This window comes from Lactuca sativa, chromosome 9, assembly GCF_002870075.4.
Source record: "Lactuca sativa cultivar Salinas chromosome 9, Lsat_Salinas_v11, whole genome shotgun sequence".
Taxonomy (NCBI): domain Eukaryota; kingdom Viridiplantae; phylum Streptophyta; class Magnoliopsida; order Asterales; family Asteraceae; genus Lactuca; species Lactuca sativa.
The window spans coordinates 77872176-77944264 of record NC_056631.2 but is presented as its reverse complement, the minus strand read 5'-3'; the positions used below and the strand labels follow the sequence as shown (position 1 = coordinate 77944264).

The 72089-nt window shown below is 35.7% G+C and overlaps 1 non-coding gene across 1 annotated transcript; it reads left to right on the top strand.

Moving 5' to 3' along the window:
- Positions 1 to 22512: 22512 nt before the first annotated feature.
- Positions 22513 to 22615, top strand: LOC111918078 (U6 spliceosomal RNA). Its single transcript, XR_002859089.1, has one exon. It is a non-coding gene; the product is annotated as a U6 spliceosomal RNA (small nuclear RNA).
- The last annotated feature ends 49474 nt before the right edge of the window (positions 22616 to 72089 follow it).

Sequence of the window (72089 nt, the reverse complement as noted above, 5' to 3'; positions counted from 1 at the left end):
TTTGTTGGACTCCTTGGTGGAAGGCCCATGAAAGGGGTTTCGGCCCAATTTGAAAAATTGTGCGATGTTTGGGCATGAGTGATTATTTTGGAATTTTGGCTTTTTGGACTTTTGGATTGGGCTTTGGCTTTAGGCCAAGTTAAAGAAAGGGTAAAAAGTTCTTTTACCCTAATTTGGACTCTTAGTGTGAGTCGGGATCTAGTTATTAATTGGATGTGATTTTGTGATTGATAGCACAATATTTTAGTGGATCTGCAGCTAGAGATTTATCTGTGGGTTTTAGTAGTATGAGGTGAGTTTGCTCACTGCATTTAGCAGGTCGAAGGCACCATTGCCAACCGATGATCTGTTATGCTAGAATACTAGATGTCTGTGTGACTCTTGTATGTGCATGTGCTAATATGCTTACTGGGCGGGGCCCGATGGTTACTTTGTATGTTATTACCTGTTATGTTTATATGATTTGTATGTGGGTGGGGCACGTTATATGAGTTAGCGCAAGGCCTGTTATACTCAGTGGGCGGGGCCCGTTATATTCAGTGGACGTGGCCCATTATGCGAGCGTGGGCGGGGCCCGTTATGTGATTATTTATGTATGGTATGTGGCATTTTGGGGAACTCGCTAAGCTTTGTGCTTACGGTTTTTCAGTTTATGTTTTAGGTACTTCTGGTTTCAAAGGGAAGAGTTCGGGATGATGTTAGAGCACACAACTTTCGATTCCGCATTTTGTGATTTACTTTGATAACGATAATGTATTGATAAAAATTGATTACTTTGGTTTTCTGAGAATGATATGGTTTAGTGTTTTATTAATTCAAAAATGAAAACTTTCTGGTCTTATTTTTGGGACGTTACATTGGACTAGCACCAGAGGTTCAAACTTTTCATTTTGTTGAAAGTTTTGTCCAATTTGTTTTGATTTTTTTAAATTCCGATTTTTCCATTCGTATTTTCTTTTTTCGAATTTTTAATACAAAACTCAAAAAAGAAAAAGAAAAAGAAAATATCCAACTATTCTCTCTCTCTCTCTCTCTCTCTCTCTAACAAATTCAAAACACTTTATGAACAAAAATTGCTTCCTCCATTAGTATCCACCACCACCACCACTTGTCGGCCACCAGACTCTGCCACCACCACCCGCTGGAATATCAGAATGCCACCAACACCATCATCGACCACCAGTCTCAAGAACTACCACAAACACTTGATGAATTCAAATACAATTTTTCCAAATCAGAAGAGCAAAACGTTCCATTTTTTCTGATCTGCAAACTCAAACTCAAGAACAACCAGATTTGTAAACTTACAACAACAATCAAATTTTTAACAACAATACATTACTAGATTTGTATACCGCAGGAGCAACTCGATTTTTAAAAACACAAAAACTATATACAAAAAATCGTTCAAACTCTAACCAAACCAGAACCTCTTTATCTATCTATCTGGCAAGTTCAATTTCGGATATGGAATGACGAAGAAAGGCGGTTCGTGCTTCGACGTCAAATAGATCTGCTCCAATGATGAATACCTTTTTTGAGATCTTCGATGGTACTGAAAACTTTTCGACGGAGCCACCGGTCCTCAAATCTTAAAAGAAGATGCTAGGGTTTTTTCAAACTTCGGCACAACAAACCCTAGCGACACCATGGAGGCGGATGAGCATATTGGGATACCACTTGCTTGAAACCTCGACAAAGACAATAGTTTAGGGTTTTAGAGTTGTTCGGTTATGAAACTTGTGTGGCAATGGCTGTAACTCGGTGGTGGCGTTAAAAATCAACGTTTGTCGTCGTTCTTAGTTAGGGTGAAGACGAAGTCGCCGTCGAGGTTTGAAGACAACGACGTTTATCTGGGTTTTCAGATCTGACCTACTGAAGGAAGAAGCCACCTTCGACGACGATATGTGTTTTCATGTCTTCACTCCTTTCGTCTTCTTTAGTATGTTGCCACCTCCCTCTATAACTTTAACACCCTAAATTTTTCAAAACTTTTTCATGCTATGGTTTTAAAACATTCGGGTCTTAACCCACATTTAACAAAAACCGGTCCCACAAAAAAAAAACATTTATAAATTTAAAACAACGGGTGTTACCATTAGGCATCAATACAACCATAGCAAGCCAATAAGAATTACATCAATATAATTACCAATGAACTTAACAAGTTCCACTCCATACTCTATCACTTAACTTCTAACTTCTATCTATCGTCATCTCTGCTTAAAGGTAACCTAAGATACATGGCATTAAAAAGAGATACGTAACACAATAATGTCTCATGATCTACGTGGGTTTGTGACCCAAAACATTTTTCACATTTTTACCAAAAACATTTCATCTTTGCAAAACATAGGTTTAGACCATAAAACATTTTCAAGAATTTTCAAGGAAAACTCATTTCATACATGGCATAAATATCATATCGTATCTTATCATTTCATTTCAAAAGCCATATTTCCATATTTCATTTTCTATTATCATTAAAGGCTAATTACGGTATTAAATCGTTGCCATTTTTATACTTAGGGTCTACGTCCAATAAAGGAACCACTCCCAAGTCTAGACCAAGGTGAAAAGAACAAATTAATCCACCAAGACATCATTTCCATTAGGAAATCTATCTCGCAAAGGGGAGGCGCCACCCCGATAGATTCCTCTAGTGCCTCTTACGAGGTATCATGGCCCGGGCATTTTTCATTTCATTACATTCCAATTCATTTCATTACTTTCCAATTTATTTCACTACTTTTCATTCCTTTTCATTACTATACATTTCTTGTCATTACTTTTGATGTTTTACATATTTCAAACATTAGTATCATAATACTCGTTTCAAAACATTTCAAACACATTATCAAAATATTTGTTCTTCTAAAACGTTCTTTGCTTTCAAAAACATTCTTGCCTTCAAGGCATTCTTTTTAAACATTCTTTCCAAAAGAATTTAATACTTTCACTTCAAAACGTTTCATATATCAAAACATTAGTATTTCATTATTATAAAACTTATTTTGCCATGTACCCCAAAGTGGGGAAAATGCCAACACGTACTCACCTCAATCACAAGAAGGCTTGCTACTCCTCTTCTAGTTCCTTTTCCTTAGAGAAACACTCTCAATCACCTCCTATATAACATCGATGAACATCAGTCATTAAAATGACCAAAATACCCCTCATGGATTTTTATCATTTAGATATCCCCCATAAGCTTATTTACTTCATATTAGCGTATATATAAAGTTTGAGGGCAATCAGAGGTCATTTACTAGGTTTGTCACGAAAAGAATACATTTAACAGACTATTTGACACGCCCCTGTGTCAAAACTGTAGGTCGCCATTTTGTGTAGAATTTTGCTAAAAACTTTGTAACTTGTTCCCTATACCTCCAATGGCTACCAAACTTTACCAAATGTTTATTAAGGACTAAATAGAGGTTATAAAATTCTCAAATACTCAATTAACCCTTACCCACATGATGACTTAATCATTAAGACCTTAATGCTTACAATCACTCAAATGAAAGGGTTAAGAGCGCAAGTTGATCAAGAACACTCTTTAATCAATATGACTTATTACCAAATCATTTAATACATAATTGGGTGTTTTTAAGTACAAAGAACCACAATTTATCTCGTTGAAAGTACTTCACCCAACTATGGAATCCTCAATTCCATTCCGTGTTCCCAAATTACCCTTAGGTCAAAACAATCATTATAGCTAGAACTTCACTAGAAATCCTTCATGTTAATGCTCCAATAACATATCTAGAATGTTAATTCATGTTCATGAATGTCATTTACTTCTAATATGTCAATATCTATGTAATAATCCATATATTTCCCAAAATACCCTTATGGCCAATTATTCCAAAGATTCAACTATAGACCACTCAATCCTTCATGTTATTGCATTCAAATCATATTGTTAGTATCAACTCATGATTATGAGTATCATATACTCATCAAATGCTCACATTCCAAGAATTTCCTTGTATTCATCACAGTTTCTCACATAACCATCTAAAACTCATCTTTATGCTTGATTCTACCATCATGGATGAATTTGAGCATTCCAATTGGTTTTATTGCTATCAAATATCATCTAGGTCATATAATCCAATCTCATTTCATCATTAATTGCAATATCCCCAATTTGGTTTCTAGGGTTCATGAGGGTTTTCACCAAAATTCTCAAATCCATCAATGGGATGATTATTGGGATCATTAAAACAACTCAAGGGAGGTTAGAAAAACCGAACCGTAACCATCATAACAAGCTAAAATCTGCATTGAGGTTTTATCCACTTAATAAAATAAATTTCTATGATAAAAGGGGAAGAGATTTTACCTTGCAAGCTTTGTTTCTTCATTTCTTTGTTTGATTTCTTAATTCCACATTTGAATCGATCCTTAGATGGAAGGGAGAAGTAAAAATCGCCATTAGAAGCCTCTAAGATGAAGAAAACGATATGCAGGAGAAATGAGGAGAGTGTTTATCTTATTCCCCATATTTTCACTTTTAGTCCCTCTAACTCATGTATTTTGTCGATTTTTTCCATCACTCCATTTGTTTTCACATTTGTATAAAAGATTTACATAAAAATTCCTCCTTCATCCATTTTATAACTTTGGTAGTCCTTTCCACTAACTAAGTCAACCTTTTGGTCAACATACTTTGCCAATTTGGCACTTTTGTCCCTTTAACTTTTAAAATATTATTATTCTCATTTCTAACTTTCCAAACTCTATATCTATTAATGATGTGATTATCCCACAATTATTTATTTAAATAATTCACCTATTATTTATTTATCCATATAAATATAAGAACCCGATCTTAAATTTTAGGATGTTACAATAACTCCATTCTTTCTACGACCAAGCCATCTATTCTTTGCAAATCTGGAACACCACTACCTACCTTCTCCGATGTCGTTTACCTAAAAAACATCGCTTCCCAAAGATGAAAACACAATGGATCCATATAAACCCTAACACTGTGACAACGTCGACGCCTGCCATGTTCGTCAAATTACCATCTTCATCAAGTTACAGTGTTGCTGAGAGAGAAAGAGAGAGAGAGAAAGAGATTAAGAGGTGGTGTTGCTCCGACGACAATAAATTTGTGGTGGTTGGAACCCTCAGTCGCCGAAAGTTTGTGATGGAGGTGTCGGTAGTTTTTTTTGTGAATATTCAGAGAGGAGAGAAAAGGAGGGAGAGAGAGAGAGAGAGAGAGAGAGAGAGAGAGAGAGAGATGAGAAGGGGGAAGTGCAAGTAGGGGTAGGATAGTGATGCAGATGGGGTGATTTTGTTTTTTTAGTTGTTGTAATATAAATAAATAGAAAAATAAAATACAAAGGGCAAAATCGATATTTAAAAAAAATAATAATTTGGACTAAACAAGCAACAAAATGAAAACTTTGGACCTCTTGTGCAAGTCCAAAATTTTTTGGACCAAAATAGCAATTTTCAACATACCACAGAGACCATTTGTGCAGTTTTGCCTATATTAAAGCATAAAGCCTTAAAGCAATAGTACACTTTGTGTTGGATTTTTGTTCAAAAATAGTTTCAAAAACTCATAATATTGGAAAATGAAAGTATTAAATTTTGAACATAATAAGTTTGTAAAAACCCACTAAGGATCATCTTGCAAGTAATGGAAAGATTAAAACACAACCATAGAAGGAAGAAGATGATAACAACCTTTGTTGTCCCTAGAGTCCTCTTGGGAGGCTTGAGTTTTGAAGAATATGGCCAAACCTTTGAGACACCAAAAATGCACCAACTTTATGAGAATGCTAGTTCTTTGAAGCTCTTAATCTTGGAAACAAATACCTAAGTATTTTATCCAATACAGTGAACGCATGTAACAATTTCTTCAAGTGTTCACGACAAGAGAAGAGAATGAGAAGTAGAGAGAATGCTCTCGACTTTTTGCTTCAAAAAGTGAAGTGAATGAAATCATGTATCCTTGTATAAAGTAGTATCAGTGTCCATAAGTCCTTAACCACTTAAGCACTTATGACACTAAACCACCAATATGTCTACTAAGCATGCGAGTCATGCTTCATACTTTTAATTAAGCAATTTGCAAGACCATACCCTCCTCACCATTGACTAGTTTAGGCCATGAAGGAGAAAAAAGGAAAGAGTTTGTAACATCCAGTTTCAAAAAGTTTCTTATTTCGAGATTATGGACAATAAATAGGATCTGTATGAGTGTTAAGGAATGTCACAAGATTCTAAGGAATGGATAACTGAGTATATAGGGTGTTAGCACCATAATTTGATTTTGACCTATTACCTATATATTTTTAGCATGGTGATGACTAGAGGATCCGGTTCAGGTATGGGAGGCCCTAAGAGGCCGAGGATGAGTGATGGTGTGATCAAGGATTTGATCTATACTCAAGTTACCATATCAATTAGGTAGGTCATTCAAAATCTTTCAGTGTCTATCAAGATCACAATGATTTACATTATCAATGAGCATTATTCCGTTGTCATTAAGGTTGTCGTTGTTGTAGCTACTGCAGCCGTCGTTGCTGCATGACCTCAGGGGATGGATCGATGTGCTATCAAGACTTCAGTAACACAAAGCCCCCAGAGTTTGACGGGTTCAAGGGACCGATTGTTTCCATGAGATGGATTTTAGACATCGAGGGATGTTTATATACATGTTCTTGACCAGAGAACCTAAAGGTTAGATTTTCATTGAACCTTCTTCGTTTGGGGGAAAAGGACTGGTGGAAGTTCGCGATCCAAACGTCTTCTCCTACAAAGCGGGACACAGTGACATGGGAGTAGTTTTTGAGATGTTTTGAGTAGAGTAGGTTCCATTGGTGGAGAGGGAGTGATTGGCACAAAAGTACCTATTGATCAAGTAGACGATAGAGTCAGTGATTGAGATCACCAAGACGTTCACTAAGAGGGCCATGATTTAGCTTGAGTATACATCTTTAGAGCAGGTGTAAATGTCATGATACTTGAGCATGCTTAATACAGAGATTAGAGTGGTTGTGGCAACCACCTCGTATCGGACCCTGGATGAGCTGGAATCACATACCCGATGGAGAGAGATTGAGATAGACACGCTTAAGAAGGAATGTAACATTCAAAAAATACAATTTTTTTTTTCATTTTCAAGCCATCAAATTTATACATCAAGTGTTCCAACATCAATCATGATAAAATTGTCTCATAAACATTAAAGTGAAATGATAGTAATCAGTGCGGAAAATCATCAGGGGATGTGGTGCAGTCATGCCGACCCTTTCTATATGGAACTAGAAGTACCTGAAAAGTTTAAACTACAAAACTGTAAGCACAAAGCTTAGTGAGTTCCCCAAAATACCACATATCATACATAACATTGGGCCTTGCCCACATACCGGACCCCTCCCTTCATAACGGGCCCAACCCAACATACAAATGGCCCTAACCTAACATACAAATAGGCCCAACCCAACATACAATGCAAGAGTCACAAACACAGCTAGCATCCTATGCAGTATAGTGAGAAGACGCACCCGTCTCAAAAAGTCAGATACACCACCACTCAATGCCACACAACAGGTGCTACAACACACCTAACGAATCAAACAAGGTCCAACATTATTCTATACTCTAGAACTAGCAATTTTGACTAGAAGTCAACCCAGTTCAATAAGTCAATGATCACCATCGCCATCAGCTAACCATCACGTCGTGACCAGCCCATTGTCATGTCGCGAGAGATGCACTCGGCCTGATCCCAAACTCAGTCACGATTCAACTCGGCCAACTCAGTCTCGATCCAAACCCCCCATCACATCGTGATGATTTGGCCATCACGTCGTGACAAGGAATTTTTCATGTCGTGAGGACGGGCTTTCTCAACGTAATGGATTCAGCTCTCAATCTATTAAGCAATCCATCCAATCCTTCTAGAAGGTTTCATAACGTCCAATACAAACTAAATATCAATGCTTTTCAAGAATGCATGCCCATTGCGAGTATAAAGCTCAAACTAGGTCAAAATGGAGAAACTGTTGGATTTGGTGTCTAAGCCCATAACTATAACTGGGATGTACTTGACCTGATTGTAGCATGGTCCTTTTTGGTTGCCTTCACCAGTGCAATTTGATAGGATGGATTTTGAGAATAAGGTTATTTATGGTTTATTAATATATTACAAGTATAATATATTAATATGAAATCATATTATTTAATTAGTATTGATCAAGAATTAATTTGGAATTAATTTTGTGGTCAAAAGAGACTAATTAAATATATGGAGATTGATTACGTAAATCAATGATTCTTGTAGTGTGGGCCAATGATCCATGATTATGTAGACGGGCTAAACTAATCCATGGATAGTCCATGGATGTTAAATCCATGGAGCATGAGAATGTGGAAAGTCATGGGTCATTAGGGTTTACAAAGTGTAACCCTAGCATGTGCAACACTATAAATAAGCCCCTCTTAGAGCCAACATCGGTTGCCACTTACTTTCCAAGAGGGTGAAGTTGATTTTGTGTTAGTAACCTATTCTCGCAAGCCTCCTCTTGCATATCGGTGTTTGTAAACCAATAGAGGCATCACACTGGAGGTGCTCAAGCATTCAAAGGTCAAGAACTACTAGTCCTTCTAAAAGGTATGTCCTCTAACTAGTTGTATTATTCATTTGGCAATTTGTATGCTAGTTAGGGCAATGCTTTGGAAAATTGAAAATATGCAAGTATGATTAGAGAAAACATATATCCAAAGCATTTAAGGTTGCATGTGCTCCATAAGAGTATTATAGTGCTCAAAACCCAACAGTGGTATCATAGACTAGGATTGTTTTCTATTATATTTGATGCTTACTAGTTTTTCAAAGCTCAAAAAGATGAAATTTTGGCCTCTGACTGGTGAACTCGTCGAGTCAATGAGCAGACTCGACGAGTCCACTCAGTAATAGAGCAACTCGCCGAGTCAGTTCATGCACTTGATGAGTTGAAGGATCTGTTTGCAGAATTTTGAGTTTCTTGGCCTGGTTTGGACTGGGAACACTACCACAAACTGTTTTGGATCATTGGAAATGTTTTTTATGATATGGTAGTGCTTTTACTCATCCACCCACAAGATAATTTTCAAAGTTTTAAAATAATTGTTGTTTTATATGATAAACAAAGCTGCTTGCAAATTGTTGACTTAGAATTATCTTGTATATGAGTTTGGTTAGATCATCCATGAACTATGTGATAATTTTTGTTGTTAGAAAATGATCTAAATGAATTTTAATGACCTCCATAACTTGTCCTCAAGTTATGGAAAATGAAAGGTCTCATACATTAAAATCCAATTAAACTCATAAGTTATGAATATGAAGAGTTTTGACAAGTTTCAAAACTTGCCCTCAAGTTTTGGAATTTGTAAATTCACACTAATGAAACTTTAATTCCAAATCATAGAGTTTAAAAGTTAAAATTCAACCCTTATACTTTATAATATTATAAGTTTAATAATATATATATATATATATATATATACATATATATATATATATATATATATATATATATATGTTTGTGTGTGTGTGTGTATAAGACAAGCCAGTCTTACCGTTAGTATGCCTCATTCACGAAGCCAGTCTATAAGGGGGGTAAAAAGTTACTGCCTATAAAATGGTGGTTTAATGGGTGTCCACTCTCACCCACCGCTTCCTTGACTGGTGGAGGGTCATTAGCCGAACGGATAGGATATGACATTAATTCTCCCTCATTAAAAGTATAATGATAAATATAAAGTAACTAAACTTTTATTAAATTCCCAATCTTAGTTAATTTAGCAAAAATGTGAAAATGGTGCTAATCCATGAAATTACACTTGCACCTTGTTAAGTCGTTAGTGGAAGATGTGTCGTTAACTGGCACACTAATATGAGACTGACAATGTGTGGCAAATGGTAACTTGATGTTAATCATAGATCAATGGAGTGTGTGTGGTTAACCGGCACATTTATTAGGTGATATGTAACATTGGGTGTAATAAGCTAGATTGCATGGTTATTCACACCTTGTTTGTGATCTTCGACATCCCAGTCACAAACTTGAAGGGCGCAATCGAGATTTAACATGCCATTGAAAAGTTCAATGAATCTCAAAGGATCTAGGAATTTCAAATCCAATTAAAACTTAATAATCTATTTCATTTTTCATGGTGGAAATTGGTAAATCGTGATTTACCTACCTTCAAATATTTTACAACTTGATTACGACATCCTTTTTCGCAATTGTAGAATATTGTGTTGGGTCCTAGCCTTACTATTTCATTTGGGTGTAATATTAAGGATTATCATCTAACCTAAACTTTGTTCTTCTTCTTTTCAAATCTCTATCCCAAACAATGCTTCCAACCCAATCCCTTCAGGCTCTTTCTCCCTCATAAGCCTATGTGGGAGGGTCATTTTCGATGGTTTGAGCTTCAATGACTAGATTTAAAAAATCCGAATGGCTATTCGGTATGAGGACCAAGAATATGTCGTAGATAAAGAGATTAAGGAGATTGATGTCCCACTGCTACTCCCGAACAAATCGTTGAGCACACTACTCATGAGAGGGATGCGACAAAGGTGTTGTGTCTAATGATTGCTACCATGACTACTGAGCTGCAAAAGTCCTATGAGGACTACTATCCTTTTGAAATGTATCAAGATTTGTTGGAAAGATACCATCAAAGTGCTCGACAAGAGAGGTATGAGATCATTGCCTCCATGATCACAACCAAAATGAAGGATGGTGAACCCATCACGGTCCACATGCAAAAGATGCACCGATTCGTGGACCGCTTGCTTAAATTGGATGTCAATTTTGATGAAGAGTTGGCCATAGATATTATTCTACACTCTTTACCTTCTTGTCATGATCAATTTCGTATGACCTATCATATGAAAATGAAGGAGGTCACTCTTAGCAAGCTTCAAGGCCTTTTAAGGACTGTAGAAAGCAACCTGAAAGGCAAGTCAGTTGTGTCTAATCCTCCTACTACTTCTGCCCCTGTTCTGGAAATCAGACATGGGAAGGGAAAGAAGAGGAAGGCTCCCTATAAGAGCCGTAAGGGAAAGTCTCTTGATGGATCCTCTTCAAGTGGCACCAAAGTTGGTTATGCTAATCCCTCCTCTAATCTGAAGGATGCAGAGTGCTTCCACTACCATGAAAAAGGGCACTGGAAACGAAGCTTCCCCAAGTACTTGCAAGACATAAAGGATGGCAAGATCAAGCCCTCCTTTGCATGTATTTACACTATTCAATCTAATAACTCATCACATGCTAATTCTTGGGTCCTTGATACAGATTGTGGATTTCACATTTGTTCCGATTTGCAGGGACTAAAAAAAGTAGGGACGTGGAGCATGGGAAGATAAACTTAATCAGGGGAAATAGGAAAGTGTCGCTTGTAACCAAGATTGGAGTTTATTCTTTATTGCTTAGTAATGTTTTAGATTTAGATTTGAATAATTGTTGTTACTCGGCCGATATGGCGAGAAATATTATTTCCTTTCATAGTTTGTATAAACAAGGTTTTATCTTTTCTTTTAATAATGAAATTGGTGGTATTAATGCTTATTATAATGGTGTTTTTCATTTTGAAGCATTACCTTGAAATGGTATATATGAAATTATGATGGTTGTAGATAACTTAGGAAATAATGTGTTACACATTGATTCTTCCAATGATTTGAATAAGGCATGCTTGTGGCATTGTCGTCTTGGACATGTTAACAAGAAGCACATAGCCCAACTCCAAAAGGATGGAGTTTTGGAGTCATTCGCTTGAAGTTGGATGACACTTGCGAATCTTGTTTACTTGGAAAGATGACCAAGTCACCTTTCACTAGTTCTTATGAAAGGGGTGAAGGTCTGTTGGATCTCATACACACCGATGTGTGTGGACCATTCAGAACCGCCACAAGGGATGCTAACCGCTTCTATGTTACTTTTACTGATGATTACAACAGATATGGCTATATCTACTTAATCAAGCATATGTCAGAAACCTTTGAAAAGTTCAAAGAGTTTAAGCGAGAAGTGGAGAATAAATTGGGCAGGAAGATAAAGATGTTGCGATCCGATCGAGAAGGAGAGTATCTTAGTATCGAGTTCCTTGACTATCTTAAGTAATGTGGAATTTTTTCACAATTGACGCCACCTAGGAGACCACAACTTAATGGTGTGGCTGAGAGGCGCAATATAACCTTTCTAGACATGGTTTGTTCCATGATGATTCGAGCTTTGTTACCTATCTCATTCTGGGGGTATGCCTTAGATACTGTCGCCCATATCCTTAATCTACTCCCCACTAACTTTGGATGAAGGTGATACATTTATCAGTGATAGCACACTGGTAAATTTGGATTAACTTAACAACTACAAGGAAGCCATGGCAGGCCCCGAGTCTGCAAAATGGAAAGAGGATATGGATAGCGAGATTCAGTCCATGTATGACAATCAAGTTTGGAACTTGGTTGACAATGTACCGGTTCGTAAGACAGTCGGGTGCAAATGGATCTTCAAGAAGAAGACCGACATGGATGGGAAAGTACACACATATAAAGCACGACTGGTTGCGAAGGGCTTTACTCAAACTCATGGAGTTGACTATGATGAAACCTTTTCGCCAGTAGCAAAGATTAAATCTATAAGGGTTATGCTAGTCATAGCTACATTTCATGACTATGAAATATGGCAAATGGATGTCAAAACCGCTTTCCTTAATGGAAAGTTGGCTGAAGATGTTTACATGAGTCATCCAGAGGGTTTTCGCAATGCAAAGTACCATAATAGAGTGTGTAACCTTGAGAAATCCATTTATTGATTAAAACAAGCATCTCGTAGATGGAATCTTTGATTTGATGAGAAAGTCAAAGAGCTCGGATTTCAAGAAGCGAGGATGAGTCATGTGTATATGTCAAAGCTAGTGGGAGTATAATGGAGCTTTCTGGTATTGTATGTAGATGACATAGCGCTCATAGGAAACGACATCCTAACCTTGCAGGAGGTTAAGTCTGTAGTGTTTTGAACATTCTAACACTCCTATGGTGTACATGCAACCCTAGAAACCTTGGATCTATGTTTTATCTATGATACATGCAAATTTGTTTTTCCAAGGTTCATAGCCTATCTAGCATACATGGGGAACTTTTAAACATAAAAGATAGTAAGAAATACATACCTTTAGTTGCTTGAATTCCTTGAGAACCTTGTGAGCCTAACACCTCAAGTGTGACGCCTCAAATGTCTCACACAACACCAAATACACTTGGAATGACCTTGAGAGAAATGTAACACTTCTAAAATCGGCTATGCCCTCTTGTTCTCACACTAGTGCCGATTTTGGTCTACAACATGTTGCTTATATAGTGTGTCATAATTAGGGTTACACCATGTAAACCCTAATTGACATGACTCTTCATTTCCATGATCCATGGGTTCAAAAACACCATGGAGCATCCTATGGGTTTTAGCCCAACTTGATAATCCATGGAGCATAAGTCCAATATACAAGTATGGATGATTTACACAATCAACCCATATATTTAATTAGTCTTCTTTTGATCACTTAATTAATTCCAAATTAATTCTTGATCAATACTAATTAAATAATACTATTAATATATTAGAACTTATTATATATTAATAAACCTTAAGTGTTATTTCTCTCATTTTAGTCTATCCAAATGCATGATGCCATGCAACCCAAATGGACCATGGTAATCGGGTCAAGTACATTCCAGAAATAGTTATGAACTTACACACCTAATCCGAAAAAGTCCTGGCTTGGGAAGTGTTTCGCTATGAAGGACCTCGGAGAAGCTGCTTACATCCTAGGGATAAGGATATTGAGAGACAGGAGTAAAAGACTAATAGGACTTAGTCAAAGTACATACTTAGACAAGGTGTCGAAGTGTTTTAACATGGATAACTCCAAGAAAGGTAACCTACCTATACTAAGCAATACCAAACTGAGTAAGACTTAAAGTCCGAGTACAGAGGCTGAGATAGCAGAGATGAGTCGGATACCATATGCTTCCGCAGTTGGCTCGATCATATATGCTATGACTTGTACTCGCCCTGATGTGGCCTTTGCTTTGAGCATGGTTAGCAGATATCAAGGGAATCCTGGTTAAGCTCTTTGGACTACAATTAAGAACATTCTCAAGTACATGCAGAGGACTAAGGACTGGGTCCTTACCCTTGGTGGGAGTGATGACTTGAGAGTGACAGGGTATAGCGATGTCAGCTTTCAAACCGACTGAGATAATTTCCGCTCTCAGTTGGGGTGGGTGTTTACCCTGAATGGAGGAGCACTGACATGGAAAAGTTTCAAGTAGGTGATTGTAGCTGATTCAACATGCGAATTAGAGTACATAGCAGCAAGAGAAGCATCGAAGGAGGCGATATGGTTGAAAAACTTCATCGGAGACCTTGGAGTCATTCCATCCATAAAGGAGCCTATGGAGATTTTCTGCGATAATGAAGGGGCGGTTGCCTTAACCAAGGAATCGAGAGATCATGGTAGATCCAGACATATCAACAGAAAATACCACTTCATAAGACATCAAGTAGAAGAAGGACACCTCGTGGTATATGGGATATCGTCAGAGGACAACCCAATAGATCCTCTTACAAAGGGACTGACTGGGGTTAAGCACTTGCAGCATGCAAGGGGCATTGGGATAACAGACGATATTAGTTTTAGTGGTTAGATAAATAGAAACTTGTAATAGCTAAATTGTAATTGACATTTGATGATTAAATAAAAGGGTTTTTAATTTATAAGTAAAGTTATTGTCTTGTGCCAATTATTTACTATTGTTTCACTTTGCATGTATTAACTTCCAGAATAATAAAATTTATTCAAACTATCCACAATCGATCATACGTTGGAAGTAAGTATGAAAGAAGACTGTCATGAGTTGGCTTGTAGATTTTCTAAGGTGTTAGGCATAGCAAAATTTTGCTAGACCATTCATGAGTGCTCCTAAAATAAGATTTGAGTATTGGATTCAACCCGTGCTCACCTGAATTATTTCATGGAATTTATCATGAGTAATTGTGAGACGATAATATCATATAGTCATCAAACCAAGATATATGAGTTGTTGACTATGAATTGGTTGTGTATTGATGGCACGAAAACGCATCAGTAACTTGATGTTATAAAACGTGTCGTTGTGCATGATTTGATGAAAAGTTAGTACAAGCATATGATGTCGAAGTTTATATGTTCCCATTATCCTAATAGGATTAAAAGCGATATCTTGGGGACCTCGATTATTCTATTTTGACTATGTGTCGGGCCCGGTTAGAACAAAATTGATGTGTTCAGTTATGTTCTATGTCAGACGAATCGGAAATCGGGAAAAAAATTGCAGGACAATCAGTATGACTATGTTCCATGTGTTTGTCCGCACATATATCTTGAGAATAAAGGAATATATGATCCCTTATCTAAAGAACACATCATTGGCTAGGTCAGAGTTCGAAAACAACTTTTGAAAACTTACAATTACTAAGTCGGATGCTAAAGTCACATTGGCAGTTATAGTTATTAGACTTATCCAAGTGGGAGACAATTGGATGTGGTGTTTAAGCCCATAACTATAATTGGGATGTACTTGACCCGATTGTAGCATGGTCCTTTTTGGGTTGCCTTCACCAGTGCAATTTGACAGGATGGATTTTGAGAATAAGGTTATTTATGGTTTATTAATATATTACAAGTATAATATATTAATATGAAATCATATTATTTAATTAGTATTGATCAAGAATTAATTTGGAATTAAGTTTGTTGTCAAAATAGACTAATTAAATATATGGGGATTGATTACATAAATCAATGATTCTTGTAGTGTGGGCCAATGATCCATGATTATATAGATGGGCTAAACTAATCAATGGATAGTCTATGGAGGTTAAATCCATGGAGCATGAGAATGTGAAAAGTCATGGGTCATTAGGGTTTACAAAGTGTAACCCTAACATGTGCAACACTATAAATAAGCCCCTCCTAGATCCATAATCGGTTGCCACTTACTTTCCAAGAGGGTGAAGTTGATTTTGTGCTAGTAACTTATTCTCTCAAGCCTCTTCTTGCATATCGGTGTTTGTGAACCAATAGAGGCATCACACTTGAGGTGCTCAAGCTTTCAAAGGTCAAGAACTACTAGTCCTTCTAAAAGATATGTCCTCTAACTAGTTGTATTATTCATTTGACAATTTGTGTGCTAGTTAGGGCAATGCTTTGTAAAATTGAAAATATACATGTATGATTAGAGAAAACATACATCGAAAGCATTTAGGGTTTCATGTGCACCATAGGAGTGTTATAGTGCTCAAAACCCAACATAAACATCACCAAGGATCTCATGCATGGGTTCAATACTCTATCAAATTCTATATCTGGACCATATGAAACTCAAAGTACCTTAAGGATCCATAAAGTTTCCAACTTTATGGAATCCCATCATTGTAACTTGCTCAAACTTAAAGATAAATGGACACAAACTTAGATCTAGCAACGTATAAGCATAAAGTTTGGATCTTGAACACTTATAAAGGTCCAAAGATGCCCAAATGAGGTCCCAAAGCTTGCCAAGATGCTAACAACACTTCTAAAGCCTTATTCTTTCTTTAAAAGCAACTAAAAACACCAAGATGAGCTCAAAAATGGAGGAAAAGGATTATGGTTTCTTCAAGGGACTTAAGCTCCAAGGAAGCTCTCTAGAAGTATCCACCAACATTTAGCCAACTTGATAAGATGCTAGTCTTCTTCTTGTAATAATAACACTCTTAATCATTTAAGAACAAAACATAACTTTTGTTCTAAAGGAGAGTTCAAGTAAAATATCAACCTCTTCCTACTTTGATCTTAACACTTTAAGAGACAAAACTAGAGAGAATATGGAGATGGGAATCTGTAACATCCCGATGATAAGGTACTTATAATTTCAACCCGATAATTTAATTATGTTGCATTGTGGTCCCTAAGTTCAAGAAAGTGTGTAAAGGATCCCTAGTGGCATTTTCATAATTTGGCCTCGAGGGAGTATGCCATGTGTACATGTGTAGGCTGGGCGTACATGCTGTACGTTGGGTGTACTTACCAGATTTGGAAACTCTAATTTTTAGGGTTTAGCTCATATTTAAATATCCTTATAAGCTATAGCTTTATTTCCCCTCACATTATCATCCTCCATCCCTCTTGAGATGTTTTGCAACCCTAGTTCACCTTGAGAAGCTATTTCAAGCCTAAAGTGTGTGTATGTTTTGTGCTTAGAAGAAGGTAGGTAGCCAAGCTCATCTTGGAAGAGTAGAGCATTTTGGATCTGGAGTTTCTACATCATTTCCAACCTTTTCAAGGTAAAATGCTTGCAACTTTATTCCTCTAGCATATAGATCTAGATTTGGGATGTTTTTATGGAGCTTTTTGGTCCCAAACTGTTAGATTTTGAACATTGCATGTTCTTGACCTTTAAATTGTCCTTTCAGACCCTATAAGGGGCCTTAAGTCATAAAAATGGGTTCCAAATGGTTCGTTTTGCTTCATGCATCATTTAGAAGGTCTTAATGGAATAAAACCTTGAGTTAAGCACTTATTGGACATGCTAATTCATAAAGTTGGAGACTTTATGACTCCTAAGAGTATTTTAGCCATGGATCTAAATTATGGACGTAAGAGCTTAAGCCATTAAGCTCTTAATAGACTTTTGGGCTTCTGAGAGTATGCCCCGTGTACTCGGAGTACGTCTTACGTAAGAAGTCAACCATCCCAATGGTGGTCAACATGCGAGGACAAAGTACGCCCAACGTACCTTCGGAGTACGCCCCGTGTACTCACACTAGGTCAATTCAGTTGAGTTGGCTCAGTTGACTAGTTGGCTTTGACTTTGACCAAGTTTGACCTTAATGGTATTTTGGGAAATTTTGGGATTTTGATGGAAATTGGTCATTTGGTTGGAATAGGTGTTGGTTAGAGAGATGAGATATGGAGTCAGGACCTCATCAGCTTTGTCCAATTTGCGAGGTGAGTTTTCCTCACTGTACTTGTAGGTCGAAGGTACCAAGGCCGAACCTTTGGATTTGATATCCTGTTACGTGATAGTATGTTATTGAGCTGTAGTGATTTGTTAGATTGGTATCCTGGTATATAGGATGTTGTAATGCTTAATGATCAGTAGATCTGCCTGTTCATCTGTTGGTTGATTACATGTTTATCTGTTTTGTATATGTGCAGATATTTGGATGGTGGTTGAGGATTTATTGATTTGTGTGTAAGCCAACAGGCCGAGGGCATTCCAACCCGATGGTTAAATTGGCCTGAGGGTATTCCACCATGAGGATGACAAGATACGTTGTGTATTGGCATTCTAACCCGATGGTTGATGGGTCTGGGGTATTCCTATTGATGGGCCTGGGGTATTCCAACCCGATGGTTGACTGGTCCCATGGTGTATTTGTATTCCAACCCGATGGTTGATGGGCCTGAGGTATTCCAACCTGATGGTTGATGGGCCTGGGGTATTCCAACCCGATGGTTGATGGGCATGGGGTATTCCAACCTGATGGTTGATTGAACCTGACATGTTATTATTGTATTTAGTATCTGTTTATGTGTTGGTACTTTGGGGAATCTCACTAAGCGTTGACTTACATTTTTGGGTTATGTTTCAGGTACTTCAGATGACCGCAGGAAGGTGAAGGGATGACCGTACACATCCTCATGTTTTGACTTATAATTTTGGGAGACTCTGATGTTGAAAATGTTTTGAAAACTATGTTTGTAAACAATTTGTGAATTTGGATTGTTTTTAAAAAGTTTAAATTTCTTATGATTTTTATGGGTGTTATAGAAGCATAAATTTTCATGGTTTTTGGCTTATAAAAGAAGAGATACATGCAAGACTTTTAATCATCTTAATCCTAGTCCATACCCATTGAGTCTTGATGATTTAATACACTATTCATCTATCAACAAAAGACTACAAGTGTAAGAACATTGCTTTATGATTAAATAAATGCAATCATGTCTTCTTTTCCCTTTATGGTCTCCTTGATTATTTTATAAAAAGAATAAGCTATTTTTTCTAAAAAACCACTTCTAATTTTTGTAATTTATAAAACATATAAATCCATATAATACAAAAACCCCTTTTAGTCCAAAAAGATGTACATGTCATAATAAATCATACCTTATGATATATTATGATACCGAGCATTGAAAATTAATATTTCCATAAAATAAATAATTTCCAATTAATTACAAGAATTATATTTATTTATCACTGATCTTATTCTTATAAATAATATATTTGCATCAAGTTGTTGTTAGTGTGACCTTTTAGGATCATATATTATCTAGCAATATCATTCTATAATGACTCTTGGGCATATAGATCTTTCACTTTCTCTTAAATTACTCATCTAACCTAATCTTAGTGACTTAAACTCATCTTGACCATTTTCATGAAGCCACAACTTCATAGACTTGCTAAATTCTCATAATTGATTATTTTGCCCTTTTTGTCAATAGTTGACTAAAAGTCAACTTGTAACATCCAAAAATCACAACAAATTTAAACTTTTCAAAAACAACCAATTTACTCAAAAAAGTGTTTACATAACCATTGTTCCTAAAAACATTATTTAAAATCAGAGTATCTCAAGATCCAACATCATAAAACCAAGGATGTGCATGATCACGTCTTCGCCTTGCCACGGTCCTCAGAAGTACTTGAAACAAAACTAAAACTTTAAGCCAACGCTTAGTGAGTTCCACTTAAGTACCACCACACAAACATAACAAACAACAACATACATATAGAGCCTTCAACATGACTCGACCGCCTCACCAGGCCTTCAGCCTATTTGGACCGCTCTCTAGGCCTTCAGCCCGACTAGACCGCCTCTTAGACCTTCAGTCTATTCGGACCGCTCTGGGTATCTTGGCCTTCGGTCTATCAGCTGGTCCGCCTCAACCCAGTAAACCACAACATATTAATATAAACATTATCAATCAATAACAGCAAACACAGATGGTCCTACAAATCTACCAGTCTAATCTCATAACCAATAACCACATATCTCCGCATAACAACATATAACAAACCAAGATATCTAATCCACTGGGCCGATCTCGGTGCATTCTACCCATTAGTATAGTGAGGAAACTCACCTCCCAATCCGAATACAGTATTAATGAATCTCTTCTCTGACAACCAGTTTTACTCGACTCCTAATAATCAAAACATTTCCCATTCTAGATTAATAACAATTTCCCAAAATACCCTTGGTCAAACTTAGTCAAAGGTCAAGTTAACACCCAACCGAGTCAACTCAGCCGAGTTGACCCAGCCGAGTACGGTGGCCGTACTCCTCTGTACGCAGGGCGTACTCGCTTGTTGACCAGACGATGGGCCTCTGACCGCGTACGCACGGCATACCACTTGGTACGCCCAACGTACGCACCTGGTTAGCCTCTTTTCTCATTAAGAGATTAATGCATCAAGTCCTTACGTCAAAAGTCAGAGCCAAGCCCCAAATAACGTCCTTGACCATAAAGTTTCCAACTTTATGTTCTTGCATGGCCAAATAGTGCTTAATACTAAAAACCTTATCTACTTAACCCATTAAGACATAGTAGCACTTGCATGGAAGGGAATAAATGATCAAGTCCACATTTTTATGCCTCTAAGCACCTCAAAATGTCCGAAAGGACGACTTGAATGGATTAAAGTAGTTTATACTCAAAATAGCCAACTAATGGGACCAAAATGGCACAAATTTAGGGCTAACTTAGATCTATGCATATCTTTCATCAAGTTCAAAGTTTTTTTTTTACCTTAAGGTGATGACAAATGATGATGAGATTTTGGATCCAAAGAGTCATACTCTTCCAAGATGATCTTCTCTTCTTCCTCTCTCTCCTTCAAGGTGACCAAAACACACACTCAAAGCTCAATATGGCTCAAAATGGATTAGGGTTTGTTTAGGGACGAATGTAAGTTGGAGGCTTATGAAAGAAGGTGAGTTGGGGGGGGGGGGGGGTTAAGGATGTTTAAATAGGGTCCAAACCCTAAAAATTAGGGTTTATGGCTCACCCACGTACGCCCTGCATACTCTAAGAGTACGTCCAACATACGTGAGTTCGTCCCAATTATTACAAAAATGCCACTATGGGCCATTTTACAAAATTTCTCATGCACAAGGGACAAAAAGCAATATTTCTTCATACTAGTGTTAAAATTGAAAATACCTCATCATCTAGACGTTACACAACTCTCTCCAAATTTTGGGTTCTTACAAAGTTCCTACGATAAGGTATTTAAATCACATGTTGGGAAAACACTCTAGGTTTGAGGCCTGCTACCTGAAGGATGTTTCGAACTCGATACACCTTACTTGCTTGATTTCCCACTTTGTACTTTTGCAGTCAAAATGACAAGAAGTGTGACTTCACCAGTGAGTTGTCACCTCACCTTCGTCTTGCCATGTCAATTTGAGTACGAAAATATACACTTTTACTATAAAATCCGAACATTTAATAAGAATTGTCACTTCACGAGTGATTTGTTATGTTAAATTGGGAGTGTAACATGTTTATGGAAAATCATTGTTTTTTCATATTTTTCAACGAATAACCAACTTTGGAGCTAAAAACGTATGACTTTCTGACATCTAAATTCGGAGTGTAATATACTCATGGAAATTCTTTGTAATAAAGAACACAATGAAAAAAATAAAATGAAAAATGTTTGTATGAAAGAGTTATGATGGTTTGAAGCTGATTTTTTTTTTTTTATACTTTTCATCGATTAACCTATTTTGAAGCTAAAAGTGTAACTTTCCAACATCCAAATTTTAAGTGTAATATATCCATTGAAAACTTTTGTTACAAAGAACATAATAAAAAAATCATTAGTTCATATAAAAAAAATTATGAAGATCCGAATTTTAATAAAAAGAATTCACATATACGAAGGTCACATGTGAAATTGATGGCTCAAAATTAACATTTTTTATTTGTTTGGGTATTTTACGAAAAAAAAATGTTTTAAAAACAAACGATCAGTTTCTCTTATTTAAATAGGGATAATGACTTAGGAGAGTAATTAGGTTTCCAGTTTGTTCGTATTAGGTCACTAAACTTTTTTTGTGCATATTAGACCAATATGGTTGATATTATCGTTTAGAAATAGTCATTTTTATCGGTTTCTTCCTGTTTAACCGGTAAAAAGGACTATTTCTAAACGGTAATAACAACCATATTGGTCTAATACGCACAAAAAAACGTTAGTGACCTAATACGGACAAACTAGAAACCTAATTACCCTCCTAAGTCATTATCCCTAATTTTAAAGACATTGAGAATATATGACCATCAACAGTAAACTAGTTCGCTTAGAACTTGCGTCGTCCCATATCGACCAGAAGAATAACCTGCTACTTCTCTATATGGCGAAGCTCCTCATTTATAATCGTCCCTTCAGGGACATCCGATAAAATTGGAACGATACAAAGAAGATTAGCATGAACCCTACGCAAGGATGACACACACAAATCGAGAAATGGTCCAATTTGTTTTTAAACCCTTCGTCGTCTTCTCTGAAATCCTAATTCCCTTTTCAAATGCTAATAGAGTTCAATTGCAATTCTTACGTTTTAGTAGATGAACTACTAAAGTAAGGGTGATCTTTCTTTCTATAAAGTCTCGTTTAAGTTTTTTACTTTTCCTGTCATTAAGTTTCATGCTTTATAAACTTCCGTTTATGTGTTGTATATAGTTTGTATGTGTTTGTTTATGTGCTTATTTTTATTCATTTTGCAACTTCAGTTTCTTAGTTCATGTTGTGGTTTTGCTGTTTATAAAATAATAGATAATAGGCATCCTTTGCAAGTTCCTGTTGGTTTTACATTTTCATTCGTTATCAAATGTAGACATTGATGGGAGGTATCAAAGTGAGATTGTTTTTATACATATGGATGTATTCATGTAAACATTTAAATGACAAAAAAGAAGTTATTGATAAAATGTTGCATATTTATGTAATGAAGATCATCAATCATATGAGTTTTTGGACTTGGAAATTCTGGAAGGGTTGTTTGATAAGTTTAAATAGAAACTACTATTTTCAGTCAAACAAGTCAGTCACATTGATTATTAAGCATGTTTTCTAAATAATTATGATTAATGACTTAGGAGGGTAATTAGGTTTCCAGTTTGTCCGTATTAGGTTACTAAGGTTTTTTGTGCGTATTAGACAAATATGGTTGTTATTACTTTTTAGAAATAGTCATTTTTACCGGTTAAATAAGAAAAAACCGATAAAAATGACTGTTTCTAAACGGTAATAACAACCATATTGGTCTAATACGTACAAAAAAAAACCTTAATGACCTAATACAGACAAACTGAAAACCTAACTACCCTCCTAAGTCATTATCCCATTTAAATAATATCGGTTTACTACTGGCATAAAGTAATATCATGCATTCCTCATTTTTTTTAGAAATGTGCATTTCTAATACATATGAATATGGATATAAAAAGTCACAAACGTATGTCGGTGCTAACTGTTGGACCTAGGCTACAACTATGATAGTTGTTGGGCCTACAACTATGATGGTATGATGGATGATGGAATTTAATATTGTCCACTTCATTGATCTATTCTTATCTTTAAGGGCATTATTAGGTTATTCTATAGTTTGAAATTATTGTCATCTCATCGTTCCATTAACTTTAACCTTTAAATAAATGGTCTCTCTAATTGTTAAACTCTTCCACTAGTTTTTTTTTTTTTTTTTTTTAAATTTAACTAATTTTTCCTTACCTATTTAAAATGTTATATATAACTCCCTCCATTTAGTTAGTTATTTTTAAACACGTATTGTATTAAACACATTTTTATGATACCTTTAAAAATTCGTAAGATGTCACAAAATATTTGATAGATAAATTAAATAAAGTGACAAATTAAATTAATTACTAAATAAATAAATTGAAAACTAAAATATAATATAGGGGTAAATTAAAATATAATAGAAGATGAGGGGGCAAAATTAACAAAAGATTAAACTATATTAACCACTCAATATATTGAGTGATCAATAAAAATAAGCAAAAAAGTGATGTGCTCCAATGAAAATAAGTACTCATTTATAAAAAATCAATAATAATAAGTTATAAAAAAAAGCTTCCATTAGAGATTTATTTATTTTATAATTAATAATTTATATACTAAAAATTAGAATGCATTTAATAGTATGAAGTATTGAGAAAGACTAATAAAAATTAGAATATTGAGAAAGACTAACAAAAAATAATTTATATACTAAACAGAATATTGAGAAAGACTAATAAAAATTAGAATGCATTTAATAGTATAAAATATTTATTTTATAACTCTTTTTTGCTTTATCCATTTGATTCAATATCAAAAAGTACTACCAAATTTTATTTGTTTTCGTATGAACAAGTAGATTTTGTTACACCTAATAATATTAAAAGGTGATTATGGTTAAGTTATAGTAGTTTTATATATTGTTTAAAAGACAAAATTATAAAGATGATTATGGTGAAGTTATAGTACTTTTATATATTGTTTAAAAGATGCAGTTTGTCTCTGGATTTGTAGGAATATATCGATTCAATATAATTATCTCAGTCATTATACATTTTGTTTGTGGTTTAGTTTGTGTTTTATTTTATGTGGTTGTTTTTGTGAATTTATATGGTTTCTTGACTAATTTGACTATCTTATCATTGTTCGTTTTTTTTAACAGTTGGTTAGTCGTTAAAAGTTAGTATCATTAAGTTAATAAGAAATTGCCGACGTCTGAATTAAAACACGAGATTTTTATTAATTTATATGGTTTCATAACTGATTTGACTATCTTATCCTTGTTTGCTTTGACTCCCCCCCCTCTCTCTTTGTGTGTGTCTATATATATATATATATATATATATATATATATATATATATATATATATATATATATATATATATATATATATATATATATATATATATATATATATGTATGTATGTATGTATTGATGGGTTTGTTCCTTAACACACATATACGTACCCAAGAACACATACATACTCATAAACACACATATACACACACAAGAGCACACTCGATTTCAAATTATGTTTTTGGGTCCGAATCTCAAGGGATTTCGTTTATGAAACCCTGAAAACCTTAATCGGTTTCATTTTTATGGTCTAAATCGAAGGTGAAAGAGAGAGAAATAGGATGTGAACCGGAAGTGAAAGAGATCAAAAGAAGATATTTTTCCACTTATGAAAATCCTCAAACCCTTCATCAATTTTGTTTTTGATTTGCTGGTTCTAAAGAGAGAAAGAGGAGGTGAAGGCGGAGATAAAAATATGGGAAATAGAAAAAAAAATGAAGGCATATGATATATGTGGCGGATGTTGAGACCTAAAAAGAGGTCGACCATGTGGAGGTTAAAGGCAACACGTTGGAGGTTAAAGGTGGTGCAATAGAGGTTGAAGTCGACACTGACACTAAGGATTTTGGAGGTAGTGGTGGTTGATTATGGTTCTCAAAATGAAGAAAGAATGGGGATGAAGGTGATGAGTTTAAAGTCAAAGTTAGATGGGGGTATATTTTCAAATAATTAAATAAATATTTTAAAATTGGAAAAAAAAAATAAAAAACAAACAAGGATAAGATAGTAATTTCGAATCAATTATGAAATAAAATGAAACCATAAGGACCAACCATGTATAAAATAAAACCACAAGGACTAAGCGCCTAGTAGCTTAGATATTTATATTGAAGACAAAACTTCATAAATTGTCATTATTGATTTCCAGAATCTGGAATCCCTAACTTTAAAAAACTTCATAGGTTCATGTGGTTTTTATTTTCTATCATAGTTGTTCCCTAAAAAACTTCATAAAAGGTTCATGTGGTTTTTATTTTCTATCATAGTTGTCCCACTTAAAAAGACTTTTATGCCATTTTTACATTTTTATTATATTTTATTTAAAACCCATTAAAAAGACTTTTGTTTTTATTATATTTTATTTAAAACTCACTTAAAAAGACTTTTATACAATTTTTACCTTTTTATTATATTTTATTTAAGGGAAAATACCGCAAATAGACAAAAAATGGAGGTCAATTTCAAAATTTCGTCATAAAAATAGATTTTTCCGGCTATATGAGTTTTGTTATTTTATGTACTGGGGGTTTTTGGCAGATAAGTAATGAGATTAATACCTACGTTAGACCAAAGTTTAACAACTTAGGTTTACTGCTTCTGCAAAATTTTGATCGTCAAATATTGTTTGATTTGGTCAAAAGTAAGGCTAATGTGTTCAATAGTAATATATCATTGTAATTTTAACACCCGGTTCATGGGTATGTTATGAATATTTTAGACGAAGTAGATGTTCATCAACTCAGAAATATAATTTCTGAAACGAAGGAGATTGTACATTTGTATTTAGAGGTGTTTCATGGATTGGTCAAATAGACCGAAGCGGTTGACAAGATTGTACCATACAATGTTGAAAATGCTGTATCTGATAATGTTGAAGAGTGTCCACAAGAAGAAACTCTGGTAGTGAATACGATTCAAGAAAAAAAATTTATATAAGTTTGGAGACTGACTGACAAAACTTTGTCAGACGATGAAGAGTCAAATGAAGGATGGTCAGAAGATGAGTTCACACACGGGAAAAAAGCTTCAGACATATTTTACGGTCTGCGTCCCATACCTGATTGTCCTTGTAGCACCCAAAATCAGGAAGGCCAAGAAAGGAAAGAAAACCCTAAGTCAAAGGGTCAACTCGTCGAGTCTAGGGAGGAACTCGCCGAGTCGGAGTAGAATCCGGGGGATCGATTTAGTAACCGACTCGGCGAGTCGGCTAAGGGGACTTGGCGAGTCTGGTCTGAACAAGGAAAACCCTAATCCCGGGAGTTGTATCCTATATAAAGGGTGTTATGTCCCTTCCTCAGCCTCCATATCATCCTAGAGAGCCTGTAAACCCTAGATCTCGTGTGAGCTTCCATCATTTAAGAGAAATAACTTTGGAGGAAGGAACCTTTGAAAGGAACTTGAAGATCAAGAGGGTTTCTTCAAAGGAGAGGTGTAGATCTGAGATCTACTTCAGTTTGTGTTCATCTTGGAGGTAATAAGCTGCTATCTTCCCTCCTTTGCATCTAGATCTATATTGTTATGAGATTTGGGGGTTTTATGGTTGTTTGAGACCCAATTCGGTTTTGGGGATTAGATATGTGGTTGCCACCTCAGATCTAGTGTTGGGATGGTCCAATATGTCATAAAGCATCAGATATTGAGTAGTTGGTGAAGCCCTTTTGTCCTAAAGCCTAGCCCTAGAGTGTTTTGAGCCTAGATCTCTTTAGTTATACGTAAACTTTGCAACTTTACGTAAGGATTGGGCTTTGGGAGTATGGATCTATGATTTGGAGCCCCTGCATGGCTCGAAAAGCCACTGTATGGATTAAGAACGGGAGCGACTCGGCGAGTCACATGGGTGGACTAGGCGAGTTGGATGAAGTTGGGCAAAAACTCGGCGAGTTGGAGGAACAAGTTGGCGAGTCTGTTAAAGATTGCCTTGGACTCGGCGAGTCTGTTCTTGGACTCGGCGAGTCAAGTCGCGAAACTCCAAACCCTTCGAGTTAAGACTTGGATCAGTGAGTTGGACAGGTCAGGACTTGGAAATCAGTGGACTCGGCGAGTCATGGACTGACTCGGCGAGTCGAGTCGCGAATGGAAGGACTCTGAGCATATGAACTCGGCGAGTCGGTAGGTTGACTCGGCGAGTAGGGTTGACCTGGAAGGTTGACCTTGACCAGGACTTTGACTTTGACCAGAGTTGACTTAGTTGACTTTCGGGGGATAGTTAGACTAAGTGTTGCATTGATGTTGGTAGCTCGGGGAGCTAGTGGAGCAGGAGTTCAGAGAGTTGCCGGGCAGCAGCTAGAGGGGTTATCAGCAAGTTCAGCAAGTGCAGGTGAGTTTCCCTTTTATTTGCATGGGTCTAAGGCCACAATGCCGACGCATGTAGTTATGAGTAGAAGACCCGGGGGTTAGCCCTAGGCACAGTATGATAGAATGATATTTAGGACGAGGTCCAATGATAGCGAGCGGGTGCCCAAGGAAGGGTTTATGTGATAGTTTATACTTGTTGTCTGTGTGATACTTGTATGTGCCTGGTAGGGAGGTGAGTGTGGGCGAGGTCCCGTATCTCACCAATAGCAAAGTGTGGATGGTGTTCCACATCTCATTAGCAGCAGATCAGGGGCGAGGCCTAAGTTAGGGAAAAAGTGAGTGTGGGCTGGGCCCGAATCTCACTACCAGTAGGAGCATGGACGGGGTTCCATGACTCATCAGTAGCAGGACAAGGGCGAGGCCCAGGATAGGCGAGACATTAGGACAGGGTCCATTAGTATATGTTTAGCTTATGTGTTGTGATATGTTTATGTGCTATTATATGTTAGAGGGCGAGGCCCAGTGACAGGCGAGGCCTAAGTGAAACAGATCTGTATCCGAGCGGGGCTCGAAGCCAGGCGATGCCTGGAGCGGCGGGGCCGTTATAGCGGGCGAGGCCCGAGGTGAGGGGGGGGGGGGAGGCCCATAATAGTGGGTGTGGCCTAGTATGTGTAGTATGTGGTTATGCATGGTATGTGGTAGATTGGGGAACTCACTAAGCTTCGTGCTTACGGTTTTCAGTTTTGGTTTCAGGTACTTCCGGTAGCGGATGGAAGAGCTCCGAGTGATTGCATGGCACACACCACAAATTAGACAGCCTGGGAATGTTTTACTCTGATAATGAACATATGTTTTGGAAATTAATACTCTGATTATGTTTTGGATTGATGATTATGCTTTAAGTAATGTTTTATTAAGAGAAATTTTTAGTCTTAAGTTTTGGGACGTTACAGTCCTGATCCTATTGTTGAACCCGAACCATTTCATAGTTTAGGTCCAAATGATGATATGTTTGTTCGTCAAACATATGATAACAGACAACAACTAATATTTGCTATGAGTCTTAAAGCAACCAAGAAAAGTTTCAGTTTAAGACCAAACATTCTAACAAAAGTCGTTACGAGGTATATTGTGAAATTAAGAACTATAGTTGGCGTTTATATGCAAAACGCCTTGATCCCACTGATGAATTTGAAATCAGGACTTTCAACAATGTGCACAAATGTTCGTCATTACAGATACACCCTAATCATAAGCATGCTAATAAAAAGGTCATGGGTACTATATTGCATGAGATTATGGGAAAAACTCGTTCCAAAGTTTGGAGGCCTAATGAAATATCAAAGGATTTGAATGCTTTGCTAGAAATCAATGTAGATTACAAACAAGCTTGGCATGAAAAACAATATGCAATGGAACTGTTGTTGGGATCCTCTGAAGAATGTTTTTCCAAACTTCCTATTTATTTTCACAATTTGAAGAGGCATAATCTCGGTATAGTGGCCTATATTCAAACAGACTTTGAAGATTGTTTTGAGTGTTGTTTTTATGCCATTGGGAGCACAGTAAATACAAAAAACTTGTTTTTATTTAATATATAATTTTTTTTAAAATTATAGAGTGTTTATGTGTTCCATTTTAATATATTGCAGATACGAGCGTTCAAACATTTTTGTCGTAAAGTTATAATTATGGATGGTCCCCATTTGAAGGGTGATTTTAAGGGAACCATATTGCATGCAATAGCTATGGATGGGAAAAACCAGATACTGCCCCTTGCGCACGGAATATGCAAAAAAGAAGTCTTACTTGGACATGGTTTCTTGAAAAGTTGTATGAATGGGTTGGTGATTGTCAAGAATTGACTTTTGTAACTGATAGGACCGATGCTATTCGGGTTAGTATTGAAAATGTTTTCCCACATGATCATCATGGCTTGTGTGCTTTTCATCTACTAGGAAACATAGTACACAGGTTTGGGATAAATTATAAAACAAAAGTGTTATTTTGGAGGTTTGTGAAAGCTTACAAAAGAAATGTTTTTGAAGAATTGTAGTATAAATTTAGTTCTACTAGGCCGCAAGTAGCAACGTATCTAAGTGAAATTCCCCTTGCTAAATGGACTAGAGCATATTCCCTGTCGAAACGGTACAATTACATGACCTCGAACAGTGCAGAGTCCATGAATGCTTTATTTGTAGATGCAAGGAAGATGCGTATAATACCCCTTCTTGAGTTCTTCCATCGTTTTTCACAGGAATGGTGTAACAGGTGTCGCATCGAAGGAGGTATGAATTTAATTTAGACTTTAATTAGGTCGAATAATAAGTTAATTATATATATCTTCTTTACAAGGAAAGTTCAATAGTGCTAACGAGTGGGCTGAAAAAGTAGTTAGTAAAAATGAAGAGCATACGACAGGATGGTCCGTTTCTGGTGTTAAGATGCAATATATCAAGTGCATGATTTCAAACATGGTGGCATAGTTGATCTGAGGCAAGAGACTTGTACATGAAAATATTGGGAAGGAACTGGGTTGCCTTGTGGTCATGTCATAATGGTATTGAAGCACTTGAAAAAAACTAACTTCGGACATCAGGCTATAGATGCTTACAAAATGGAAACGTACCGAAGTACGTATGAGGAGCCGGTTTACCCCCTTCCAGAACCGTGTGATCGGGAGATTCCTGCTGAGATGATGGTTGCTAAACCCCCGATAATGGATACACATGAAGCTGGTACACCGAGAAACATAAATCGTATCCCGTCACAAGGTGAGGAACCTATAGTAAGAAGGAGTAGTAGATGTAATAGTACAACACATAATGCATCGACTTGTCCAACATTCGTCCCAAAGAAACAAAAAAAGGCTACAAAAAGTAGTACGACATCAGGTAGTAACACAAAAGGGATAGGGAAAAGGACACAAGGTACTCATGAGACAATAGAAACGCACGGGACACAATAGATGAGTTAGACGAGTGGGACGCAGAGAGAAGACTATTGTTCAACGTTCGATTTGAATGATTGATGTTGTATTTATAATTAATTATGCTTTGTTTTAGAAGACATTAATTTGTGTACTTGGAAATGGTGTGTTTATTTTAAAGAATATGGGTAATATTATGATTATATTAGTGCATCATTACTAGTAGAGTAATAACTAAAACTCGAAGCTAATACATACAACGAACCAAAAACATATAATAAACGTACTCCAGTGGAAGCGCGTATTTTTCGGCTATATTTTTACAACAATAGCCATGATATGAATCAGGGTAGACTCTTTGAACTACAAAGTCTATAGAATCAGACATATGGCTTATGAAACCAACTTCTGTATTATCACCTAAACATTCTTTAAGCCTCCTCATGAACCATAACCATGAATCATCACAATTTATGGTTCCCAAAGCAAAAGCTATGAGAAGGGGTTCATGATTTCCATTTAAACTAACCGCAATGTACATGGATGTTATGTACGTCCCAATTAGAGGTACATGATCAACGAATATGATTGGTATCATAGACGTGAGAAACGTATGAATTTGCAAGTGAAGATAAGAATGTTAGCTATATAACAACTTCATATAATTAAATATTTACTATAAGGGATTACATACCACGCATCCCAATGCCATAAAACAAATTTTGAAACGATTGTACTAATCTTTCGTAATGTACGTGAAGGTGTTAGGATTGGTTCTTTGCAGATTATGGAAAAAACTCGGTAGGGTGGAGAAACTTTTTCTTAATACCTGATTGACTGAACTCATCTTCACAACTTTCTCTACCTTTGTAAAAATACCACATAACCTATCTTTTTATATATAGTAAACCCTGACAGTCCGCGTTACTGACTTGTCAGTCCGCGTTATTGACTTGTCGGTCCGCGTTACCTATCTTTTTATATAAAGTAAGCCTTGTCAGTCCGCATTACTGACTTGTCAGTCCGCATAACCTATCTTGTTTATTTTGTTTAAATGTAGAGTTTCGTAACTTTTGTTGGTGAATTCTGTTTCAAAAAATAAAGGATAAAAACCATATTACATATAAATAAAGCAATACAACCACAATAGAAAACGCAGTACTAGTTAAAAATACAGGAGATTTTTCAAAGGATTCCAAGGGGCTTCAAGCTCGAAACTCTGTCCGTTGCTAATTGATTTGTATTCTTCTTAAGCTGCCTCCAAGATGTCTTCCTCAGTATCATTCACACGACCATCTTCAATCTTGTTATAAAGATCATTGAATAACACAACTTTTGTTTTCAATTCATACAATTTTGCTGCTATATCAAGCATGCTGCGATGGTTTTCTATGATGGTTTCAACATCAGTGTTGAAGGTATTGATTAATAGGAGCAAAAAAATTCTATCCTCCAAACTGTTGTTCTCGTTGATATTAATATATGCATGAGTTAGAAGAAAATACTCGTTAGCGGTCCATGGTTTTGAACCCATTGTAAAAGATACAAATTAGATGAACTAAAACAAATTAGATGAAGTGATACATAATTTTGAGTCATTTTATATAGACATGACAGTCCGTATAACTGACTTGTCAGTCCGTAGAGCTGGTTGTCAGTCCGCATAGCGAATGGTCAGTCCGCGTTACTGACTTGTCATTCCACGTTACTGACTTGTCAGTCTGCATAAGTGAGTTTACAGACCTCATAACTGACTTCACAGTCGGCATAACTGACTTGTTAGTCCGCGTAGCTGTTTGTCAGTCTGTGTTATTGAATGGTCAGTCCACATTACTGACTTGTCGGTCCGCATAAGTGGGTTGACAGACCTCATAACTGACTTCACACTCGACATAACTGACTTGTCAGTCCGCAGAGCTGTTTGTTAGTCTGCAAAGTGGATGGTCAGAGTGTGTTGTGAAGTAATTCATCTAGCTCTTCGATTATATTATCCCCAAAACTTTTGAATTCTCCACCTCTAAAGTATGTTGTGAAGTAATTCATACATCGTGCTGAATCATAAATGTGTACTTTCCAAATATCTAAATGTAGCACTGCCAAAAATCAATGGGCATGAGGAACGTTTATGGGGAATAGAACCAGCAAATAAAAAAAATTAATAGTCATTAATTCAGTTACTATATAAAATAAATAATTAATAAACTTAACTAACCATATCCACATCCTTCCATTTAGGATGGCCTCCGACACCATTTTCTATATTCCTAAGAAAATATGTTTTTCCGTTTTGCAAATTAAGTTCTTGAGGGAATATCGTCCACCTTGCGTTCGCCAGCCGTCTTTCCATGAGCAAGGCACTCCATATCACAATATGTTGTACATTTTAAGATAAAAATGTTACAGTTTTTTATATAAATTATTGTCTAAAAATGTAATTGAAAATTATATTTAATGAATGCTACTGAAGAAATTAACCACCCAGCGTCAGTAACTGCAAGTAACCTCGACCAAAACTCCACATCCAGTGTGAGCATATGCAGCCTATGTTTAGTGTTTAGGTTGGAAGAGATCGTATTCCATTCTCACCAAAAACTCAACGTACTGGAAGCTTCAACACTGTCGAGCAGGAAATGATTTGAAACATCATTACTCTCTTCATTTACAATATCTTCATTTGCTTTTTCAGGACTCTTCACTACTTTTTTTTCTTTGCTGTGGTGATTTTATTCAATTTTGGTGTGGATTGCAACTAAAATATTAACATGTTAAATAATTATCACTACATTAATATTTTAAAAATATACCAAATTTAAAATATGAGTTTTGTACCACTGTGAACGGAGTCCGTTGATACCATGGAACACCCCTCTTTTGTTGCGACCTAACAATAGGAGTCATTTCTTTTGTGTGATGTTCACCCACGTCCGATGACGGCTCAACATGCGTAGGTGTAGGCCCAAATTCCCCTTCCAAACCATGAGTACCTATATCATCATAGTCAAAATGTGTATCATGGTAATATTTTTCTTCCTCCTCTTCATTTATCATCTCTTCCTCCTCCTCCTCTCGAAACCCTCTTTCTGGTTCAACATTTGTGTCTGGTTCATCTTTTTTCTGTAATACACGGTCTACTTTAGAACTTAAGTCAGCCACAACGCCTAGTAGACACTTAACTAATGCCTTTGTGCTCATCATCTTCTTCTTTACCAATCTTGATGTGTCGTATGACATATAACTTGTTTCTATTTCAAGATGTTGCGAGGAAGAAGCATTTGTGGCAGATTCAGTCGAAGATGTTTCTATTTTAGACTTATACATCCTTCTTCGAGCAGGCGAGGCAACATCAGGTGGACTGATTCAGACAGGACTATGTTGCCGTGGGGAGGAATCTACAGGGTTAAGAGTCCAATTGACATAACGAACATAAAACGGCAACATCAGCTCCTCCGGGTTTGCCACGAAATTAATAGGTTGGTTGTTAGGCAGCAAAAATCAGATTGTTAGTTTAACATGAAAATACATTGGAATTTGTAAATATAGATGATTGTTAATATACAAAGCATACCACAGACACGTTCATTATTCGACAACATTGAAGCCAAGATAACGGTGTTTTACTTCTCCACGCCCTCATCCGTGGCAATTCTATTGGCATGCATATATAAAACTTGGTTGCCTCTAGGAACGTCTCCAAAATTCATATCTATGAAAAAATTTTAAGTATCGTGCTATTATACTATAAAAGTCATGATACAAACTTATTATATAATACAAAACGAAGTTCAAATTTTTATAGTATAAAAAACTAAACAATGATAACTATTTAAATGCATTAGAAAGTAACCTTAAACGGAAGCATACAACCAACAACGGTACACTTGTGTACTTTCTTGGATTCGGGATTGACCTGCTTCAATACTCTAAACTCTTCTATTTTCTTAAACATTCCACGCATCAAACGCAGAGTATATTTCTAGAAATATGTACCCCATGCAAACCTGTAATTTTCAATTTATTTATTATAATTAGTGCATTGCATACTACTGCGACAATGCCTGTTTTAAATGTAATACCTGTTCCAACCATCTATATTATCAGCAAGCTTGTATACTCTTGCAGGACTGCCCGTTTTAACGTCCCGTTCGTGTAGACCCTTCAACATAAAAACAAGTTAGATAAGCATCACAACATCTTCATCTTGTAGTGCCAGATAATTCGGGGACATAATCAAGTCTTCTAAATCTTTCAGCCACAAACGTGCATCAGAAATATCTGGGAACAACCGAGCACAGAGATTTGAATTTGACCGACACTTTTCGTCATGGAGTAAATCCACAAGTAAGGGATCACCATGTGGGATATGCATTCCTAAGAATATTCCAAAGGGGAAAGCTTCGAATAATACTCATTGTGATTGTGTTAGGCGCGGAAAATAGTCTTTAATGATAGTCCTCACAACGCCTTTCAAAGTTAAATCCGCTTTTCGATTGAGATCTTCGTGCTACACAACAAAAAAAAATCTTATTTCATTTAAAACATTACTAATTGAAAATAAAAAACAAGGTTCCAAAATTACTTTTCTAATTCGGTTTATGAAATAAATAGCAACATACTTTTTATATACAACTAAATACACAAAAGAAAAGGGCAACAAAAGCAGAAAAAAAAAATTGTGCAAAAACCATTTTTAATGTCATTCCGCGGAGGCCTCTCTATGGAGTGACCTTCACCTCCACGGAGACCTGCATTTCTTCGATTATAACATTCCACGGAGGTAACACATCACTCCGTGGAGCACCCTCTGCGGACTCACGTACCCCTCCGCGGAATGGATCATCCCAAAAATCGTTCCTATGATTTGTAAACCTAAAAATTCTAAAACTGTATACATATTCAATGTAATAAAATGGGTTTTCCTCTAACTTGAATCATATTCGACATTAATAATTAGATGGGAATGTGAGAAATACCCAGGAACCGTATCAATCGGCCATAGCATCAGGGAATTGGCGGTCCATCGGTGATGGATTTCAAGTGCTCTATACTCGATTTCGCCAGATTTGAAGTCGTTTGACGGTGTATTCCGCCGGATTTGAAGTCGTCGCCGGATTTAAAGTCTTCGATGAACGACTATGCGAGGCGATGCGGAGTGACGAACACAAACGGGGACCAGTGGGGACCAAAAGAGGACCCCTTCTTTTTTCTCAAATAAAAGGGTTGAAATTATGAAATTATCCCCTCTACGCGGAGATTTCATGGTTCCGTGGAGGTCCGCGGAGGGTCCTCCACGAAATGTATGTCTATAGCCGGAAAAATATATTTTTATGACTAAATTTCGAAATTGACCCTGATTTTTTGTCTATTTGCAGTATTTTCCCTTTATTTAAACAAAACTATTTTAACATAAAAAGGAAAAAGAAAATAAATAACCACACCCTCAGTGGCGAATCTAGACGAAAAAATCACATGGTTCCCATATTAAGTGAAGCCACTAAAAAAATCAAAAACACTGATGTGGGGTCCGGTCAGGTCGGATCGTGTACCTTAAAAAAACCGGACCAATCAGTTCAACCTATTAAATCCGATCACGCCCCACCGATTAAAAATTTTAAAAAACCAATTGAAAATTAAATGAAAAAAAAACATACGTTTTAATGAAAAACTAGTTGATTATTAGTCCATTGATAAAAACTAGTTGGTTATTAGTCCATTATTTTTTTCTTCTTTTAAAATGATTTATAAGACATTTTTTAAAAAACAAACTCAAAATAGGTCCTTTATTTTTTTCTAAGGTAGTTCCGAATTTTTCTACACTATATATTATGAATGAAATTAAAAAAATTAGGTAGGTCCTAGGACCCACCTTATGGCTTAGTAGCTACGCCCCTGCACACCCTTTGGGTCCACATCTCTCTCTCTCTCTCTCTCTCTCTCTCTCTCTCCAAAACACCTATTGCTTAAGCTGCTATGCGATCCTTACACATGCAACCACCTAATTCCATCTAATGTTTTCTTGACAAAAAACCATGTCGAAAAATATATTGATAAAATTATTTTTGTGATTTTTGGTCGATAAAAATTATCACAAGACTATGGTTGTATGTGTTGGTTGCAACCATGTCAAACCATCATCTTCATTCGGTGGTGCAGGAGACCAGAGAGTGGCCGAAGTGGTGTTAGAGTGTGCTGTTCAGAGCTCTATTTTCCCTACCCCTATCCTCCCATGTCGAATCTTCAGTTCTGACTCCAGCCTACTGCAACTAGATTAAAAGAACAACCCACGACTCCATATCTGTAATCAATCTCTAAAGGTTCCAAACCCAAAAAAACCCATTAAAGAACACAATTCGAAGTATATGAGAAATGCATACCTGTATCTCCGCATCCAGTCTCCACCAGAAAATCACCCATGCCCGCAAGAAAATGCCTCCCACCTGTTTCTTCTTGTTATCTCTTCATCACTAGAATATTCCTAATCTCACCAAAGACTGATCACACATATGAATTTAATTATGAAAGAAATTGTCGTCGGTGGTGGGTTTCAATGAGAAAGGGAGTGGCGGAGCTGGAGGATTACGATGGAGGTAGGGTGCTAAGAGTTTCATCTTGGTTTTTTCTTCATTTGGGTTTTCCCTTTTTGTTCTAATTCCTATTAGACATCCATTACCAAATTCTTGAAATCAAAGAGGCATGAACGATGAAAGAAAAATAGATAAGTGTGTGCTTTTGAAATAAAAAAAGGGGACATACACAAGCATGGCTTGGTGTATACTTGTTCGATTAGAAGAAATAAAGAAAGATGGTTCATACACATTGTTTTGTTGTTCGTCTTTTGATCTCTACAGGAATAAAATTAAATAGGTAATTGAAAAACCTAATGGAGATCTAGTACTAGATTCCTGATAAAGTTGATTTTGACTTTATTAAATCAATATCTTTATATGATTTAAGGAATGGAAGTTAAACATGCTCAAAAGGAAAATTCATTAGAAAAGGAGTGATGAAATTGGTTTATTTTCAAAGAGAGAAAGAGAGAGAGAGAGAGAGAGAGAGAGAGAGAAAGAGAGAGAGAGAGATAGAGATAGAGATGTGGACCCACAGGTGAGGTTATTTATTTTCTTTGTTCTTTTTATGTTAAAATAATTTTTTGCATAAAAAATATAAGATAAAATAAAAAGGGTATGAAAGTCTTTTTAGGTGTGACATGGATCAACCATGATAGAAGATAGAAACCACATTGACTTTCTATGAAGTTTTTTAAAGTTAGGGACTATATCCAAATTTTTAGAAACTATAGGGACCATTTATGAAGTTTTGTCTATAATGAATTAATTAGAAAACCATAGGGACCAACCGCGTAGTTTTGTCTTATTATTATGGTTATTTTTGTTTTCTAACTATTTTTTACTGGAACCAGTTGGACGAAGTTAAAAGTAAAATAAATAAAACAGAAGGGATTGTTGGCCACATGTAACGTGCTAGACCCTTATTAAGCCTCTCATATTTTTCATTCAAGGACGTATATGTCATTTCACAACCTTTGCTAACTATTCGTATGAATAATATATATGTGTACTCTCCCGTTACTCCACTTCTATCTACGCTTCATATCAAGAAAAATTCAACCAAAATCCTATGAGTAGAAAGACATACCAACAAACTGCAAGTTTGTACTTGTATGTGGTGGGAAACTGTGACTTTAATTAATCAGTTCATAGTAAGTGTAAATATGTATGAAATACTAACTCATGTTGTATTGTCCATGAACCATGATGATTCATCATTGTTTTTTTGTTGAATTGATAAACTTCTATGTATTTTCAACCTATTAATTAGTTTTTGTGATCAAATGTGTATACTTATGTTTATGTATCAGTTGATGATATATTTATTTTTATCGTAATATTTGGTGATGAAGGTATGTTCTAGAGATAAGGTAACAACTATAAACTCTACATAATCACTAAGAAAGGAAACATGAAATCAGATTGGAAATCAAACAGTCAAAACCTAGACATGTAACTAGAGATATTAGGGAATATATTATACCTCTAAGGCGAGGAGATGATAAGATAATGTTTGTATTTTCAAAGACTTATCACTAGAGCTTCAATCCTCCATCATGGACGTAGAGATATTGGCACAAACACAACTCCATTCCTTTTTCTATAGACGTTTGAATTATTTCAAAGAGGAAGGAGAACTTACTAGAATATATAATTTGGAATATTACATATCTATCCCTCAAGTTTCTCAAGTTATATAATTTACCCCTTTGTGACTAATTAATTGACTAACAACTTATATATTTCCATCATCAGTACTTACCCATAAACTTACTAGCATTTTAAGTCCAATATGGTTAATTAAGTTAACTCTAGGTTACATCCCATCTTTCAAAAACTGACAACAAAAACCATTATAACAATATTTCTTTAATTTGGATAAAAAAAATATATCATAATTTTTTTTATCATCATAACTATCTCTAGTATTAAATTAGTTAATTTCTTTTATTTCATCTTATTATTCAACTTATTTTATTTTAATCTTCCAAAAAAATTATTTTCACAAAAAATGACTAAAAATATAGGCCTAAAATCAAGATGTTAGAATATGTTTCGATTTGGTTGAGGTCTTCGTTTATGTAGATGAAAAGAAAGGAAGTACCCACATACACCCACCCTATTTGGATGACCGCATGGACAAGCCCACCCTATTTGGATGATTGCATGGGTGATATTATTGACATCCTATATAAGAAGAGTTATGACTGGATAACCGCATGGACGAGCCCACCTTATTTGGATGACTGCATGGGTGATAGTATTGACATCCTGTATAAGAAGATTTATGATTCAATATTGTTTTCTCATCCAAATCTCGTTTTTCAGATGGAGATAAAGTTTTGGGTACTTATATATAAGGATAATGATGATGACCGATTAGACTATGATGTAAGTTTTATATGTTTTTTTGTTATCATTATACAATAAATATTTAGTTGGGTTACTTAATCTCTTTATGCATGTGTTTATTGACAACAAATTATTATTTGGGTATTCTCTATAAAACCCACCCTTTTTATAAATCAAATTACTATGGTTTTAAAACATCTTCTGACATTTAAGTCAAGTTTATCCAAATCTGGTCCCAATTTTTTTTTCAGTTAAAAGTATCACTTTACAATGATTTATAAATTACATAAACTGGGTGCTACAACCGATACTGATAAAACCATGGTAATGCAATGAATATACCGTCTCTATAAAAACTACATCCAACTTTTATGCTCTAATAATTCACTACTATTAATACGTGCACGGTTCTCTAATGCTTCATACATGCACCTCGAACACATAACATTTAACAACAACATTGTCTGGTGACTTAAAGGACAACACATATAAACAAATTACATAATCATAAACACATATGATTCACATAAACATTTCAACTATATGCCAATTAATTCTTCATTAAAAGAATAATAAAGTGTGTACACTTTCTATCAAATTCTCGTCATATAACCTTTATATTTATAGATATATAAGTATACTAAAAATCTAATAATCCATACAGGCTTTCCTATATTCTATAGTGTTGATATATGGTCCATTAGCATGGCCTAGACAGCTCTGGCATGCCAGCCTTGCCTGGCGCTCCCTTGCGAGCCTTGCTGGGGACTCTCCTGCCTGCCTGGCCTGGCTCTCCCCTGTCATCCCTGCTGGGGACTCTCCAGCCGGCCTGGCCTGGTGCTCCCTGGCTTGGTGCTCCCTTGCCATGCTTTCCTGGTGCACGCCCGCCAACCTTGCCTTGTGCGCGCTCGCCAGCCCTGCCCAGCGCCTCCGGGCGGCATCGCCCAACTCCTTGCTAGTTGGGCCTAAATTGGGCTGGCCCAAGGCCAGACCTAATTCCCCTTGACCTAATTGTCCTCTATATAATGAATAGTATCTCCTCCATGGAGAGGGATCTTGCCCTTGGCTCAGCCACAGCCATATACTCCGGCAGGGTGGCTCAGCCACCACCCGCCGCCGTCAGCCACCATACACCACCACCAGCACCAAGATGGTTCTCTCTAGCTAAATAGAACCATCTCAGATCTTCCAGATGATCTAACTTGACCGTCGGAGTCCGCTCCCGGGGCACAGTCCCTGGGGCGGCTCTAACGGGCTTGTCTGTTGTGACCCCGCAGATCCGTCTTCGACGTAGAAGCACTCCCTCAGAGCAGGTGGTTCGGAGCCAGGTTGCATCATATAGATATGATCTATACATGATCCTTTGATTACATACTGATTAATCCATACGATTCATCACATAATTGAGACTTTATCAAATGAAAAGGCAATTAAACTCATTTCAAGTGTTCCTCGACTTCTACATCAAAAAGGATATATATTCGAAGTAAAGTCATTTTTTATCTTTTCTCAAAATATCACTAATTCCTAATCCCCTTGTGGGATATTACAATTTATCTTATTGTAACAATTTTCTACTTACAGGAACCTTTATCAATATTCTATAAAGAATCACATATCAACATTCATGTAGGAATCCTATATCAATATTTTTGTGGGAAATCTTATATCAATACTCATGTTGGAATCTCATATCAATATTCATGTAGGAATATCATAGCAATATTCCCGTAGGAATCACGTATAATTATTAACATAGGAATCTCATATCAATATTTCCACAAGAATCACATATCAATATTCCCGTAGGAATCTCATATCAATGTTCCCGTAGGAATCTCATATCAATATTCATGTAGGAATCACATATGAATATTCATGTATGAATATCACATCAATATTCCCTTAGGAATCACATATTATTATTATCGTAGGAATTTCATATCAATATTCCCGTAAAATCTCATATCAATGTTCCCGTAGGAATCACATATCATTATTCTCGTAGGCATCTCATATCAATATTCTTGTAGGAATCACATATCAATATTCTTGTATGAATCTAATATCAATTTTCCATTATGAATTGCATATCATTATTATCGTAGGAATATCATATCAATATTCTCGTAGGAATCACGTATCAATATTCCCATCGAAATTTCATACCAATATTCCCGTAGGAATCACATATAATCATTATCATTATCATTATATACTTATAAAGGAAGCATTTTTCCTTTCACCACATTCATTTGAAACTCCCATTCTTTTTTCCTTTCACCACATTCATTTGAAACTCCCATAACTTTTCAATTTCTTTATAATAATAATTATAATTTGTTAAAATAGGTTAAATAAATATAAAACCTAAAATGTAATCATATATAAACTAAATTTCAATATTAAAATATATCTTTATTTCTACTTATAAAATTATATTTTTTTTAACTTTTAACATATTATAATTAATTTATTAGTTTTAATATATTGTTGGATGTAAACCATTATCATTTAAAGGTATAATTTTGGAACAATTTGTATAAAATACTTAAATTAATTAAAATATAACATTACATGGTCAACTTGAATATAAATTTTTGTTTAAGTTAAACAAACCAAAGAATATTTTATAAATAGTTAAAAATGATAAATTTTGGTGTCTTTCTAATAATGATTATAAGTTGATTAATAAGGTTAAATAAATTTCAAATTTAAAGTGTAATCATAAATAGACTAAATTTCAATTTTAAAATAATATATTTACTTCTATTTATAAAGTTATGTATTTAAATTATAAAATATTATACTTAATTTATTAGATTTAAAATGTTGTTTTATGTAAACCATTTATCAACAGTTTGGACAAAATACTTAAATTGTTAATTTAAATATAATATTACAGTGTCAACTTAAATATAAATTTCAGTTCCGCTAAAAAAAACCAAAGAATATTTTATAAATAGTTGAAAGTGATAATTTATAGTGATAAATGCAAAAACTAAATTGTAATATCAATTTAACTAAAATATTTCCTAAATATATTTTTTATAAACTTTAAAAGTTTTCAAATAAGTAGCTTAAAATAATTTACATTAAAAATAGTTAAAAATAACTCTATATAAATAATTATACTGTTACCTTTAAAATCAAAAAATAATGTTTGATGTTTTAATTAATTATAATGATAGAAATTAAAATATTAAGCAAAAAAAATTAAAAAATTTGTTAACAATAACAACAACTATAAATAATATTAAATCATATATTATATTTAATTTTATACATGTGTATCTCGCGGGTAGAAGTCATTCAAACGATTGAGATTATAAAGTTATAATAGATGTATATATTATCATATAATTCAAAATAATCAGTATATTATATCAATTTAGTATATAAATTATTGTATCAAATTTTAGAACATAGTTATTATTATATTTAAAAAAAACATATATTTGTAAAAACTTCAACTATCTAGGAGTTTTTGCGCAACGCGCGGGCATTCGCCTAGTATACTTATAAAGCTAGCATTTTTCCTTTCACCACATTCATTTGAAACTCCCATGACTTTTCAATTTCTTTTTAATAATGATTATAAGTTGGTTAATAAGGTTAAATAAATATAAAACCTAAAGTGTAATATATATAAACTAAATTTCAATATTAAAAGAATATATTTTCTTCTACTTATAAAGTTATGTTTTTAACTTTTAACATATTATACTTAATTTATTAGGTCTAATATGTTGTTGTATGTAAACCATTATCATTTTAAAGCTACAACTTTTGAACAATTTGTATAAAATACTTAAATTGTTAATTTAAATATAACCTTACAGAATCAACTTAAATATAAATTTTATTTCAAATTAAATAACCAAAAGAATATTTTGTAAATAGTTAAAAGTGATAAATTGTAGTGTCTTTCTAATAATGATTATAAGTTGGTTAATAAGGTTAAATAAATATCAAACCTAAAGTGTAATCATAAATAACTAACTTTCAATATTAAAATAATATTTTTTCTTTTACTTATAAAGTTATCTCTTTAACTTTTAACATATTATACTTAATTTATTAGATTTAATATGTTGTTGTATGTAAACCATTATCAATTTAAAGCTACAGCTTTTGAACAGTTTGGACAAAATACTTAAATTGTTAATTTAAATATAACATTAGAAGCTCAACTTCAATATAAATTTCAGGTCCACTTAAAAAACCCAAAGAATATTTTGTAAATAGTTAAACATGATAAATTATAGTGCTAAATGCAAAAACAAAATTGTAATATCAATTTAACTAAAATATTTCCTAAAAATATTTTTATAATCGTTAAAAGTTTTCAAATAATTAGCTTAAAATAACTTATAATAACAATAGTTAAAAATAACTCTATATAAATGATTATATTGTTACCTTTAAAATAAAAAAGAATGTTTGATATTTTAAATAATTACAATGATAGAAATTAAAACGTTAAACAAAATAAATTTTAAAAAATTAATTAATAATAACTACAACTATACATAACATTACTATGTATTATATTTTATTTTATCCATGAATAACCCGCGGGTAGAGGTCATTCAAAAGGTTGAATTATCATATAATTCAAAATAGAGTAAATTACATGAATGATCCCAATGGTTTAGAGTAATTTGTGTGTTTGGTCTCTGACTTATTTTTTTTTTTAACTCAGAATGTCCCTACTATTTGTTTTTGTTACGCACTTGATCCCTGTCTTACCTAAAAATACTATTTTTCCCTTGATTTTCTAATTTATTTAAATAAACACACCCCAACCCCGCCCATTCACCTTACCTTACATACCCTACAATTTTTCTCTATTTAAATAATAGTCTTTTTAGGTAAGACAGAGACCAAACGCGTAACAAAAACAAACAGTAGGGACAAAGCACGTAACAAAAACAAATAGTAGGGACCTTCTAAGTTGAAAAATAAGTTAGGGACTAAGCACGCAAATCACCCCAAACCATAGGGACCATTCGTGTAATTTACTCTTCAAAATCATCAATATATTATATCTTCTTAGTATACAAATTATTATATCAAATTTAACAATAACATTATTGTTATATTTATATAAAACATGTAAAGATTTCAGTTATATAGATGTTTCTGCGCAACGCGCGGGCATTCGCCTAGTTATTCCTATAGGAATCTCATATCAATGTTCCCATATGAATTACGTATCATTATTCACGTAGGCATATCATATCAATATTCATGTAGGAATCACATATCAATATTCATGTATGAATCTCATATCAATATTCCCTTAATAATCAAATATTATTATTAGCGTAGAAATCTCATATCAATATTCTAGTAGGAATCACATATCAATATTCTCGTAGAAATCTCATATCAATACTCCCGTAGGAAGCACATATGATTATTCCCGTAGGAATCTCATATCAATGCTCCTGTATGAATCACATATCATTATTCTCGTAGGCATCTCATATCAATATTCTTGTAGGAATCACATATCGATATTCTAGTATGAATCTCATATGAATATTCCCTTAGGAATCACATATCATAATTCTTATAGGAATCTAATGTTAATATTCCCGTATGAATCACATATCAATATTCCCATAGGAATCACATATCAATATTCACATAGGAATCTCATTCTATATTCTCGTAGGAATCACATGTCATTATTACCGTAGGAATCTCATATCAATATTCTCGTACGAATCACTTGAGCAATCTTCTTTGCCAAATCCTATTCTAACAACGTATCAAACTCCTTAGAACTTTTCTTAGCTCATTGAGATCTTCATCACAATTCATAATCAAAATGTTCATTAACTTTACTTGACAACTTTTTGTCACCAATTTAATTAAGCTTCACGTATATTACTTATTGGTGACTTAATTTAATAAGTTCCAAGCTCAATTTCCATAATTATCAGTTTTTTTCCAAATTATGGTTTAGGGTTCTTCAAACCCTAATCCAACAATCTCTCATCAATTTAAGATAATTCAAGCTTAGAAACACGATAAGTACTTCTAATTACACTCATATTAGCCTTTTAATACATCAATACTCGAATTTAGGAAAATCCTACGAATTCCACGATAACCATCTTAAGAATCAAGCAAGAGAGAAAAACAATTACCTAGCCTTCGGATAGGTTAACCATTATACTTCACATTATCTAAGGGGCTGTTTGTTGTTTTAAGCAAAACCACTTCTGACCACTTATGGGTGCGCCATGCGGAGCACACGAAACACTTGTACTTTTGTTGTTGTTTACTTTGTAGAAGACTCCTGACATAAAAATTGTTGTGCGTGTGCTGCATGACGCAACACTGGACCCTCCTCTTCAAACCACTTCTCACCTCACTTTAAGTTATATTTCAACATAGATTGTAAACTTTTTTTTAAACATGTGCTTATTATTTTAATAATATTATGAAAGATATTATAAACAATTCGAATATATTTTACATAATTTCAAAACCATTTGGTAAATTTCGTATAAATATTTTTTGGTGTTGCATTGTCTATAACAAAATATTAATAAGTTATATTGTTAGTTATTAAAATTATCAAATTTATTGAAGCTAACTAGAAAAATCACCATCATCTTCGAAAATATAATAAAATGAACATGTTGTTTGCTAAATTAACAAATTTATTTATTGTTATTTAGCAAACATTATGTTTAATTATTGTATATAAATGTCTTTACAGATCATATCATTACAATGATCTGTATACTTTATTTAAATATTATTAAACTAAATAATTTTTTGATTTAGAATTATTTTTAACTATTATATGGTTAATTTTAGTTTATTGCAACAACCTGTAGGCTGCAAACGTAAAAACCAAACCAACTTCTTATTACAGGTTGCAACCTTTTGGTCCACCTCTTCTGCTGTAGAGGGTTGTAGATGTGGTCTACAAACTTCATACGTTTTAACTTCGGAAAAAAACTAGCACCTAATTTTGTGAAATGGTTTTGAACCCTAAAAAAATCCTGGTAAAGCCTCTAGAATGAGAGAATAAGATTGTGAGCTTAACTGCCCAAATTAATGAACTAATATACCCTTTGTTCTGATATGAGGTCTGTAGTGATCCGGTTATGATGATTAATGCAGAATTGTAATGATAAAGTGAATCAAGTCATATCAAGAACACACAAAAAAGTAAATAAGATGGTTTAAGCTCTCATTAATCTAGCAAGATATTACAAATTGGGTTATGTAATAATTCTCTCACTAGACTAATCTCTCAAATGGGTTCTTACATAAAATGGGAGCTACTCACTTCCTATTTATAGGAAAAGCTCAACCCATTACACAATCAAATAGGGCAAACCACGTCCAAGGAAAACTTTGTACCCTTAAATTCCCACCTTTAAAGTTAGGATTGGATGTCCCGGATTTAATATCCAAACGAGCTCCAAGAAATCAAGACCAACTCCCCCTCGAAGTAACACCGGTCTTCAATCCGCTTTGAAAAAGAATATCCAATAATCTTTGAATACCCATTTCAACATTCTCCCCCATTTATAATCACAAAATGATTATAAAACCCACAAGGGTATGAGAAACGCTCGAGGAATAAACCATACAAAACTCCCCCTCGATTTGTGACAAAAATGAAACTCTTCAATCCAAGAAAATCCAAAAAAACGCCGATGTATTCAAATCTTTGACTTCCCGGACTTGGAAATGAACACTCAATATTCATAACTTACGAAAAAACTTGCACCAAAAACAATCACGAAAAGCTAATAAAAATTTTCAAGAGTTGTGAAATTTTCGACTTTTAGGTGAAAGTTGCAAGAATTTTGAAAAATGGGTACAAACAACCATTTTCGCAAGTACTTTAGGGGCGAAATGCAAAAAATCAGCTTCAAATATGAAACTTTACCCCAAATGCAAAAGTGGGTATAAAGTGCATTTTCGCATAAACTCAGGGACTGAATCTATAATATTGCCAATTCATTCCACAATTTGCGAGTTTTTCAACTTTTGGGTGTATTCTGCCAATTTACTGAATTCATAAGGACCACATGTGAAACAGTGGTGAGTTCTTCCCCAATTCGACCCTGGACGTGAAAGAACAACAACTCCAGTCGAAACTTCAATGCTCGACTCGAACGACTCCAAGTGTGTTACTTTCAACTCCAAGTAAATCAAAGGCAATTGCAGCCGAAACTATGTGACTTTCGACCAATAAACTCAAAACACTTTCAATTTCACTTTCATTTTTAAATTCGCTTTCGTCTATGAACGTACGAACCAAGCGAACCAATAGAAATTGCCAACTCTCGATTTGAATTAACTTTCGATCCCTATTCATTTGGCTTTCGACCGAGTAATAGAAATCCAAATAATGTTCGATTCTTACACTTTCGTTTTCAAACATATGTTCGACTCAATAACCGAGTGTCGAACTTAGAATCAAGTTTCCATCCATCATTTGAACTTACGACTCCAAGAATTGATTTCAAACAGTCGAACTACCAATCTCCACAAAATCGAAACCTCTTGAAGAAACTTCATTTATTGATTTCAATCCATTCACTTTTGATTTATCTTCGATTTCCATTAATTCCTCACTTTTTATTCATACACATTTGCTTTCGACTATGTACCTCAAGACACCGTTGACTCAAGCAAATACCAATGGAAATCGAGACTGCAAACTCTCGATTCTTTACTTTCGTCATAAATTCTTCAACTGTTAAACTCAAATCGATATACAAACCAAAATCTTTCGATTCCAAGGTCTTGATTTTTTGACCAAATGATTCACAGTCGAAACTTTCGATTTTAAGCACTTTAGACTGTAATTATTCACATTCGAAAAATCACTTCAATCCTTCACATATTGACTTTCGTTCTCATTCCCAAATTATGTTCCAGAATCAACCAAACAACCTATACTCGAACTTGACATCCATTCTCAACATTGATCAAGAGCAACGAAAGCCAATCAAACCTATATCACATTCGATTCCAAAATCGATTAAACCATAAACTTGATTTCGAATGGAACTTTCATCATCTGATTTCAATTCAAACATTCAACAAACAATTTCGACTAATAAACTCAAAACAGTTTCGACCCAAGTAAACCCAAATCGAAATCATTTTCGATTTCAATTTTGATATTTATCTTTGACGAACCAAAGAATAATTTTGAATCAACTAGAAGGAACGATGAATCAGTGGAAACAAGTTTATCTTAAGAAATTATAAATCGATGAAGAATCAAATGTATTTAAACTCAATGGATTTATTAATGATCTTGAAACAATGAAGTCAGATATTCATGGGTCAAAAGCGAACACAGAACGTGGATCGAAATAAGTGATGAATAGTAACAAATCTTCAAACAATGTCGGCAGATTGATTAGGCTCAAATATATGAATCAATGAATAGAAATAAACTCAATGTTTGGGCTTGAATTTTGGATCAGATGAACAATAATTTCACTTACTTTGTGCTCAAGATGAAAAATAATGGATAAATTGAATAGAATTTGGGATTGTTCATCATTTGATCTTCAAAAACAAGGTATCAAAAAGAAATTTTTGGGATCCATTTGAGAATTTGTGAAACCTCCTTGAAAATCCTTTTCCCATTTGCAATGCATGATTCGAACATGGAAGATTTAGGTTCCTTGGTTGGAATTAGAAAATATGCAAATTGCGCATTGTACCATCCATGATGCATCTTGTACCATCCAAGGAACTTCTTCTCATTTTTCCAAGATTTAACTTCATCATCACAACGAATTTAAGAATCTTCAATAATTTTGGCTTTGAAATTCAAAACCATTGCAACATTTGATGATTTTTGTTTAGGAATCCAAATTTTCTTCACTGATTTTGGCATCAAAACGACATTTGAAGAATTTTGCTTAGAAACCCAAATTTTCTAATTTTTGGTTTTCTTCTTCTTCTTCTTCTTCTTCTTCTTCTTCTTCTTCATCATCATCATCATCATCATCATCATCATCATCATCATCTTTTTGGATCTTGAAGATTTGAAATAGAAAAAAACATCATTCTTCACAACTTCAACTTTGTAATTTTGAATCATACCCTTTGGAGTTTGATACATTTTAACATCTTGGATTGAAGGCTTTCTATATGGCACCATTTTCCTTCAAACGAATCACAAGAATACAAACAATCATTGGTTTGAACTCCAATTGAACAAAAAACTTTTACAACTTCAAGAGAATCACATTAAATTCCCTTATCTTGAACATCATGAACATATGGGTAAATTGCAAGCACATTGACACCATATTTACATTCATCAAGACAAATTCCTTTAATGATTTCATCTTCTTTCTTCTTCTTTCTTATCTCATGATAAGTTGTAACCAAACGATTAAGCAACACTTTATGATTATCATGATCAAGAGGATAACCAACAATCTTTCCACATTCATCTCTTTTTCCACAAGAAATGAGTGAATTTTGTTTAAAATACCTTGGTGTAAAGTTATCGATAAATTCTTCAAAACTATATGGATATGGATCATCTTCAAGAAATACAAACCACCTTTCACAAGATTCTTTTCCATTTCGAATCAAAAACGAAAAAGATCACAAGAACTCAAATTTTTCTAGAGGGAGAAAGTGATTTTGGATGAAATCTATAAAGAGAGAAAATGATTTCAAGTGAATTTCTAGAGAGAGAGAAAGCAAAAATCACATGAATTCTAGAGAGGGAAAGTCAAATTTGAATCAAGATTAAAGAATTAATTGATTTTTAGAAACAAAAACTCTCTCAATTAAAGAATTAATTAATTTCTTAAAAACTTCGAGCACCCGCTCTGATACCAATTGAAGTGTGTTAGGATTGATTACGAACACAAATGATATTATGAAAGCAGTAAAGAACACAAGATCTAAATATGATCTGGTTGGCTCAAATACAAGTCTGAAAGAGTACAAGAGTTCGAGAGTACAAGTTATAGAATAACGATCAAGATAGATCCTCTACTCTATGTACCTATCCTATTTATAGGATACAAAAAGACTCACAAAACATTACAAGGACTAAACATTAAAGTGTTGAAACGACTATGCCTTGTAAAATAGATAGAGTGTCGAAGGCATGCTGATTCCGACACCTTACAGACTCTTACTGCTTCGACTCCTTACTATACACATTTGACCCCAATAAGGTCGCACCACGACATTAATATGGTCGCGCTGTAATTTTATACTTCATAGAATTTTAACCTTGACTTTGACCTCGTCGCACCACGATTCATGTGTTTCAGCAAACTACATTGTTGATTCCATTCCAACTTTGCCCATTTTTTATTCCAACGTCGAAGATGTATAACTTCCTGATTTTATTTTTAACTATTATATGGTTAATTTCAGATTATTGCAACAGTCTGCAAACGTAAAAAACAAACAAACTTCTTATTACAGGTTGTAGCCGTCTGGTCCACCTCTCCTGCTGCAGCGGGTTGCAGATGTGGTCTACAACCTTCATATGTTTTCACTTCGAAAAAAACTAGCACCTAATTTTGTGAACTGGTTTGGAAACCTCAAGAACTCCTATTAAGGCCTCTGGAATGAGATAAGTTATGATCTTAACTGCCCAAATTAATGAACTAACATACACCCCTTGTTCTGATATGAGGTCGTGCCATGATATTAATATGGCCGCACTGTGAATTTATACTTAATTGAATTTTAAGCTTGACTTTGACCTCGTCTGTAACATCCCGACTCCCAGGTATAAATTTAAATTGTTTTATATTTGTATTGATAGGGCAACTTGACAAGTTGGAGGCCCCAACTCGTCGAGTAGAGATTGAAATGGCCGTGTGAACTTTTGAACCAACTCGACGAGTTGGAGCTGCGTGTGAAAACCCTAATTTTTAGGCTTTGCACCCTATTTAAAGGATCTTAAGTCCTCTACCCAGCCTCCCTTATCACCTAATCACCCAGAGACGAACCCTAATCGAGCTACCTTCCATTTTGAGAGTGTGTAAGGCTAAGAGTGTGTGTTTTGGTGTATTCCTTGGAGAGATCTGAAGATTGAGAAGCTTGGATCAAGAAGAGGGTTGTGTTGGATTTAGTGTCTAAGCCCATAACTATAACTGGGATGTACTTGACCCGATTGTAGCATGGTCCTTTTGGGATTCCTTTACCAGTGCAATTTGATAGGATGGAATTTTGAGAATAAGGTTATTTTCTGATTTATTAATATATTATAAGTATAATATATTAATTGAGAAATTATATTATTTAATTAGTATTGATAAAGAATTAATTTGGAATTAATTTAGTGATCAAAAGAGACTGATTAAATATACGGGGACTGATTAAGTAAATCAATGATTTTTATAATGTGGGCCAATGATCCATAGTTAATTAGGACGGGCTAAACCAATATGATAGTCCATGGAGGTTTAACCCATAGAGCTTAAGTAATATGAAGGGTCATGATTCATTAGGGTTTGCATGGATGAAACCCTAGCCTTTGTAATACTATCAAAGCAGTCCCTTAGAGACAAAATCGGTTTCCCCAGTCATTCTAAGAGAGTGATAACTGATTTTGTGCTAACTAGCCTATTCTCTCAAGTCTCCTCTTGCATTTGGTGTGTGTGACACTGTAGAGGCATCACACTTGAGGTGCTAAAGCTTTCTAAGGCCAAGAACTACAACTATATCAAGAGGTATTCATCTAACTATGAGTTTTGTATTGTATATCCTCTAATGTATGCTAGTTAGGATGTATGCTTTGGAAAATTGAAAATACATGTATAATTGGAGAAAACATAGATCCAAAGCATCTAGGGTTGTATGTGAACCATAGGAGTGTTATAGTGCTTAAAACCCAACAATGGTATCAAAGCCTAGGATTGTTTTCTATTATATTTTGTGACAACCGTCAATTTTTGGTCAAGTCAAAGTCAACCAAAGTCAACAAGTCAAACCGGTCAACTCATCTAACCCTTGTATATTAGGGTTTCCATTATGATTCTTATTCTACGCGCATGTTTCCAGAAAATGAATTTGAGGGCGAAGTCTGATTCTAGTGGGGAAGAATTGTAACATCTCGACTCCTAGGTATAAATTTAAATTGTTTTATACTTGTATTGATATGGAAACTCGATGAGTTGGAGGCCCCAACTCGTCGAGTAGAGACTGAGATGGTCGCGTGAACTTTAGAACCAACTCGACGAGTTGGAGGACTTAACTCGACGAGTTGGAGCTGAGTGTGAAAACCCTAATTTTTAGGGTTTGCACCCTATTTAAAGGACCTTAAGTCCTCTACCCAGCCTCCCTTATCACCTAATCACCCAAAGACAAACCCTAATTGAGCTACCTTCCATTTTGAGAGTGTGTAAGGCTAAGAGTGTGTGTTTTGGTGTATTCCTTGGAGAGACTTGAAGATTGAGAAGCTTGGATCAAAAAGAGGGTTGTAGATCCATCACCTTCTATGTATTGGAGACCAAACTGAGGTATAAAGTTAATATATTGACCTCTTAATACTTAGATCTTTTATTGGGAGCGTTTATGGTTATTTTTGGGATATAATGGAGTCACACTCGGGTTTGAGCTTGTCACAAGGACATGGCTTCAGATCCGGACTCCTCTAGGTCCCCATAGTCATAAAGTCATCAACTTTATAAAGCTTTGGCCCTTCTCCATGCCCTAAACCACTTCTTGAGCTTAGTTTTGAGTGTTTTAGCCTTGTGAGGCCTTGCATGCACGTAAAGTTAGCAACTTTACATGGTAACTTCATTCTAGGAGGTTAGATTTGAAGTTTGGAGCATTGGAATCGACTGAAATGAGTTTAATGTGTAATGCTTGACGAGTTGGACATCCAACTTGACGAGTTGAGTCAGGTTTACCCATCTTTGGATTTAGAGTGAACTTGGCGAGTTCATCGGATAACTCGACGAGTTGGTTAGGGTTTTACCCGATATTTTGGACATTGTGCAAGCTCGACGAGTTAGCGAGACAACTCAGCGGGTTGACTCAAACTTTCCCAGTTTTCTGAGAATAGAAGAAACTTGACGAGTCGCATAGATGCACTCGACGAGTTACGTCAACATGGACTGTTGACTTCCGTTAACTTTTAGTGTTTTGTCAAGTTTTGGACTTTGGAGACCATGAAGGGGTAAAATGGTCTTTTATCCTTTTGAGATTTAGAAGAGGAATTAGCCTAACATATTTGGGGGTTGTTAATATCAATATTATTTAGAGATGATTATGATATATGATAGGCAGAGTCTAGACTGGCAGTCTGAGTGTGAGACATACTTTGCTTTACTTACAAGGTGAGTCTTCTCACTATACTTACCTGAGTGGTAATTACTATGCCACTGGAGGCTCTTATCTGTGTTATTGAGCGGAGGGTCTTATGTGCTTGTACTGAGATATGTGATATTATTCATTTTGACTTGGTGATTTATGATGTATATTATTATACACATTTATTGAGTTAGGACCAGAGGGTCTAAACCGAGTCGTGAGACCGGAGGGTCTTCATTGAGATACAGGATTAGAGGGTCCAACCCGAGTCGTGAGACCGGAGGGTCGACACATGACCGGAGGGTCCTTATCGAGATATAGCCATGAGAGGCTAATTATTTGTGTGTGGCATTTTAGGGAACTCACTAAGTTTCATGCTTATAGTGTTGTGTGATATGTGTTTCAGGTACATCTCAGGATCGCGGGAAGGCGCCAACATGATTATACACACCATCTGGTTGATTTGTGTTTTGAGGATTTTGGGATATTTTACAAACGATTATCATGTCTCGTGTTTGAAACATTTATAAATTGAGTATGATAAATGTTAAACTGTGTTTTGTGTGAAATTAAAAATGAAAATTTTATTTGAAAATTTGGAGTGTTGAATCGTCGCACCACAATTCCTATGTTTTAGTAAACTACATTGCTGATTCCATTCCAACTTTGCCCATTTTTTTATTCCAACTTCAAAGATGCTTAACTTCATGATCTTAAATCCATTTTCCATGAATTTTATATCCATATGAAGGTGGGAATGAGCTCTACAACTGTATTATGTCACTTATAACTAAGTGCATATAGGTCTTGACCCATTAAGCCACAAAATTGAAACCAAAATCATAAAATTCCCATTTTAAACTTATTTTCCAATTACATTTTTCCGTGCATTTATTTACTTGAAACAACTTTATACCATATCATAAATATGACTTAAGATATTCCAACTTTTTCACGAAACTGCATCTTCATAATTTCATGATGTTCATAAAAATAACCAAATTACCCCTTTTTGTCAACTATTCACCTATAGTCAATTCTTTCACATTTTAGGTATGTTACATTCTCATTTCCAGAGGGAAGGTATGATGATGTTCAGTGGATAATTGTACTATCAACTTTCAATACCCATGTAAAGGATTAACATGACATGGATGATGGAAGACTTTACCCATCTTATTCTAAATGTAATTTAGTATACTTGTGTTTTTATTACATTACATAAGTATTAATGTATTAGTCACTTTATAATGAAGTGTACTCTAATAATATGTTATTTCCAACAATTTGTGTAACTATGCATCCCATAAATATAAAGGAAACCTACTTGTTTTTAGGGGTATTAGATTTGCGATTATTCATGCTTACTATCTACGATAGTTCCTGGCATAGCAATTATTATTCGAAACCTGCACCCTGGTTTACAGTTATTCAAGCACGTAACCATAAAGTCTCAGTGACTATACAATATTGGGATACCCAACCCACTGATGTAATCCCTGCCAAGAGTTTCACACTTACACTTATGACAACCATAAACAAACCATAATAGTCTGATGAGATATGGGATTGTGTTGTTTTTGTAGGTTAGTTCCTAGAGAGGTGGAACATTGATAATTTATTAAGCATTGATAGTTGCACCACCAATTAGGTCGACACATACTAGATGCGATATGCACGTATAATGTGGGATACACGTCAAAAATAACAGTCAATTTGAAAATTTTATTATTACTTTAACATATGTGAATATTTGTTTTTTTACAATCAGTTTTGGTTGATGTGGAAAAGATGAGTTAGTTTTAATAATAATCATACTTTTAAATTTGTTTAACAAACCAGTTACGTTAATTATACTTTTTGATAGAGGTAGGATAGCCTGTTTAGGTTATGCCTGATTATATGAGCTTAGCATCGCATGCTAGTACAGATTCCTAAGTAGGAAGTAGATCAGATGATTGGATTATGTGGTTAGTTTTCCCCATTGTCTGAATGTTGCTTGCTTTGTGATTTGTGGAACTCTTGGTAATGTGAGCTAGCTGTTAATTGAATATGATAAGTCGCATGTGGCACATGTTGGATAATCTCAGAGTGGTATATTTGACCCTATTGTGCAACTCTCGTTTGAGTCTAACCGTTCTAGGGATGAGTCTTTTACTCGAAGGATTATCTGATCTCTGTTGCATGTGGCTATATTCATGAGGTAGCTAGTTGACATTACTGGAAAGTCCTTCAGCAGCTGAGGGCGGAGTGAGTTGGAGGATACCCTAGGGAAAGTCTAGGATGAGATTAGTGTTGAGAGCAGTGTTAGTAGAAGGGACTTGGTGGAGTTGAGGCAATTCTTGAGGAAAGTACGGATGTGGAAGGTTGTATGGGCCCGTACTACTGAAAGCAGAGGATCCATACTCTATTTAAGAAGGTCCAATATGAGACCATGAAACTTATAGTGAGTGTTGTTGGATTAATGTCTAAGTCCATAACTATATTTGGTATGTACTTGACCTGACCCGGCATGGTCCATTTGGGTTGCATGGTATCGGGACAATTAGATAGACAAGATGAGGAAAAAAAGGATACTAGTGATTTATATTAATATATTATAAGTTCTAATATATTAATATATAATCATATTATTTAATTAGTATTGATCAAGAATTAATTTATAATTAATTGAGTGATCAAAAGGAACTAATTAAATATGGACTCTTAGATATATATGTGTGATGGGACAAGTTCATTTAGGTTGGGCTAAGCTTTCATGGATAGTCCATGGAAGTGTTTAACCCATGGATCATATGAAACGAAGGGTCATTGGTTTAACCCTAATCTCCACACTATATAAAGATGTCATTGGTTGGTGAAATTGGCACTAGTGTGTGTACACAAAAGGGCAAGGCCGATTTCACTAGAGAGAATCAAAGTATCCTTATTCTCAAGGTTATTCAAAGTGTTCATGGTGTTGTGTGAACCATTTGAGGTGTCACACTTGGGGAACTAGGCACTCAAGCTTCATGAAGACAAGTTACATCAAAAAGGTATGCATTCTATCTATTTTATTACCCAAGTATATGATATTTGTATGCTAGCATAGGGTAATATCTTGGAAACTTCATATTTGCATGTATAATAGAGAAAACATAGATCCAATGTATTTAGGGTTGTATGTGCACCATAGGATGCTGTATTATACTAAAACTCAACAGTGGTATCAGAGCCATATGTTGTTTTCTGTTATATTCATGCAAATGTTTGATTTTCAAAGTTGAAAAAAAAAAGAAAAAAAAGAAAAAAAAAACATGAAGTTTGTCAAATTTTAAGATAATTACATGTTTTGTGAAAAATAAATTATTTGTAAAATTTGAATCATTTGCTATATGAGTTGAATTAGGTCAAATTTAGCAAAAGATAAAATGATATGATTATTTTATTAGTTTTAAAAGTTTAATCTAAATGTTTTAAGGAGTTACAAATTTTGTTATAAAATTTTGGAGCTCAAAAAGTTTTTTTTTTTTAAAGTTGTGATCTTATGTGTTTTGAAACCTCCATAAGTTATGGATATGAAAAGGTTTTAAAAAAATTGATTTAACGTTTTTATGGAGTTACAAAATTTGGTGTTAATGTTTTAAAGAATTCCATAACTTATTCTTAAGTTATGGAACATGAAAAGTTTCATCATAAAACAAGCACTTAACTCCATAAGTTATGGATTACCAAAAGTTCTATGTTTCCTTGATTTATCAGTTAGTTTAGATTAACGAAAAAAATTATGTTTTAGTTGTTTTCAATCATAATTAATCTAAAAGTTGTTCATAAAATGTGTTTTTTTTGTAACTTGTCCTCAAGTTATATGAAAAGTCACATTTATGAATCTTAAAAACTCATAAATATGCCTTAGGTTACAAAAAAAAAATGAAGAGTCTTTTCTTATAAATAGTTTTTATGGCTCCATAACTTGTCCTCAAGTTATGGATGTCCAAGAGTCTCTTCATTAAAAGTTTTAAAGCTTTACTTAAAACTCATAAGTTATGAAAATCCAAGAGTTTTGAATAGTTTCAAAACTTTCCCTCAAGTTTTGGAATTTGAAAAGTTTTCTCTAATGAATACTTTAATTCCAAGTTAAGCCCTTAGAATTTTAAAAGATAAAATTCAACCCTTATACTTTATAATATTATAAGTTAATAATATCTATATATATATGTATAAGAGCAAGTCGTCTTACCATTAGTAGACCTCATTCACGAAGTCGGTCTATAAGGGGGGTATAAGGTTGTTGCCTATAAAATAGCAACTTAATGGGTGTCCACTCTCACCCACCGCTTCCTTGACTGGTGGAGGGTCGTTAGCCGAACGGGTAGGACAAGGACTATAATTCTCCCTTCATTAAAAGTATAATGATAAATACTAAGTGACTAAACACTTATAAATTCCCAATCTTAGTTACTTAGGAAAATGTGAAATGGTGCTAACCCATGAAATTACACTTTGCACCTTTGTTAAGTCGTTAGTGGAGCGTGTGTGGTTAACTGGCACACTAACATGAGACTGACAATGTGTGGCAAAGGGTGACTTAAGTTTTATCATAGATTGGTGGAGCGTGTGTGGTTAACCGGCACATCGATTAGGTGATAAAATTAAGGGTACCAAGTCAATTTGCATGGTTATTCACACCTTGTTTGTAATCCTCGGCATCCCAGTCACAAACTTGAGAGGGCACACTCGAGATTCAAACATGCCATTGAAAGTTCAATGTATCTCAAAAGATCTAGGAGTTTCAAATCCAATTAAAACTTAATTATATTTCGTTTTTCATGGTGGAAATTGGTAAATCATCATTTACCTACCTTCAACTATTTTATAACTTGGATTATGGCATCCCTCTTCCAGTTATAAATAGGTTGTTGGGTCGTAGCCTTAATATTTCATATTGAGTGTTATATTAAGGACTTTAAATCAACTAAACTTGAATATCTCCCAAAAGATGTCTAGTTCAGACATCTATGATCTTCCCAAATCTCTTGGAACTTCACTTCCTCCACCTCCAACAATTATTCTCCCTAACCCACAAGTTCAGGTCACTTAAGCCCTATTGGCAAGGCAAGGTCTAGGTGTGATCACATCTTTGAGATGAAGTCACATATTGACAAGCCGAGAGAGTTGGGTGTCAAATTCTTGAGAAAGTTGGTGGTTCAATCACTTTCTAAGTCACATAGTGAGTTCCTTTGGGACTCCTATGAAACAGACTATGACAAGACCCTTAATGATCTTATCTATTTGCTTGGTACTGCTGAATCAGCAATGATTTGGAAGGCTAGTAAAGCAAATTTGATTAGAAGATCGACTTCCCAAAACTTTATGGACATTGACAATGATGACACTGGAATCCAGAAAAAGCATTCTCTTCCCAATGGAAAGGGATCGGCCATAGTCAACTCGGTTGACCAAATAGTAAAGAGAAAAGCTAAGTCTGTGATAGTCCCATGTAGGGATGAGATTTAGAACCGGAAAAGCGGACCGGAATCGGAACCGTTAGAACCGGAATATATAGAACCGGTTCCGGTTCCGGGTTTAAAAATTGGCTTTATTCGGGTTCCGGGTAATCCGGGTTTAGGTCCATCGGGTCCGGGTAAACCGGGTCTAAAAACCGGAACCGATGTTTGGAACCGGAACCCCTTTTAGGGCCGGAACCGGTTTTTGTGAAATGTTTAAAAGATACATATCTCATCTGTTTCAACTCCGATTGACATGCGGTTTTTTCCAACATGTAGTTTAGAGTTTGTACATGATTTTAGACTATAAATTTTCCATTTTTAGTATTATATTCATTGACTTACATTCCTCCAAAGTCGAGATATCAAAGCTGGAAGTTTTTTGTTTTTCAGTTTTTTTGTATTCGGTGAAAGTTTTAAAACATGCATATCTAATTCGTTTCAAGTCGGATTGACATGTTCCAACTTGGAGTTTACAGTTTGTACATGAGTTTAGACTATAATTTTGTCATTTTTGGTTTAACATTCAATGATTTACAGCCCTCCGAAGTCAGGATATCAAAACTGAAAATTTTCAACTTTTCAGCTATTTGTTTTTATATTTTGTATTATGTGAAAATGTTAACACATGAAAAAATTCGTTTAAATTTGGATTGATATGCGGTTATTTCCAGAGTGTATTTTAGAGTTTGTACATGATTTTAGACTATAATTTTATTAATTTTGGTTTCATATTCAATGAGTTACAGTCACCCAAAGTCAGGATATCAATATGCAAATTTTCAAAGTTCAACCCACTAAGTAGTAAGTAATTACCAAAAATTTCCGGTTTTTCCGGTTCTAAACCCACTTTATCCGGTTCCAACCTACCCACTTTGATGTTTTTGGGTTTTCCGGTTATAGACTCACTTTACCTGGAACCATACTCGGAACCAGTTCCTATATACCGGTCCGGTTTCCGGTTCTACAAAATCCCGTTAACCGGTTCCGGGTTTTCCGGTTCCGGGTCCATCCGGTCCGAGTTTGGACCCACTTTCATCCCTAGTCCCATGTACCATTACCAAAGGGTCCATTTGTTAAAATTGCCAAAGGGGCACTGTTTGCGAAGCTGCCAAATTTACCTAAGGATGTTAAAATCAATAAGTTTGACTCTACTTCAGGTAAAATCCATTGTCTAACTCTGTTAAGCTCCTATTTGGAGATTCTTATTACATAATGTGACTGAGTCACATGATGATGTTATAAGAATCAAAGAAAAGAGAGAAAGCTTAAAGGAAGTATATGCTGCTTCTGATCGCGAAGATGAACTTCGATCGCATCAGAATTTTGAAGCTGTTACTTAGGAGTTATGACACATTGCTTAGGAATATATAACAACAAGGTTTTCATATGGATTGTAAGGATAAGTTTTTCCGCAAAGTTTTTAAATTAAAAAAAAAAATTGATTTTATTTATTTTAAAATATCCTTACAATGGCATTTGTGAAAAGGAAAAAGTTGTTGCTTATATGATTCCATTAATAGCAAGAGTCAAAATATGAATTTGATTCCTTCATTTGTGGTGGTGTCTAAATTTTCCAAATAAGGAAAGATTCTCATCACCCAAGTTTCAGTTGGATAGAAACTTTGAATCATGCAAGTTGTATAGTATGATGAATGAGAACTTTCAAGCATTGGAAAATTAAGACTAATTACTAGTTCACATGGATATGTGAGTCAAGTAAAGGACTAAGGGATCAAGTACACATTCTTGTGCACTGATCAAGCCTAGCACAAATGTAACTTGAGTGACACATCTTAAAGAAGGTTTATTAACACTAGTGAAATGTAAGAGTAAAAGGTTTTCTACTCTTGTACATTTGAATTTGGTAAGTTGTGATGTTTTGGATAAAATAGAGACCAACTTAGGCCAATTGTGTTAAGTGTTTGTCTTAATTAGAATCCACACTATCTCTTGAATATTTGGCAAGAAAGTCTTATAGGTCAAGGAGACAGTGGGAGTCTAAAAGATCCTAAAAGGGTTTCAAGAAGTAATTAAGAATAAAACCTGTATTTCATCACTAGCACACAACTAGAGGTTTATAACCTATCGTGTTGACATTTCTGTGCCCATTCCAGTTAAGTTGGCTATACATTTGAGTTCTACATGTTCTCAATTGTTTGCATTGCTACTTGGAAGCAATGGCAGGCCCTTGATCTGCCAGGTGGCAAGAAGTTAAGATTGCAAAAGTTCAATCCATATGAGTTAGGATTTGTCACTAACCTAGTCTTGTGATTATGGTTTGACAAATTCACATGGATAAGAACACATACACCATAAAATTTAAGTGTCATAAGGTTTCTCTCCGATTCATGAAAATGATGGTGAGGAAATTCTTTCACTAAGTAGATTTTAAGTAGATAGCAATTGTGATATTTGCAGTTCTCAAAGTCGTTAGTGGAGCGTGCATGGTTAACTGGCCCACTGACATTGACTTATGAGAAATGGCAAAAGGTAGAAACAATTGAGACTATGATTATGGCATCCTTTTTCATAGTTCTGAAATTGTTTAGACACACATGTGATCTATCTAAGATAAGGTGTATGATTTTGATAAAGTCTTATCAAAGCAATCTAGTATCAGAAATCTGAACTTTGGTAAGAATGTCAATAAAGTATTGACTTCTAGAGGTCCAGTTGTTTTCTGGATACATGTCAAAGCTAGTGGGAGTATAAGTATTATGCTAATAATCATCATGTTAATTATGATAAGTATTGCAAGTTAGCAATGTTAATTATAGTAAAAAAAGTTTCAATTCGTGAGGTTGCAGGGGTTGAAAAAGTTGTTTTGCTATAATTAAGGGAGAGAAAATTATACTTCATTTCAATTCTAAAAAGCTTAGATTGAGTTTATAATCATTCTAAAGAGCTTACATTGAGATTTTAATCACCTTTAGTCAAGAATATATATATATATATATATATATATATATATATATATATATATATATATATATATATATATGAATTTCATGTTGGATTGGTTCAACCTAAGAAAATTCTATATATAGCGTTCTCAAATTTCGATTAGGATTACGACATCCCTTTTCATAGTCAAATTTTGAGTATATGGCAAACAAAAAATTATTATGGAAAAAGACTGGTCTAGAACCATGTCTTTATGTGAAACATCATGAATTGTGTCCCATTCACTTTGGGTACAAGATCGATTACATGTGCTATAATATTTATCCTTTCTAAATTTTCCAAATGCCTTGGGGCATTAAGGGGAGCAATGTCTAGAATTGGATATGACTAAAGTGATTAAGCAATTGTCGAGGACAATCTAAGGTTTACCAAAGATTGGTTGCTCAAGGACAGTGGGAAGTATACTGTTAATATTGGAAGGACCATATTGACATTGTCTGAAAAGAGGCAACTCTTGTTCAGAAGTGGTAGTCAAAATGGGAATATAGAGTTGTCTTCATAGGTGGAAGCAATATGTGTAAGGTTAAAGAAACTTAATGCAAGAAGCATGTTCAAAGCAATGCGCTTTGAATTTAAGACATCGTTTTGATGGAATTGCTCTCCATTGGAATACTCTGTAATGATTGTTGCCAAGTCTTTGTGGCTTTACGCATAATCATTACAAGAGGAACAGTGCATATAAGTTTAAAATCTAAACAGATTTCGATAAATGTTAGGAATTCTTACATTCACGACAAGGATTTGGAAGTGTGAAAAGAGAATCATTGAAATTATGTTCAATCGATCTAGTTCACAAAGTAAGGATCATAGATAAACATAGAGTGCATACTTCGTGTATGGCAAAGCTATTGTTTAGAAAAACTTAGTGTATATGCTTGGAGCATGGGACAACTAGTGTTTTTAATTCAGGTATAAAGTTGATAAAACCGAAAAAATGAATAATGAGTAATCAATATGCTGATAACTAAAAGTGGTCTATTTATATTCATAGGGTTTGATACCATATTTGATTCATTTATTCATGTGTTTCAGTTTGCATGTTTTGACTTCCATAATAACTATGTGATTCTTCCGGAATGACTAAGTTATTCAAACCATTTGAGGTATCACACTTGGGGCACTAGGCACTCAAGCTTCATGAAGACAAGTTACATCAAAAAGGTATGTATTCTATCTATTTTATTACCCAATTATATGATATTTGTATGCTAGTATAGGGTAATATCTTGGAAACTTCATATTTGCATGTATAATAGAGAAAACATAGATCCAAGGTACTTAGGGTTATATGTGCACCATATGATGTTGTAGTATACTAAAACCCAACAAGTGTGTGATCCCTCGTCAGTAAGGAATATTATAATGGTTGTTATGATATGTTTTCAGCATGGTGACGTTGTGTGAGAGACCAGTAGGCGGATCAGGTGCCGGAGAGGGATCAGGCTCAGGATCAAGAGCCGAGCAGCTCGATGAGCGGATGAGGGAGTCGATATCAGCTGAAGTTACGCGCAATATTCTAAACCAGACTCCTGTGATCTTTGGTTCGGTCAAGGAGGGTATTTTATAGCTTCTAGATGAAATGTTGAGGGCTTTTCGCACTGAGATGATGGCTTTGGTGCGGGCGCGTACCTTGACATTCCGAGAGTCTAGAGCTTGTGGAGCCCCAGATTATCATGGGGCTAGGGACCCTATTTCTAGCAGCAAGTTGTTGGCCGATGTTGCCAACGCTTTCTGTACGATCCGATGTCCTGAGGGGGACAAGGTCCAACTTGCCTCCTGTCTTCTGAAGGACAGAACACGAGATTGGTGGAAGGAGGTTGGTCATGCCATTGGGGATGATGTCGTGTTGGACGCGATGACATGGAGTGATTTCTTGACCAGGCTCAGGGCCGAGTTTGCACCAGTGATTAGGGTGCATCAATTAGCACGAGAGTTTCAGGATTTGTAGCAGACTACAGAAACAGTGGCGGAGATCACCGCCAAGTTCAGGGAGAGGGCTCTTCTTGTTCCACAGTATGTCGCGGACGAGGAGATGAAGAAGGCCTGATATCACAAGATGCTGAGGAGTGACATCAGGGAGTTTGTGAGCAAGTCCAGCTACAAGACGATGGAGGATATGATTGCTCGGCCCAGGGAGAGGGAGATCGATCTGGAGCACCTCAGGAAAAGGAAGTCGGAGGAGGCTCCGTTAGCCTCAGGTTCAGGCAAGAGACCCAATGGGTCGGACGTGAGATCGAGGGATTATCAGGCCGCAGTCGCTGTGGCAAGTGTGGCAGGACGCACGAGGGTGCATGCATGAGTGGTAGTGGTGGTGATTCTGGATGCTTCAAGTGCGGCCGGACTGGTCATTTCAGCAGGGATTGTACTGCTACCACCACTCAGGGATCAGACTTAATATGTTTTCATTGTAGTCAGAGGGGCCACAAGAAGGCCCAGTGTCCGAGTTTGTTTCCATCAGGACAGGTGATGACACCTGCCCCTGCGACCATGAGGATCACCAACGGCCGCCAGGGCTAAGCGGAGGCGCCTGCAGTGGGGAGCAAGGCTTTTCAGATGTCTACGGTGGAGGCTCGAGCAGCACCAGACATTGCAGGTATGTATCTTTTGCTTTCCTGTCAGTTTTTATTTATGATCATATGGGTATGGTATTGCATCTATGTTAGCAAATGTATGTTAGAATTCTATTTTTGTTCGTGTTCAGTTCATATGCCATCGGCATACCATGGGTTTTTAGGCGGTAGCTCATAGCAGTACCCCCTCCTTTTTGGGTTGGTTTCCCGGACACAGTCGACGTAGCATGTGATAGTGGGACTCGAAAAGTGTCTTGTTAGTCTGCTTGAGTGGTTCGGGTTTGGTATTGTTTAGTTTTGGAGCTCCATCGGTGGTAAGCGTGGCTGGCAGCAGACCGAACTTTGGATGGAAAAAAGGATTGGGAATCCTTTCCAAGCTGGAATCTGTAGGGATCTAGTTGAATCGAAGTGGGCGAGTATTATCCTAGTAGTTAAGCGTTAATATTGGAGCGCAACTTGGATGCATTCACCTCCTGGCTAAGAAGGAAAGCAGTCGAGGTAGTCGTTTGGATAGGGTAGCGGGGGGTCGGGAGTTTGAGAAACATCCTGACATTGAGTTCATGTATTCGCAGTAGCAGAGGACTGGTTTGGGAAACCAGGTTGTTGTTTCCCGGTAGCACACGAGTTAATCCGGATGTTAGACTGTAGAGCGCTCGTTGTTGGACGTTTTCAAGCTGGCAACCAGTATTTAGAGGAGTGTGGGTAGGGGCCCGAATCTCCTAGTTAGCAGAGTGTGGGTGAGGCCCGTATCTCCTAGCTAGTCGGATAGAGATCGAGAAAGGATAGTTTGTTGAGGATTCAAGATGGCTTAGGACCCGTGTAGCCCTAGATAAGTGCGATTGGGGGTGGGGTCACCCGTAGCGAGGCCCTTGCAATAGTAGCAAGACAATTGAGACTTGATGGAAAGACCGCTCTAAGATATAGTTTGGGGTGAGACCCATGGGCGAAGCCTGTAAGATTCTAGCAGCACAGGTGGGACCTGGTGGAGACCTTAGAGTTAAGTTAGGGGATCGAGGATCCTAGGGCTTAGTGAGCCAGGTCGCTAGTATCGACTGAGAGCTTGAGCTTGGGTTCGATGACCGAAGGGAATCTGGTATTCTGGTTGGTGGGCAGAAAGGTTCGAACCTAGGAGGTCCCCGTTCTTTCAGAAGGAAGGCAAAAGGCAACATTGTGTTCGGGCATAAGTGTCTATCGTGAAGGTTACTGTATGCGAAGTGGCTTAGGGGTTTACGGAAGTTGAAGTTCGCCTTCTTCAGAATGGAAGACCGAGTCGGCTTTCAGTATCTTAGGAATGTTGTTTCGTGTGTAGAATCATCGGTTGCGTTCTGCAGATCAGTTGATCGGGTGATGGGTGTTAGTAAGGAAAGACTTCGAGGACGAAGTCTAGTTTAAGTGGAGGAGTGTTGTAACACCCTGTTCTGAAATTATTCATTTATAGATTTCAGAGGCCAAGGCTAGGGGGTTTTGGTCTTTCAAGGGTTCGAAGTTTTATTCGAGAAGTTTTGGGTCGGGGTGTATCGCTAGAAGAGCAGGGCTTCTCTCCACCTTTTAGTGGATATAAAGTTTGTCGGAAACGGACTTAGGATGAAGAAGTTATAGCATTTTGAAGTTGTTAACAATTATGGTCCCTTAATTGAAAAGTTGGCTAGGCAGCCCCTTGCATGCATGTAATGCACGCGTGTGTCTAGCTGGGTATGCCCAGCGTAAGGATGGGGTACGCCCAGCGTAGCAGGGCAAAGTGACCGCGGGTGTTGAGGAGGTACGCCCAGAGTCTTTAAACCCTAACTTTAGGGTGAGCCACTATATAAATAACATAATGGCTAAAACCCTAGCCTCCTTATCAGCCTCACCAACCTCAGAGAAACCCTAGTACGCCTCAACCCTTCATTTTGTGAAATATTGACCTTGGGAAGCTTATCTTGGTGGTTTTAAGCTTGGAAGAGGGAAGAAGAGGTTGTCAAAGAAGGACTTTGGAAGTTGGAGCTTATAGATCTGAAATAGCCTCATCATTTGGAACTCTTTGGAGGTATAAAGTTCATAACTTTTCTTAAGAATGCTTAGATCTTGTGTAGTGTGGTTTTGGGGTTACTTTGGTCCTAAGAATGGACCTTTTTGGTGCAACTTCGTTTTTGAGCTTGGGGTTGCCACCCTCATAGCTAAAAGTGTCCCATAAGTAATCAAGTTTCAATCTTGATGGTCCTAATGAGTTCATGCATGATATTTAGCCCTTTTTATGGAAGTATGTCGTCACCTTTTTGAGTTTGGGCTTGTTTGGTGGGTTGCAAGTCATCAAGTTAGTGACTTTATGGATTAAGACATGGAAAAGGACATGGATCTGAGTTGGTAGCATCTGGAGTGGAGTATTAAGCACTTAATGGGAAAGTGTCTTAACATGGGTTGTACGCCCAGCGTACGTGAGTGTACGCCCCGCGTACTCTAGCAGTTTGGGCTTCCAGTTATTGGGCCTCAGTTTGGGCCATGTTTCGGACCTTGGGCCTTAGTGGGCCATCTAAAGTCAGATGATATGGGTCAGGGAATATATTTTGGGCTTAGGGTAAGGCCCATTAAGGGATTGGGCCTAATGTAGCAAATTGGGCCATTAGTGGGCTACTAGTGGGCTTGGGAAGCTTACTTAGTATTGGGCCTTGGTTTTGGGCATTAGATATGGACCAAGTTGGTCTAGGGGTACAATGGTCATTTTACCCTAAGATGGATTAATGTATTGGACTGAGTGATATTTGGTGTTGGTAGCTCGGGGAGCCGAAGGAGCAGCAGTGCGAGATTTGGCATATAGCAGCTAGAGGGATATCAACAAGGTTTCAACAGTGCAAGGTGAGTATCCTCACTGTATGAATGGGTCTAAAGCCATAATGTCGGCCCTGTAGTTATGAGTAGGAAGACCTGGGGGTTAGCTCTAGGCACTATATGCTAGAATGTGATTCCGGACCAAGGTCCGATGTCGGGCGGGCGCCCGATGAATGTTTGCATGTTAGTTTATAGTTGTTGTCTGTGTGATACTTGTATGTGCCTGGTAGGGAGGTGAGTGTGGGCGAGGTCCCGTATCTCACCATTAGCAGAGTATCGACGGGGTTTCGTATCACATTAGTAGCAGAGCAGGGGCGAGGCCCGAGATAGGAGAAAGGTGAGTGTGGACGGGGGCCCGTATCTCACTATCATCAGGAGCGTGGACGGGGTTCCATGACTTGTTAGTAGCAAGCCAGGGGCGAGGCCCTAGTTAGGCGAGGCCTTAGATTAGGAGTATAGTAGAGTGTGATAGCTACTTATTGTGTGTTATGTTATATGTATGTGTTTAGCGGGTGAGGCCCAGAGACAGGCGGGGCCTAAGAGAAACAAATATGTATACCGAGTGGGGCTCGATGCCAGGCGGGGCCCGATGTCGGGCAAGTCCCGATGCAGCGGGCGGGGGCCCAGTATGTGGTTGTATGTGTTATATGGTAGATTGGGGAACTCAGTAAGCTTCGTGCTTATAGTTTTCAGTTTTGGTTTCAGGTACTTCCGGTAGCGGAGGGAAGAGCTTGGGGTAATCACATGGCACACACACCAAAGGAGTTTTAACCTGGGATGTTTACCTTGATAAAATAAAATAATGGTTTTTAGACATGATACTCTGATGTGATATGTTTTGAATGAATTGTTGACACTTGTGGTTTTATTATTAAATTAAAAACGAAATTTTTGGTCATAATTTTGGGGTCGTTACATGTACTACGAGACTAGAGTGTTTGCTTCACTCACAAACGCTTAATACGAAATTTTAGTTTTTCAGACGTATTAACTAGGATTATAGTTTGTGATGCATGTTTTGTTTGAGTTTTTCCACAATCAGAAGTAGGATACCATCTGATATCTTATTTTAATAATAATGACACTATATATTTTTCAAAATATGCATTAAAGTTGAATAGGTCAGATTACAAAAGAAGTTTTGTGGTGAATTGATTGTCTACAGTTTTAGACCTAAATTTCGGGATGTTACACCCGATCCATTAGTCCCTTTACTATCTACTTTCTGACTACTTTAGCGAGGCCCTACGACATCAGAGAGCTAGAGAAATAGAAGCTCTTGGGTCGGAGTTCTGCCAGTGCAATCTTCCGGTTTCACTAGAAACTCTCTATAAGTTAGGTTATACTTACTATGCTTTAAGTGTAGCTTATACTTATATTCATAGTCATTGTCATGAATGTATAAATAAGATTTATCAATAATTCCACTTATAATACTGATTGATCTACTTAGATAAGAGGTGTCTAGAATGGTCACGGTGGCTTGGTTGTTGGATTTTAGAAAAGCTATATGCCGAAATGATCATGCCTCCTAATTGTCCTGCCTGACTGATCCTTCTTTGATAGAACTCTTGATATTCATTGGGATTAGTGATGGATCTAGCTTTCGTTATAAAATTGTCATAGGAACTGATAAGCTATAATATTCTAGGTTAATATTTGTTAGACGTGTTACCCGTTACGCCAGAGGAATATCTGTCAATCGTCGGAGTAATTGTCAAGGTGAGTTATCTCACTATACTATGTGTTATAATATATATATATATATATATATATATATATATATATATATATATATATATATATATATATATATATATATATATTCTCGTATGTTAGGATACAAGAGTTAGTAAAGTAGACTCGATAGTATAACTTCTATGTGTCTGTATCAGTAGAAATTAATGTGTAGTCTCTATGTATGATTATGTTTATCGGGCGGGGCCCGTTATGCATGTTGGGTGGAGCCCATTAAGTAGTTTGGGTGGGGCCCATTAGGTAGTTGAATGGGCCCATTATGTAGTTTGGGTGGGGTCCATTTGTATGCATGTATATGTATTGTGGTATATGGTATATTGGGGAACTTAATTGTGACAACCCGAAACTTATCCCGTTTCCGTTACGCGATTCCGTTAATAAAAATTCAAATTTGTTAACTTTTCTGTCAAACTCTTTGGTTTAATAAATTAATATGGTTATATTTAATTAAATTATTTACGAATCGAAACCAAAAATCGCACATGAACATGAAAATCTCGAAAATCAATATTTGTGGTCTAAAGGGGATTACGACCGTAAACTAGGTATACGGCCATAAACTCGTAAACCCTGTTTACGGTTAGTGATGAGTGGCCCCCACTTTCACCCTATAAATAGGATGCCTCCGACTTCATTCAGATGTTTTTCTGGCCGCATTCTCTCCTCCTCTCTCTAAGATTCATCAACCGTAAACTCACAAAATCGCATTTAAACTTCGGAAAACATCGAGAAAACCACGTTTGGAGCCCTCTGGAACGTCTGGAAACACTCAACCCGTCGAAATCAACATCCAAACATCATTCTTCCGAGTTTACGGTCCAACCTTCAAAGACCGTAAACTCAGTTCTTGAGTTTACGGCCGTAAACTCGGCAATCTTCAGAAACCGTAAACTCTTGTTCACGGCCGTAAACAACTTTTGGTGGTACTTTTGGCTGAAAACCCATTCCTTCGATTCAAACAAGTCTCGGTAACATTCCTCAAGCAAATTCAAGTGTTTTCCGACACTTTATTCATCGAAATCGCTAATTTAGATACATATACATATTTATTTGAAAATAGGATTTCGTTAAGTGTCGCGTGCAACAACTCATGAATCTTCTTTTCAGTCAACAACTCCACGCAACCACAGTGAGTTCATACCCCTACATTTTTCCATATTTTTAAGGTTTTCAGGGGGGGGGGGGAATACAAGCTAAACATGAATGTTTTTCTTATAAGCTAAACATAAATGTTTTCAGGAATATACATAAAACTTATGCAAAATTCCATACTTTATTTCCCTTTTGTACTATGTCGAGCATAAGGGACGTTTTCACGAAAATTGCATAGTTTTAACGGATTCGATATTCGCTTCATTATTCATACAAACTATAATCGGTATAGTTGGGAATTTCTCTGAGAACTTATCAAGCATGAAAAATTTCTCTACTAAACATATGCACTGGAACAGAAACTATTTACAATTTATATCATTATTTTATCATGATTTTTCATAACTGTAATTTATCATTATACGTGGTATACGCTCGGATTTCCATTATGGCAGAACGCTATTGCTTTACTTGTAAACTAGATTGTACGATACTATGAGGCGCTACTTCATTACTGTACCCTTAGGTGTACAGGATAAATCCTACCACTGTATAACCAGAGTCTCCTGGAGGGAGAGCGTGAGGTTTGTGAATAAATCTATTCGGGACTGACAATCCCACATCTGGAATGTTAGCTACAGTTTGGCGGACACGCCTAAGATGTACAAATGTCATTTAACGTCAACGCCTGAAGAACGTTGTAAAGGTCTCTAGTCATATCAAGCATGGTTATACAACTCACATTATGTATAAATCACCGATAGTTTACCAACCTGGTTTTCTTTAGTAGTTCTACTTATACCAAATAGAACTAAACACACTATGCATACTGGTCGAGCCAGGGATTTCAAAACCGAATCATTTATGCTACGGTTTTACATTTAAATACGTATACTTCATGATTAGCTTTAGCTAGTCACATGAAGTAGTATTTTGCATATCTCTACGATTTTCAGAAACGAACATTCATGGTTGTATACGAAATCGATCACACTACGTTTTTCACTAAAGAAAATATCGGATTTTCTTGAAACTACATAATCATTTTGGCTCGCTCATCAACAAGTTTTCATTACAAATTACTGCTTATAAACTCACCAGCTTTATGCTGATATTTTTCAAACTGCTTGTATTCTTAGAAAATCAGTAGACAGGTACTTGCTGGACTTTCGAGGAACTGAAGCATTACGAGTTTTTAAGTTTTTACAATGCAAAACTATTGGATGTAATT